This window comes from Apodemus sylvaticus, chromosome 12 (assembly GCF_947179515.1).
Source record: "Apodemus sylvaticus chromosome 12, mApoSyl1.1, whole genome shotgun sequence".
Taxonomy (NCBI): Eukaryota; Metazoa; Chordata; class Mammalia; order Rodentia; family Muridae; genus Apodemus; species Apodemus sylvaticus.
This window is the reverse complement of record NC_067483.1, coordinates 37,581,417-37,648,396: the sequence shown is the minus strand read 5'-3', so window position 1 is coordinate 37,648,396 and position 66,980 is coordinate 37,581,417. Positions and strand designations below refer to the sequence as shown.

Here is a 66,980-nt window from a genome sequence, read left to right as displayed (position 1 = left end):
CTTCAACACTGTTGTAGACAGAAGGCCTCTGGGCACTGAGGAGTTTCCAGCTTCACAGTGTGTTTCCCTCCCTTGAGTCCCCAAGAGGTCAGCTTGTGTGAGGAGATTGGGCCACCTTCTCGAGCGTTTAGGATCATGGACTCTGACACAGGCAGACATGGGGGAGGTAGGGATTGGGATTCTGACTCTTCTCGCTCTATGATGGTGTGTTAGTTATCACTCCCTTACTGTAGCAAAATACCCAAGACAGTGTAAAAAGAAGAAGGACTTACTTTGGCTCATGGTTTTGTGCAAACAGTTGAGTCTCTGATAAGGCAGGAGCACATACCCAGTGAAGGCCCATTCACTTCGCTTCCAGAAGGAAAGAGGAAGAAGGAAGGGAGACAACAACACCCCAGTGGCCCAACACCTCCCACAGTCCTGTAACACATGAGGGACAGTCAAGATCCAAGCTGGTTGCCAGTTTTTTGAGTGACAGTGTTTTCAGTGGTGAGCGTAACATAAATAGGTATTATTTTAGAGTGTTGCTGAGAAGGTAGAATGAGCTAATTTATTTTTCATTGTTGTTACTGTTGAGACAGGGTCTTATCCTGTAGCCCATGCTGTCCTGGAACTCATGTAGCCCAGGATAGCCTCAAATTTGTAATTTGTAGCAATCCTCCTACCTTGTCCTCCTGAGAGCTAAAATTGCAGGTGTATGTGTGTGCTGTATGTATGGTGTGTGTGGTCTGTGGTATGGTGTGGGGTGGTGTGGTATGTGTGTGTGTGTGTGTGTGGTCTGTGTGTATGGTGTGTGTGTGTGTGTGTGGTCTGTGTGTATGGTATGTGTGTATATGGTGTGTGTATGTATGGTGTGTGTGTGTGGTGTGTGGTATGTGTGTGTGGTATGTGTGTGTGGTGTGGTATGTGTGTGTGTAAAAAAGTATCAGTCATATAACAACAATTCAGATAGAAGCCAACTACTATGTGCCAAGAACAGCTCAAGATAGTGCTCTTGAATTGAATCAAGGGGATAGCATCTCTTCACCATAGAAGGCAACATGAAGGTGTGATTAGAATTTGAACCCCTGGATTTGATTCCTCCATATTTAGCTGCTTCAAACTTCTCTCTTTAGTGAAGCTGTTGTCACTCTATTGTTAAGGAAGCCTGTGCCCGCACACTCTCACGTGCGCCTTCACTACCTTTCCCACACTCCAGGCACCAAGTGGTCACCAGGCAGAGACCCACGGATCCTTCTCATTGACCCACCCTAGCTCTGTTCCTGGATGGCGAGTTCTGTTCTCTTTGATCTCTCCCCTAGTGCATTATCCAGGCTGTATAGTCGCTGAGCAGTAAGTGGTATGCAGGATACATGATAAAGAGAGGGCAGAACCCTTGATGCAGGAACCAGGGCTGGGTCTCCTAGAATGCAAGTAGATGCAGCCCAGTGGTGGGATTTAGACTTAAGAGCCGTTAGGCCAGCCTGGTGTGTCTGTTGACTTGCAGAGGTGAAGTTTCTATTCCTCTTGGGCAGTTTCCCCTTTCTCTTTCCATTCCCATTCTTCACAGCTGCTCCAGATGTTCCTCACTGTGGCATCAAGAATGGGGTGCAGACAAGGGTTGCTGTGGGCGAGCATAGCACTTCCTTCCCTAGGAGGGTCTCCGGAAAGTCCTTGCCAGCAACCCTTGTTTTAGGGAGAGTTTCTTTTTGTGAGATGGAAGGGAGGATGGGAACTACAAAGGCTACTATTTTGAAATCGTTTTCTGGGTCAGAAATTTCTGTTACTAATGATTGTTATACATGTCACTGTTCTGCTTTGGAAACCTTCTCAGTTGGTCTATGAAATTTAGTCCTATGGTTTGAAGACAGCTTGGCTCCTTTGGGCATCGAGTCATGGTCCTTTGCAAGGGTGACTCTTAGGAGCACTCCTCTGTCAGCCCTGCCAGCCACAGCCACAGAGCCGCTTCTTCCTCTGCATGCACCTGTCTTTCAGTCAGTCAGTGGGTGGTTCTGTCTTCCCCAGAGAAGCTCTCTGAACATTCTAAGAAGCTGACGTCCATAGGTCTCCACTCTGCATCATCTACCCTTTATACCACATCAGAATAAAATAGGAAACTTTTCCCCTTGGTGCTTTGAATTGAGGGTTAGAGAGGTTTGGAAAAAAGATACTGTCATTGACCCCAGTCATGAAGATTTACATTGACCTTGGTTTTTGTTGTTTGTTTTTGTTTGTTTGTTTGTTTTGGCCTTTTGGGACAGGGTTTCTCTGTGTAGCCCTGGCTATCCTGGAACTCACTCTGTAGACTGCGCTGGCCTTGAACTCCGAGATTTGCCTGCTTCTGCCTCCCGAGTGTTGGGATTACAGGTGTTTGCCACCTCTACCCAGCTACATTGACCTATGTTATAAAAACATAAGAGGGCAAGACGGAAAGAAGTCTGTGATATTTAAAGTTGATCAAAAATGGGGTTCTAGCTAATGCTTCTTTAGAAAGCTCTTGCTTAGGAATGGGAGAAGCATGTCTTAGACATTGACAACTTGTGGATGGACATGAGGGCCATTTGGCTGTGACACCTTGGTATTTATCACCAGAGTTGAGTCTGTCAACCTGGATGGCTACAAGGGCACCCCTCCCCTCCTCACTATTCCATGTGTGTCTCTCTCAGGGCTGCACACTCCATCAAAAAGAGCAGTGTGCATCTATAGGGGAGAGCACTCTTTGATTAGTGATACACAAGCAGTGTGGTTTTTTGCTGAGAGCTCCAAAAAGCTCTCACAAGGGACATATGGGCATATGTCTACTCAGGATTTATAGAGGGGCCATAAGCTTGGACCGTGGGTCAGAAAGACTTGTTTCTGACCTTGGCTGGAAGAACAACCCCAATGCTGTCATTTCCCTAGCACGCACTTTCTCATTTATATAATAGACGTTTGTGAATAGCAATACATATTACAGCTGGGTGGTGGTAGCACACGCCTGTAATCCCAGCACTGTGGGAAGCAGAGGTAGGCGGATTTCTGAGTTTGAGGCCAGCCTGGTCTACAGAATGAGTTCCAGGACAGCCAGGGCTATACAGAGAAACCCTGTCTCGAAAACAAACAAACAAACAAACAAACAAAAAAACAAATCCAAAAACCCAAAAAACCCACGCCAAACCAAACCAAACCCAAAAAATACATATTACATAGTGTTGGGTTATAGGGTAACTCTTACTGTAATAGAAAACCTAGAAACACTAGGTGCTTCAAGAAGAGCGTTCATTTGTTGTCTATATAAAGATCTATATAAGTATTTTAAAACCGAAATTATTGATCTATGTTCATTAGGACACAGGGTTCCTTGTCATTTTTATCTGTCACTCTCAAAGTACAGCCTTCATTTCCATGATCCAAGAGGGCTGCCCAACCCCCAGAGAGGTTTATTCTAGTTAACAGGAAAGGAAAGAGGAAGAGGTGTTTTGTGACTATTCCTGGGGCAACCCAACAAACCTCTCTGTTCACCCCAAACAAAGAATTAATGACAGATCAAAGTAAGAGCACCACCAAAGTACAACTTGGTTAATCATTGAGTTTCATTGGTGTTACTTACAGAAATGTGGGCAAGGGGTTACTACAGGGGCAGAAATGATTCAGAGAAAGGGGCATCACCCAAGATCACCCCAGTATGGGTGGCAGCCCATGAAAACTGGAAACACAGATTCCATTTATTAACTTGCAAGTAGCTCAGTCGGCTGGAGAGCATCCTTTTCGGGCAATTCAGTTGGTCTGAGTCCCTTCCAGGCAGCTGGCTGGTCTCTGTTTTTTTCCAAGTAGTGTGGCTGTTCTGAGCCTGTGTTACACAACTTAGCTTCTCTGATAGTGTCTCCCTGTAGTCTTTATACCTATGTATGCTGGGAGAAGGAGGGACCTAGTGTATCAGGGAGTTTCAGGGACTTCCTGAAGCCTTTACTTCGGGCGTTAAGACGCTTCTCTGTGTGACAGAATGTCTTACTTCCCCTTAACATCCTGTTATTTCACGCTCATTTTAACATCCCATGTCTTACGGAGCTCTCCTCCAGCTCCTCCAAGATGGGATGTTCTAACCTCAGAGGAAACACATTTCCCTTTACATCACTTTCATTTGTAGGTCACTGCATAGAACTTAAATAGGAACCTGCTGTGACAGACATAGAGACATCATCAGGAGGCGAATTTTGTATTTAGACTGGCATATACTTAGCTAAATGGTGGATCTCTGCCACTGTCAGAGAGTGGGAGAATAAAATGGCGTTGATTGGCCAAAACAACTAGCAATCTCAGCTACAGACGTTTGGGAGATTTAAACAAGACAATCCAAGTTGTGAGAAACCTGAACAACTGGTGGGTATAGAACCACCGCTCACCTGGGGTTGCTTGTGCTGTCGGCAGCTCCATGAGATGGTCTCGAATACCTTGTAACCACAGCTTGCTGATAGAGTAATCCCCGGCTGTTTGTCTTCTTTCAAAAGGTACCTTGAGCTTCATCGATTATATCATTTTTAAAACAATGTTTGGTTTGTTTGAGACGGAGTCATGCTATGTGGCCCAGGCTCCCCCTACACTCACCACGTAGCCTGGAGCAGCCTTGAGCTTGCATCAATGCTCTCGAGTCATCCTCCAAAGCGCAGAGATTACGGGCTTAAACCATTCTATCCAGCCTTTCAAGAGCTCCACGCATGTCTTCATAAACTAAAGCTCTATCAAAAGGGAATCATGGGAAAGGAGAATGGAGTGAGCAGGTGGTGGTTGTCTGGGGTGACACACACAGGCAGGGGCTGGAGGGTAGTCTGAGGACCCAGTGCTTTAGATGCACGTTGCTGTCCAGGTCTGAAGTCATGTTTTAGGTCGTGGGTCCACAGGTGCCTATGGCATTATTAAGGAGCTACAACCTAATGAAAACAGAAACGCAGAGACCAGCACTCTAACAACAGATTCCTCGTGCCACGAGGCGTCTGGGACGGCAACCGATGCAATTCTATCTATATACTTGTCCTTGAATTGTCTTCATGTAGGCTATATTACCTGATATTGCTTTGCATTTCAATATAAGCCCTATTTTTTTTTTTTTGGTAAATAGATTCCATACATCTTTGTAAGGCTTTTCTGGGGCTTCGCACATGCTAAGCATATACTCTATTTCTGACCTACAGCCCCAACCTGACGTCCAAGTTCTGAGTGCTTTTACACAGCCTTACAGCTACTGCTTACACGGCTCACTACAGGTGGCTGAGAGCTTGGTGTTAGACAGGCAGGACTCTGGGATTCATTTTGTCCTTTCTATAACGTGGGCAGAACAGATGTCATCTCTACTATTTTTTAGACAGGAAAGAAGGAACTGAGGGGGCAAGGGACTTTTGTAAGGTCACATGGCCAGCCAGTATTAGGATGGAAGGTTCTGGGTCTCTTGTAGTGTCTTTTCCTGTGGTTCATCCCACAGCCCACCTATCCATTGGTTTCTCATTTATACTGTTCCATGCTAGATGCCTTGTCCTTTGGAGCTGTGTTCATGTGTATGTACTTTGTGTGTGTGTGTTATGTGCTAACACAGGCTGTCCTGTGTGCTCTCTAGCTCCATCTGGCCTTTGTAACTCCAGGAGAAACACCCCACTGGGCTTCTGGGATCCATTAGTCCCAAGACCTCAGGTTTAGGCATTTTCTCAGACTCCCCTTACACAGGAAGGCTGCTCAGTGTCAGGAGCAGGTCGCTAGGCAATGGGAACAGAACAAGGAAGAAGGAAAGCAATGCATGAGAATTGATGCTGGACACTTTATGAAGAGTTCTCATGGATGCCGTCACATTTAATTTTCCCTCAATTGTAAATGGAAATGTTAGGATTTTTCTCATTTTCCCAGAGAGAAGTGCTGAGACTGGTTTGCTTAAGACATCTGTTAGGGACCAAAAATCACTGAAGGAAGAACCTAGACTCAAATAGTATGCAAAGGCAAAGAGTGTTTATTCTGCAGAAATTATCAGCACGCAGGGGTCAACCATTCTTCTTCGGTGCGGAGGGAATCTACCCATCTGCAGACTGAAGTGAGCTAATCTGCCTTCTATTCCCAGGTCTGCCACACTGCTGACCCGACTACTGCATCTATCTTCCTGGGTTAGGATTATCACCACAGGGATGAATGAGGATCACTGAGGATTGAGAAAGTGCTTCTTGAAAGGGGACCAGTTGTCTCCTTGGTCCACAGTGAGTTTTGTTGGATCTCAAGAGGGGGGCTACAGTCCTTCGCCTGTTCATCTCTGCCTGCCCTGGAACAAGCATCTTTTGGGAATCTAAACAGGGAGTGGCAAATGAGCCTTACTGTCCTGGGCTATGGCTCCAGTGTCCTTTTCTCAGGACACTGTCTCATCCCCAGAGTTTTGTTGGGACATATTAAAGACTTTGTGTGGCCATGGGCAGGCATCATCTTTAATTTGTCTGTATTAGTAAGTAAACCGGAGCTGTGTATCTATTTTGTTCCTTTGTCTCATGTCTTAACTGCTATAGCAGTCAAACCCGTGTGGATCTCAGCTGTGCCACAGGCCAGTTATCATCTCAATGAATTCAGAACACAAAGGTATAGGTGCACCTCCCAGAGACACACGAAGTTTGTGGGTATTTTGAGACAGAGTCTGCCTTTGTTGTTCAGGCTGGCCCTGTGACTTGTCATCAGTCTCCTGCATATAGCTGGGATCACAGGCGCCTATAGTGCCCCATCCCTTTCCTATCTTGGGTCATTTTGGGTTTACATAAAAATATGTCCTAATGCATAAAAACTAAATTGTTCGTGATAACACAACAATACATTCTCACTGAAAACCAGTATGTTACGGAAATCGTTACCATTGCGTGACACCTGATCTTAGGATGAATCTGTCACTCCTGCCTCTCCTCTCAACCCCCACCCCCGGATTCTCGCACTGCATGAGTACCCTTCCACCGCCACCCCTAAGGTCCACATAGAAAGTCTTTCAAAATACACCTCCTCCTCAAATTCTCCGATGATCTGTCTTCTAGACCCAAGCAGCTGGAGAAGTGAGGATTTTGTTTGAATTATCCAGCAGCTTTTTTTCCCTCCTCCTTTTCCCTCTGTCTGGCCCCGGTTAAGAACTAGGATTTCTTGGTGCTCTCTCCCGGCCCGCTAGCTCGCAGTCCCCATGCTCTCCCGCCACTGGACTTCCTCCCCTTTAAGGCCCTCCCCTCCCCCATGTCCACGCCTCCCCTAAGCCCCACCCTCGGTCCTCCCCTTTAAGGACTAGCCCAGGACGCCGAGCAGCCTGTGACGCGGCCGCCGCCCCCGGGCTGGTACTTCTCGGCGCGGCGATTCCTCCGGCCGGGCCCCGCCGTCCCGCGTTCCCCGGAGCGCACGTCTCCGGGGGGGGAGGGAGCAGGGCTGGTGGGCGCCCGCGGCGCACAGCGGGACCCACGGGGCCCCGCGACCCGCCGAGCCTGGAGCCGGGCCGGGGCGGGGCAGCCGGCTCCAGCCCGGAGCAAACTTCGCCGCCGGGCGGGGCGTGGCGGGGACCCGGGCCCGAGCCGGAGGAGGGGGCGGCCGCGGCCCCTGCCTCTGCGCGCGAGTCGCCGGGCACCATGCTGTCGGGCTCTCCGGGCCAGACTCCGCCGGCGCCGTTCCCCAGCCCGCCACCGCCCGCCCCGGCCCAGCCGCCGCCGCCGCCGTTCCCCCAGTTCCACGTCAAGTCGGGCCTGCAGATCCGAAAGAACGCCATCACCGATGACTACAAGGTCACCAGCCAAGTGCTTGGCCTGGGCATCAACGGGAAGGTGCTGCGGATCTTTGACAAGAGAACCCAGCAAAAATTCGCGCTAAAGGTAAGTCTGGGCCGCCCGGGATCGCGCTGGGATCCGGTGCAGCTTCCGGTCACTCCGCGAGTGGCCGGCACCGGAGAGGACTCACGGGGACTGCCATGTTGGGGTGTGAGTGGGGTCCAGCCGGGAGGCCACGCTTGGGTCCGGGACGGCCTCTGCTCGCTTCACCCGGCGCCGAGGACACGGTGGCCTCGTCCTCCCTCCCTCCTTCCTTTCTGTGGGCACAAAAGGCCCTTTACTCATTGAGCTGGTTGGTCGGTCGGTTTGGAGAAGTTCGCTCTCTGAGGTTTCCTTAACCCTACTCCTTATTTGGGAGCCGGAATGTGACTTCGCTCTCCTCGGCCTCGCGAGGTCGGCGCGCAGCGGTGGGGCGCGTCGGCGCGGCGCTGGAGACTGGGGACCCCGCCTCCGTGCCCCGCGATTGTCTGGAACCGCCAGTGCCTGCCCTGCGCCGCGCCGCGCCGTTTCCATTGCTCCCTCCACCGTAGGAAACCTTGTCTGTAAGCCAGGCTTGGCTTAGTGTTGGCAACTGGTCCCTGGTAACTGGAGACTCATAGGCAGGAAATAGTATTCCTGCGTTTGGGAAACCCACTCTTAATCTCTGTAGGTCTACTTGCTTCTATCGGTGGTAGCGGAGGAGAATCGGGATTTCAAAAGGTCCTACTAAAGCACGGGAGTCTGTCATCCAGGGTCACTGCAAAGTTTTCTTCTCTCTGGGGTTTCAGGTTACACCATATCTCTAAAGGTCACTTGTCAGGTTTCTTTCTCCTGGGGTGTCTCAATGATTGGAGGAGCAAACTACTTCCTGTGTTATATTTTTCTCTTCCCCTTCAGCCCACACAACTTGCTTTGTTTCAGCAATTAGAAGAGTACAGATAGATTGAGTTATGAGTGAGACGGTTGTCATACACGGCCCACGGGGCCAAAACCTGGTACTGTTTGTAGGGGGAAAATAAGTTCAGTTTTTATGATGTTTTTTGCTGTTTTCATCCTCAACATCACATTAAAAAAAAAAACAAACAAACCAAAAAACAAACTATAAGCTCTTGGGGTTGTTGCTTGGTGTGAATGCTGGAGAGGGACTCTTAGAATACTAGAATACTGAAGTATTTTTACTGTCCACTTCCCTTTTGCTGTTCATAGCTAAGCAAGGAAAGGAGTTGATTGGGTTGAACAGTGGCTCTGACCTTGGGGACCGAGGCAAGGGAACAGTTTGACCACAGTTTATTGTTGAGGAAGTGGCAGATGTTCTTTCCGGGAAAGATTTCTCTCTCCTCTGCCGTGCCATCTGCCTTTACCCATCAGCACACTGGGGACACTAGCTGTTCATTCTCGTGCCTAGTTGGAACATAGTATAACGACTTCACAACTACAACAAAAAAACCCCCGCTTCACCCCTTGAATACGCACACCGTCCTCTGAAGTGCTCCTGGCTGTCAGTTCAGATTGCTGGTGTTCTTTTCTTCTTTGAATAGCTTTGAAGGGAAGGAACCTAGCAGCGTATGAAACAGTCTTCAGGCTCCCCTCTCCAGTCAGAAGTGGGTGAAGTCAGTCTGTTTTGACAAGCAGCCTGCTCCTAGATCTTCAGGGCTGACTCAGCTGGCAAATTGCAGATTTCTCATACATCTTTGTGTCTCATACATCTTTAGTAGTAGCGGAAGAGAGGGGAGCCTGGGTGTTTGGAGGGTGGCAGCCCTGTCAAGTGTCAACAGTATTTGCATACCCAAACATTGGCTAAGACTGTAATCACAGCCTCCAGGGAATCTGGTTAAAAGAAATCCTGTTTCAGTGACACGCACCACCGAGATTCCTAAGTCTTACACTTTAAAAACTTTAGGTGCTGAGTAGTGAAATGATTTCAATGCAAGGAGCCTTTTTGTGGGCAGCACGGGGAGAGGATACAGTGGAGCAAGCTGGGCTCATGATCCCTTTGGATGCTAAGAAGAGACCTGCGCTCCATAGAGTACCCACCCCATCCATGCCTAGGGACGTAGTGCCCAGCGTGGCACTGTGGGGTTTCCGAAGGCTGCCTTGTAGCCCCGAGGAATGATGGGGAATGAAGGGTGGTCATAGGCTCTGCTCTTTGTTCTATTAAGTGAAACCAGAGCTTTAAAGAAACCAGTCTAAGGATGGCTCAGTGGTGAGGAGCACTTGTTGCTTTTGCAGAGGACTCAGGTGGGTAACACCTACCAAGTGATTCTAGTTCCAGGGACTCCAACACCCATTCTGTCCTCTGTGCTCACAGTATGCACTTGACACACACACACACACACACACACACACACACACACACACACACACACACACACACACAGAGGCAGGCAAAACACCCATACACATAAAATAAGGATAAATAAAATAAAGGAACCAGCTGGTCCTGCTGTTTTCCTTTATCCTCTTGGGAAAGCTGATGTTTAGATGCTTCTGGTGGACACTGTCACCTTGCTTTCTCATCCCTGCTTGCTAGCCTCGGAGTCATGCACACACTTCCAGTCAGTTAGAAACCAGTTGAGAGATCATCACCATCCAGCACATTCATTTAGTTGAGGAGAAAACTAAGGCCCAAAAGGTAGGCACAACTTGTCCAAGGCAATTGGTAATTCTTGCCGGTCACTTGACTGAGGCAAGAACTGAACCCAGTTCTTCTGTTTCCTAGTCCCCAGGCCCCTCTCTACTTGTAATTGCAGTGGTGTTGACAAGTAAGTATCCAGTTGCTGTTTCAGAGGCTGCTCCGGCCTATTGGCCCCATTTGTTGGCCTGAGGACAGTGGTGGGTATATACCACCTTTCAGCTGCATTTCCTAGAGTTGGAGAGGCAGCTTCAAAGCCAGCAGCTTCTTGAGTTTTGGATGTATAACAAGCCCCCCACTCCCCATTAGGGGCTTTGTGATAGATATCCTATTTATTCCTCTTTGGGGACTCTGTACTTCCTTTGGAGGGACACCCAGTGTCAGTCCATCTGTGTACGAGCTGTCCGTCTTCCCCATGGGTCACATGGCTGCATTCTGCCTCACTGTGCCATGGTGACGCTTAGGAATTAGCTGAGCAAATTTAATTAAAGCTTGTATTATTGTCCTAGTCTGCTGTTCAGTGCTGAGTAGGTGAAGCGTGTTATTGCTTTGCAAAATGCAGAATGTTGTCATAACTTATCTCTGTTTATCTTTCCATTGCGTGGATTAGGGGAAGCAAGGTCCTGTAGTTTCTTCCCTTTCTCCAGTGTGCCTCTCTCTAGGTCATTTAAGTGCCACAGTGACGTAGCTGCTTTTGGTGACATGATGGAGAGATTAGAACCTGTCATTGTTGTCCTGGACATCGTTGAAGGGCAATGCCAACACTCTCTCACTGCCTGTGCCCCCACCCCACCCCACCCCCTCCAGTAATGTCCTCATTCTGTGTCCTCACTGGAGAGATGACCTGATAGTGTGGCTGGCAGGGGGCAGTCGCAGTTTGACATTTGCTGGATGGAAACCCGAGGTGAGGAAAGTCTCGTGATCTTGCCATCTAGTTTGGTTCCAGGGAGTTGACAGTTTGTGGAGCATTGGCCATATGTTTATTAGGCTAGAGGGTAGTGCCCTGTAAAATGTTTGGGGTCAAGAAATCTATTTGGAAAAGGCTAGGTCAGTAAATGTAGTCTAGGGCAGCATTGTCAGATAAGGTAGGCATAGCTGTTTGTATTAAAGTAGCCAGCGTGCAGGCATAAAACCAAAGGAAAAATGCAGTTGACAGCCACAGTTTGGACACTCAGAAGATAGTAGAGCCTCGCAGGAAAGACTACTGGACGTTGCTGGCCTGGGGGCTGAATTGTGTGACCAGGAATAGAGGGATTCTGAAAGACGGACATCTGTGAGGAAGGATTGCTGATGCCAAGAGAGGCCTTGGCTGGTGGCAGTGGGAACTTGTTGGCCTTCTGAGGAATGAATGGGTCTGCCAGAAGTCTTGAACCTGGTTGTGGTTAGAGCTGAGGGGAAGACAGGGCACCAAGTAGGTCAGGAGCAGTGGGGCTAGAGCTCGGGACTGAACTTACTTGTCTTGGGGTCAAGTCAGCTTTGAAGTGTTTTGTTATGTTTCGGGGAGGTGGGTAGACATCATTGAAGTGGGGTTTGTAGACTTAGAAAGGCCTTCAGAGACTATTTTTGTCTTTTGGAATATGACTGCAGACGTGTCACCCTGGTGTGGTCTTAGCCTCTCTACTGAAGCAGGTCTCTGGGTCTCTCTTGATGCAGGATTAGAAGTAGGTTAATGTTCCAATGGTCCTTTTTCATTTGTGAATTTTAGACTTTCACGTCATCTGAAGGCTCTGTAGTTAAAGTTCTGGTTGGTGTCTAAAAGTGAGAGAGTAAGGAGGAAAAGCATCATAGGGCCTCAGGGCCACACTGGTGGTGCTGGCGGGGTCTAGGAAACAAAGTGCTCTTTTCCAGGGGACGATGAAGGCATGGGTGTCCATGGTTGGAGAGACAGGAACTGGGTGGAGCAGGAGTGAGGGTGGGAACAGGAGCCAAACGCTCCTGTGCTCTCCGGGAACCAGGGATGTGAGGGGTCTGTGCCAGAGGGCATGGTGTCAAAGAGGGCAAAGGTGGGCAGGTCTCAGCCCCTAGGTCCGAGTAGTTTTGAGGTGTCAGAGCAGGCGATCGCTTTTTTGTGGTACAGCAGTGCTCACTGTCCCGCCTCCTCTGTTTCACACCCTCCCAAGGGTCATGGTGAGGTCTCAATGCCCACCCTCCATCCACCATCTTTTGTGTGGTTCTCTGCCTTGGATGGAGGTGAGTGGGCAGGGAGAGTAATTTGTAGGGACTGCAACAGCTCTTGATAGTTGAGTAATAATGGGCACTCCTTGGTCATCTTGTCACCTCCTCCGTCCCATTGAGGAAGAAGCTGGGCTGTGGCAGAAAGGCTCTGTGGTGTGTCCCAACGCTTGCTTGCTTGTGGGCAGTGGAGCCGTATGCTGTGGAACCTGCTCTTGGTGTGGGTTTCTTAGACTGTTTGGTTGCCAGCAAGGAGTGATTGATGCGGGTCCTGAAGACCTGTCAGTCAGCTTCACACTCAGCTCCCTGGTCTCTCACAGGAGCTCTTCATATATCCCCCCTTGTAAATGGGGCACTGGTAGGGGACAGGGTCATGCCAGAGCAGCTGGATACTGTCATTCCAGTAAGACCAAAGTGCCTTTTCTAATCACTTGGACTGATACCCCTTAGGATCTTTAACACTAATGTTTTATATTTTGAGGTATATAAGTTCATACATACGTTCAAATAGAAATAGAGATGGGCCTCTTTTTAGGGGTTATGTGTTGGATAAAAAAGTAAAAAAAAAATCAAAACTAAACATTAACAGCAACAAAAACCAATAGTAAGCTATCAAATAGTCTAGGTTTTATGCCCTGCTAACTAATTGTGTGACTTTGACTGAGAGTTGGGCTCTAGCTGTCACCAGGCAAGCCCTGGCAGTGTGCAGTAGTAGAAGACTTGATGCAGGGGCCCAGACGCCAAGGACAGGAGAGATACTTGCTGACTCCCTCTGTATTGAATGGTTAGCAGACCCTGGGCCAGTGTGGATGCCCTCTGATAGGTGTAATTTGTCCAGCCAGCTAATAATCCTTACTGACCAGCTGCTCTGTCTCGCATGAGCGCTTAGAAAGCGCTCCAGCTTGCGGCTCAGCAGAGAGGACAGGCTATGCCACCTCTTGCCTTGAAATGATTCTTAGTGGAGTGGGGTACAAGGTGGAGATGGGGATCCCTTGTTTTCCTTCCCCAGACTCTGCCATTTGAAGTCATTGGAACATTTGAAGGCCGCTGTGACCAGCTGTTTAGGCTGTGCCCTACATTGGGGCACCTGACTTGGGGTAAGTATGACTGAATTGCAGCCATGCTGTTACTGCTGGGCAGTGTTTGTCTTGGCATTAGACATCATTTACTCAAACAAGTGCCTTTTAATTCAGCCGCAGTCTCTGTAATGGGCAAGGGTTACTCTGAGCCAGAGTCGATGAGGATGTTAGGATTTCTGAGCTGGTCCACTGGCCTTCAGAGAGGGCTGGCCGTTCAGGAAGGAGTGGAGAGGACACATCTGGAGGAGACTGCCTTCTCCTTCCCGTGGTTCAGTGTGTATGTGGGATCCTGTGTTCTAGGCTGTCCTGGTTCGTTGGGAGGATGAGGTAGAGAGGAAAAGGATCATGAGGTTGGGCTTGGCCTCTGGCATTGTCGTATTCTTGGAGACTTTATTCTGTGGTCCAGTAAACACCTCCGTATGCCAGCTGGGAGGTGGTAGAGCTTGGGACTTAGCTCAAGGTCAACCTCTATTTGTGTGGGATGTTCCCCTTTAAGATCGGAAAAGCTACATGTTTATATCACTGGGACCTTGAGCTCTCCAGAAGGGTCACATGAAAGGGCATCTTACTCTTGAGGGGTGGCTTCAGGCATCTCCTGACTAGTGCCAATTTGGACTCCTCTGGGAGGAGAGCGGTGGCTGCAGGTAGCAGTTCTGGGCATCTGTGTAAGCTTCTGCCTCGGAGACAGGAGGCAGCTCCGCTGTTGGCACCTTTCTTGTTCCGCTCCTAGGTGGGCCTTCCTGACTGAAGCAGAGGTAACCTATCTTTTATCTAGGGAAGGAGCGGGAACCCGAGGACTCCCCTGGCCTAGGCCTCCGCTGACCTCGGTGGCTTCTCTTGGAGCTTCTTGCCCTCCCTCTGCCTCAGGACAGGTGACAGAGTTGGTCCCTTTGATGGCATTTTGACTATCTGTTATTAGGAGCCTTCCAGACCACACTGGCCGTTTACAGCCTGGCCTCCCGCCTCAGGCCAGGACTGATACGCAACCTCTGTCGCAGTGTCTAAAAATAAACTGGCCACGCTGCACTTCTCTCTTCGTGCCCAGGCCCTGGTGTCTGCCCCAGGTCTTCTTGCCACACCACACACTGAACTGTTTATCTCATTTTCACCTGTGCCCTCCTTTGTGCCCTCTCTCTTCCAGCCTGAGCTTGGGGGGTAGTTGGGGCAAATCTCCGTCCTGAGGGAGGTAAGAGGTGGCTTCTCCGCGTGTCTCCATTTACTCTGATACAGGCTCCAAGGGCTGCCTGGCCCTTCCCCGGGCAGGAGAAGGCAGAGAGGCAGGCAGGCAGGCAGGCTCTTTGATGGTTAGGCCTTCGGCTGTGCTTGCCTGCCGCTTCTTACCTCTTGCCAGTGGGCATGAGTCTGCCCCAGTGCCTGTCCTGTCTGGCCGGGCACTGAGTTTGCTGCGTCTTTGTCCTCTTGCCCTATTCCTAAGTTCCACTCTCCACCTCACAGTGTGTGGCCTCATGTTACCACATCCTGAAGTATGACCTCATTATATTGACTTCCAGGAGTAACTGGGCCCTGGCCTTCTGAGAACTCCTTGCTGAGGTGGGCCAGGGCCTCCTAGCTCAGCCACCTAAGGACACCGAGGACAGAAGACGTTTTCTGTCCTCACTGCTGCGGCAGGTGTCATCTAGGTGTGCCCTCTCTCTCTAAGTGCTGGAGCTTCTGTGGAAGCTGTGGGGTAGAATGTCTCTTAGCTTGGGACCATGGGCGGGACATCTCCTTCATTCCCATCTGAGAGTTCCAGTCCTGGGACAGGTGTTGATAGAAGCCATGGCTCAGAACCGTCTTTGGTGTCTGTTTCCTGGAATCAAGGTGTATCTGAGGGGCAAGGGTCTGTGGGATGGGTGTCAGGAGTCAAGAGACAGGGCTTGGGAAGTCCTCTGCCTCAGCGAGTTAACTACCTGTCCTCTCTGGTTTATTGTCCCCAGGGCCTCATTTATTCTACATCAACCCCTTAGCCTCTTGATGGGAGGAGCTGGGTATAGAGTTGGTAAGAGTTTTATTTTTAACTGAGACAGAAGGGGCCCCTGTCCTCAGAATAGCAGGCTTTCTCTCTTTTCCATCGAAGCCTTCATCCTTAGCCTCTAGTTCTCAGGAGAAAGCTAATAGTCTGCTAAGGAGCAGCAGGCTTTGCAGGAGCTGGGGAGGGAAGAGAGGAAGTGGAGAGTCTGCGGATTGCGGGCCATGCTTAGCATCTGTAGAGTTCTCTTTGCAGTGAGGGAGCGGAGGATGGCCAGGGCCATGTGCGGAGGGAACTCAGAGCATCTTAGGAATGCAGGTGGACTGGTGGGGACCACCCATGCCCTGGAGAGGCTAGGCTACTAAGGGGGATCTCATGCCTTTCCTACTGGCGTCTAGGGCACAGTGAGAGCAAAATGTACTGTAATCTTTTGTTAACTTCCAACGGAACACTTGCTATTCTCCCCAGACTGCTAGGCTCACAACCACGGTGCTGTCCCGCAGAGCAGGCCGGGGAAGCTCAGAGGCCTCATCTGCTCTCTGCTCTCTCCCTGCCTCTGTGCTGTTAGAAAGGAGTGACTGCATTCCCCACCTGGCTCTCACACTCGGTCATGTCATGGACTTGGTCACCTTGGCTCAGATTCTTTGAAAGGAAACGAGATTGTGTTGCGGTGAGGTAGACAAGAAGCAATAGAGAGAAATGACGAGGAGCACGGGGACTGTACAGTACGGAGGCCAGGGCCGAGGCCAGTCAGTCGTGGAATGGGGTCTCTCCCAGCGCTGTGCTTCGTGGGTCAGTTTGTCTGCAGTCCGGCTGTGATCTTACAGCTTCCCCGTTGGCCCCTTCTGCCTGCCTGTTACGACAACTTAGGCAGATGCTTCCCAGGTCCGGGTCTGAGCAGCCCCTCATGCTTGAATTTGAACTTGTTTTATCCTCTCTTTCCATCCCTTTGCACCCATCTCTGTGTCTTCCTTGTCCTCCCGCTGCCCCTTTCCTCTTCTGACTGTGGCTTTTTCTGTACCCTACAAAGGCTGGTCTTTCATGAAGTCTTTCATACCCAAGTGAGTCCTGAAGCAGGGGCATCGCTTACATGTATGCAAAGGGTTCCATCCCTAGAACTCTTCCCTGCTCCTTCTGCCCCACAAAAGGAAGGAGAGAAAAATGTAACCCTTCCTGTCAAATGGAAGCGACCCTTAACTGTTACTAAACATCTTTTTTTGTTTGTTTGTTTGATTTTTGTTTTTTGGATTTGGTTTTTTTTCGAGACAGGGTTTCTCTGTGTAGCCCTGGCTGTCCTGGAACTCACTCTGTAGTCCAGGCTGGCCTCGAACTCAGAAATCCGCCTGCCTCTGCCTCCCAGAGTGCTGGGATTACAGGCGTGCACCACCACCACCCGGCATCACTAAACATCTTAAGTGCATTTATTTCTCCATGGGCAAATGTTTGGTTCGGTACTAGATTAGGTAGTTAATTCCTTGGGAACCTACATTTTTTTTTAAAAAAATATATCATCTTCTTCTTTTTTAATTTATAAAGCACTCATTTACTTAGTGTATTATATTCATGCATGTGTGTGCCTGAGGTGATTTCCTTCTACCTTCTCTGTTCCTTGGGCTGAGCTCACGTCGTGGGGTTTGTCAGCGGACACCTTTATCTACTGACCCCTCTCACTAACCATATCCTCTTATCTCAGCATAGTGACTTGGTGCTCTCATTAAAAACAAAATTCAGGATTGGATTAGTGGTCGCACTGCACTCGGACGGGGCAGTGCTGGCTGGCCCCGAGAGTAAGCTGGGGGCACAGCAAAGCCCTCCGCTGTCAGTGTGAACCCGCTGTCTCCTGGCAGCCGCTCCAGTGACTCCTCCTCCATCCACTCCGCTCTTCTGATTCAAGGAGGTGCCTTGTGTTTCCCTTGGTGGCATTTTTATTCTTAACACGGGAATTACAAGAGCTAATGCTTAGCCCTCCCCTCTTGCTGCTGTAGGGGCTTCCCTCACTGTCTTCTCTGTGAAGAAGACCCTCCTGTCATACGTGTGAAGTGTGTCAACTTCCCTACAGTTCTTGGCTAGCTCTAGACCAGCAGCAGGGACATCGACGCAGACCAGTGTTTTCTGTCCGCTGGCCTTGTGCCTGTGTGTCGCAAGACAGCAGCGGTGAGCGTCACACTGCCAGGTCTGATGTCAGAGCTTTCAATCTCATGGGGCCACTTATCTCCCATGTCCTGAAGCTTGCATAGGACATAGAACCCAAGAGACCTGCTTTCCAGCCCTACCATTGTGGCCCTGAGCAGGTCCTAGGGCACGTTTGCATTTCCCTCGGTTTCTCTGAAAATCAGAAGGCTCAGACTTGACTTAGCAACACTTGTGCACTGAGAGCCTCTCCATCATTGTTACTACAAACTAGTGCTGGGAAAGTGACTTGGTTCAGCGAAAGAAGTGTGGAGCGAGCTACCCAGGGAGCCTGTCTCAGCCAGAGTTGTTGTTGCTGCTGCAGCCAGGGTTAGTTTATCCTCCTCTTGGCTGTAGTAGTTTTACTCACTCACCCAGTGTTTGTAAATGTTTGCTTTCCCCCATGACTCCTCCTGTCTTCCCTGCTGACTGGCCATCAGGGGCCCCAGATGTCTGCATTAGCCTGGAATGGGAAAGTGACCTTTGTCACCCCTTGGGTTTACACCTCATCTGCATCTCTGCTGTGAGATGAGAGGGGGTTGGAGGTGGCAAGATGGAGTGTGTGTGTGTGTGTGTGCGCGCGCGCGCGTGCTTTGGGGTAATCATCCATTCTCCCCATCCGCCCAAGGTCCAGAATAACTGAATTAGTTAGGTTTGGTGAGATGGCTCACTGGGCTCCCTGCTAAGCCTGACCTAAGTTTGATCATCAGGCCCTATATGTGTGCTGTGGCATGTGCGTGTCTTACCCCCACCTCCATAAGATGTAAGTAAGAAAAAGGAAATTAGCAGTGCCAAGAACTACTTTTGTAGCCTCCCTTGGCTACATCAGAGCCACATGCTGGCTTTGATTCATATCACCCTTCTGTCATTCAGACCTCTGTGGGAAGCTCAGCTGCACCGGGGGCTCCTGGATTAATAACAAGTTCTTATGGAGCAGGTGTGACAGACGAAACACTGCAGCTGATGCTGTGTACACCCTTGTCAGTCCTTGCAGCGGTACCACAAAGCAAGTCAGTCTTTTACAGAAGAGGAAAGATGTTCAGAATAATTAACTCATTATCAGTTATTGAATACCAAGTGCTAAGCATTATTTTAGGTTCTGGGGATATATCAGCTTATAAAACAGACAAAAACCAATCTTATCTGCAGGGGGCTTTTATTCCTGTAGGGAAAGATGGAGCACACTAATTAAATGATACACCTCGTCAGATATTAGTACAGAGTAGAAAATAAAAAGGCAAGAGGATCTGAAGTGCCAGAACTCGGCACTTCTCTGACTGTGTGTCTCTTTGTGTGTGGTGTTCTGTTGCTTATATTCATAGTAATGTTTAAAACTTATTTTCGTATATATGGACATTTTGTCTGCCTATATGACCATGCACCATTTACATGTGGTGCTCACATAGAGGGGGTCGGGGCCTCCAGGACGGGAGTTCCTGGCGGTTGTAAGTCCTCCATGTTGGGAGTTCCAGGTCCTTTGGAAGAGCAGTGAGTGCTCTTAACAGCTGAGCTCTCTCTCCAGCCTGGTGTTTAGTTTTAGTTGGCGGGTTAGGACAGCTTCCTGAAGGAGGTGACTCATGGGTGAATCTCACATGGATGTGGTAGAAGAGGATATATCAGGCAGAAGGAAGAGCCCAGGCCAGAAGCAGTAGATGACAGATATGCCTAACTCTAACCTTTTCCCTCCCTTTTTCTGTCTTGAGACAGGGTTTCACTGTGTAGCTTGAGCTACCCTCAGAGCTATGGTCTTTCTGCTTTGACATCCTGGGTGCTGAGACAGCTAGTATGGACTACCTTGCTGGGCTCTGAGAGTGCCTAACTAAGACCTCGTCCTTTTGTGGTTCCTAGTTTTGCCTCTGAAGAGTTCTTCCATGGTCCCATTATAATTCAGAACATGGGTGACCTAGCAACCAATGTTATGTTTTTAATATTCATGAGTGCTTATTTGTATAAATCGCTGTAATGATAAGGGTGGTTCATGGCTTTTGTCTTTGGAGTTTACAGTTTTATACAGCAAGTATAAAAATCAATGAGGAAAAAGCACGGGCACCCCAGTCTACCTCCAATCTAGATCCTCCTCTGGTCTGATAATTTTATTGATGAATCAGTGGAAGGGTCAGGGAGCGGGTGCTAGACGGGAGACCAGGAAAGGAAACAGAGCCACAAGGGTGGGCTCCCCACTTTATGGTGCAGCCCAGGTCACTGCGTGGACACCCATGTGACGCACTGTGTGGAGGGTACGGGCTGTCTGTAGACAGCAGCTGGCCTCTAGGAAGGGCTGGGACTGCAGGCTGCTCCCTTTGTTTGATCAAGGAGAGAATGCTTCTGTTAATTGACTGTTCCAAAGCGCTGGATAGGAGTGAGAGCCCTACCGAGAGCTGGGCTGGAGCTGCAGCAGTGAAGGGTTTCCTCCCTCCGTGGGCCTCAGAGTCCTCCATGTCATAGTCATCACTAGGCATATATGTATGGTGGAGGCCCAGCTCTGGTCACCTCAGCCGTGGAGCAGAGGGCAGGGCTGGGGAAGGAAGGTCGGGCCGTTAATGCAGTTGAGAAAGTGAAGCAATGGGCTAGGCCTGTTTTTTTCCTAAGCACGTGCCATGACAAAGGAAGTTGCAACATTTTCTTTTTCTTTTTATAGAGTAAGAAGTAGGAAAAAACCCATCTTCCAGTAAGCCTCAAAAAAAGTGTGTAGCTGGATGGTTTATTGTCCGTTGTCTGCCTCCACCTCTCTTTTTCTTATGTAGTCTTCTTAGGACCTTCTTTCCTGTCTACACTGTCTGTCCTCCCCCGAGAGCTTGTCCTTGCAGCAGGCCAGCTGTGTCTCTAGAGAGGGAAGTAGCCATGACTCGGCCTCAGGATCTTGAGAAGGCTTCTATCTCTGCTCTCCACGTGTCTGTTCATGCACTCGCTCTCGGAAGGTGGTTGGCTCTCCTGGGATGTTGAGGGCTGTTTGAGTGGAACACGTGGGCCCTGACACCCACCCACCCTTTCTGCCGCCTGGGCTCACGTGGTAGTTTATAAGGTCGAAGTAGCTATTGTTTCTCAACTCCGATGACCACCTTCTTGGTAGGTGTGGACTGTGTGCGTATCAGTGTGTGAGGCAGGGATCAAACATCACCAGTCACTCATGGCAATGTGGAATTTGCTCGTGTTTGATTTTGGCCTCTGGACTGGAGCTGGGCAGGAGTCCAGCTGTATTTGGAAATGTAGAGATGATATATTTTCATGATGAAGACTTTGTGAGACTTGGAAAAGTGGAGAACTTAACTGACTTCCTTTATTTCTTTACTCAGATTACTTTCCTTTGTCTTAGCTTTCTTTACTTCAGCACCACCCCAGAATTCCAGTGCAACCTAGCCTTGAGGTCCCAGCCTTGGTCCTCTGAGGCTGTTCTGGGTCATCCTTCGGAATGAGGGCTCCTTGCTGGTAGGATGTTGAGCGGCCCAGGACAGATGTTGAATGAGTTGTCTTTCTAGGGAGAACAAAGTAAAAGTCCTCGTGGTGAGAGCCTTTGTTTAGGCTCTTTGTTTCTTGTACTTCAAGCCCTGGGAAATTAAGATTTCTCTTCTCTTGTTGGTTTTGTTGGACTTAATCATCCTGTCTTCAGGCTGGAAAGGAGTAGAAGGGGTTGGGTCAGAATTTTGACCCCTGGATTCCATAGTTGAGTTACATAAATCCTATTCTGAAGAAACCTCTCTGGCCAATATGAGAACAGCTCTAAATTGAAATGAAATAAGCCCTATCTCCATTTGCAGGGCCCAGGAGTCGGCTGCTGGCTGCTGGATTATGCAGCACAAGTGGAGGACATTCTGTCAGACAGAACATTGTCTGGATACAGTCATTCTATATCCAGACTCATCTGCACATGGAGGGGACTTGGGGAAGGGCAGCTAGAAACCAATCATTTATAAAAGGATCTTTTCAAAATAGTTAGTTGGTTTGTTTCAGATAATATCCCCTCATAGCGATACTCATCGAGCCTTGTGGCCCCTAACCCAGTCTGACCATCAGATTCATGTGTGGGTGACATTTGAAGGTGCAGTTTCTGGGCAGTTCTCTGGTGTTTTGTGGAGCCTTGGGCTGAGCTCTGGTCCTCAGGCTTGCACAGAAGGTGCCTTTACATGCTGAGCCATCTTGCTGGCCTAATGAGCGTTTTCATAAGATATGTCATTATTATTATTTTTCTGTATCATCTTCCCTGACTAAGAATGCGTATTTTTAGACTATTTTCAAATGAGAATTGCCCAAGTCTGGCAACCATCCATCTGTCTAGCCAATTTTTAAATTCTTTGGTGACAGGAGCTTTGTACTTTTTCAAGAAAACCTTACATATTAAAAAAATAATGTAATAACTGTTGGGTAAAAATTTTGTTCTTGATCTTGTAAAAATCCTTTGGCCCTCTTAATCTTCTTCAGACCCATAGCAGAGTGTATCACCCCTTGCCTGTGTTTAGTCTCAGCCAGTGGGTTAGCATACCGCAGACACATTTTCAGGGAGCCTCAGTAGCTGGGGGCTCTGGGGAAATGCAGCAGCATTCCCAGGATTCTTTTTGCTGTCAGGCCTGGCCGAGAGACTGAGGAGAGGTCTGCATCCCTGGGAGGGTCCAGCTGGAATGGTCACAGGTCCCTTTTCCCCTTTCTGTGTTCTCTCCCGCTGTTGTCACTCTGCGAGGCTGAGGCATTCAAGGATGCCCAGCCACTTCCTTCCGAGACCTTGAGGGACTCAGCCATCCATGTGGCTTCTGTTTAGAGATCTTCATAGATGCCCCTACTCCCTAAGCACAAAGCCCCTGATCTGGTATCACAGAGAGCTGGGTTGATCTCTCTTTGCACCATCAGTCTTCTAGGCAGTCCCCTCCCTGCTGCACACGCAGATCCTCTTTTTGTCGTGGTGCCTTCTACATGATGATCCCTCTGTAGTCTTCTTACTGGGGCTTTGTCCATCTTCTGAGACTCAGACAAGATCTCACTTGCCCAAAGTCCACCCTGCCAGGCAAACCCAACTGTGGATGGACCAGTGGCAGTGGATCGTGGTTGCACAGGCTTGAATTCCTGTCCTCCCACCTGCTCTCAGCTAGCTGGGCTCCACGGGACGATTAGTGTGCTCGCTGTTTGGTATTCCCACATGCAGGCCCAGTGCCCAGAGCTCCTCAAGGCGCAGTGATAGGGCAGGAGAGGATCCGTAGTTTTGCCTTTGTTCTTTTGGGAGTTTTGAAGAGGCTTTGAGGAGAGCAGGAGCCTTTGCCCCACAGCAGTCTCCTCACCCTCAGCAGCAGCTCCAGTGAGAAAGTGGTGTTTAGCCGCTGATGATCAGCACGTGGCGTCCAAGGCTTGGCTGCTTCAGAGGCAAAGCTGGTATTTAAACAAAAAAGTGTTGTAAGTCAAGAGTCTAAGCCCTAGCCTCAGCAGCAGCCACTGTTAACGTAGCCCTCCCCAGCTACCGTGGTGAGAAATGGGTAAAGCCAGAGAGTTTGCCATGGCCTTGGCAAGAGTAGGGGGAAGAGTCTGGAAGGTGCGAGGAGGAGCTGGCAGGGACCTTGGGTTTGTTCTCTGGGCTGACCTGCCTGGGGAGTGGGGAAGAAAGGCTGTCAGCGCTCCCTTCAAACCCAGTGTCTCCCAGGCTGCACTAGTTGTTGAGTGTCTCTGTTGTTATTATTATGAGTATTCTGTGTTTGTATTATTGTCTGTGTGTATGGTAGTACATGCCTTGTGCCTGTGGAGGCCAGAAGAGGGTGTTAGATTCCCTGGAACTGGAGTTACAGATGGTTGTGAGCCATCAAGTATGGATGCTGGGAATCCAACCTAGGCCCTCTGGAAGAGTGGCCAGTGCTCCTAACCACTGAGCCATCCAGCCCTGCAATTTTATTTTCAGTAGTGTTCCTTCAGTACTGCTTGGTGATAGCCCATGCATTTTTTTTCTGGTGCGACTGAGATGACGGAGGGAGTCTGATGTAGGGCTTCCTCCCTTCCAGGATGCACAGAGCTGGAGGAATTCCCCGGCCTCTTGATGGTGCCCAGACACTAACCACAGCCAGTAGCTCTGTCAAAGGTGTTCTGAGAAACACATGTGCCAGGAATAGCCTGAACTTTCAGAGAAGAGCAGTTAGCTTGTGAGAGGTCTCCTGTGTGTTGGGTAGTATGTGAGAGTGCTCAAATGTGTGTGTGTGTGTGTGTGTACACTTTTGCATGCAACTGTTTGTGCTCAACCACACAGATCAGGAGATATCTTTCAAGGTCAGCTTTGTTGTGAGTGAAGTAGAAAGTCTACACCTCAAGAAGGCAGAGGTGGCCAGAGGCTTATTTTCTGTAAGTCCATCCCAAGGTTTAAGTGCTGTGTTTTCCCCCACCCAAGGTTGGGATCTGTTTAATAAAGAGTTTCCCTCGGGGGAGTAAGGAATGCTGTTTCCAAGTTTGAAGAAAATTTGAGATGTGTAATTTGAACATGAAGGTTTTGAGCAATGGTGGTGACCTGCTTGCATCTGAGTGTGTGTCCCTGCCTGTGTCTGACTGTGTCCCTGCCTGTGTCTGAGTGTGTGTCCTTGCCTCCGTCTGCCTGTGTCCCTGCTTGTGTCTGAGTGTGTGTCCCTGCCTGTGTCTGAGTGTGTGTCCTTGCCTGCGTCTGCCTGTGTCCCTGCTTGTGTCTGAGTGTGTGTCCCTGCCTGTGTCTGAGTGTGTGTCCTTGCCTACGTCTGACTGTGTCCCTGCCTGTGTCTGACTTTGTCCCTGCCTGTGTCTGAGTGTGTGTCCCTGCTTATATCTGACTGTGTCCCTGCCTGTGTCTGAGTGTGTGTCCCTGCCTGTGTCTGACTGTGTCCCTGCCTGTGTCTGAGTGTGTGTCCTTGCCTGTGTCTGACTGTGTCCCTGCCTGTGTCTGAGTGTGTGTCCTTGCCTGCGTCTGCCTGTGTCCCTGCTTGTGTCTGAGTGTGTGTCCCTGCCTGTGTCTGACTGTGTCCCTGCCTGTGTCTGAGTGTGTGTCCTTGCCTGCGTCTGACTGTGTCCCTGCCTGTGTCTGACTGTGTCCCTGCCTGTGTCTGAGTGTGTGTCCCTGCCTGTGTCTGAGTGTGTGTCCCTGCCTGTGTCTGAGTGTGTGTCCCTGCCTGTGTCTGAGTGTGTGTCCCTGCCTGTGTCTGAGTGTGTGTCCCTGCCTGTGTCTGAGTGTGTGTCCCTGCCTGTGTCTGAGTGTGTGTCCCTGCCTGTGTCTGAGTGTGTGTCCCTGCCTGTGCCTGAGTGTGTGTCCCTGCCTGTGCCTGAGTGTGTGTCCCTGCCTGTGTCTGAGTGTGTGTCCCTGCCTGTGTCTGAGTGTGTGTCCCTGCCTGTGCCTGGGTGTGTCCCTCTCTATATGCCATTGTTTATCTGGTTCTTAATAGGATGTTGGGTGAGAAGTACCCAGGAATCCTTACTGTCAGGGTCTGTGGTCTTCCTCCTGCTCCTTTCAGGTTTCTCTGCTGGAATTAGAGGCTCTGGTGGCTGAGCTCACCTAGATCGTGGGATAACTGTGGTGTTATGGCTTCCACCATAGCTCTGTATGTAGAGTGCAGCCACCAGGTGCTCTGACGATATAAGGTGGCCGGAGAGGGTTGTGACAGGGAAGACTTCATGAGGGAATAAAACTAGCTGGCTCAGGGCTGGGGAAACAGCTCAGTGCTTAAGGTCACTTGTTGCTCTTGCAGAGGACCTGGGTTTGTTTCCTGGCCACTTATAACAGTCTGAAGCTCCAGTTCCAGGGACTCTGACACCTTCTGGCCACCTTGGGTATTACGCTCATGTGTTGCACTTAGAGACAAAACATGCAGACAAAACACTCGTGTGTGTGTGTGTGTGTGTGTGTGTGTGTGTGTGTAAACAAATTACACAAACACTCATATAGATAAAATAAAAACAAACTGATGTGACGTGAGTGATGTATATATTTTGTCTATCTTCCTAGTTTTTAATGGTCCCTGCAGAAGTACCATCACCACTGAACCCAAATAGCAAAGGTGCTGTGTGTGTGTGTGTGTGTGTGTGTGTGTGCACACACGCGCGCGCATCCACTCCCTCATGCTGAAGTCATAGAGAAGGAAAGGTAAGCCAGGCCCTTCCTCTCTCAGATAATGGAGGATGTAATCTGGGGACCAGCTGAGGAGCTGACGAGTGGAGGAACTCTGAAGCAAATCCTGAGTGTCCGAGGCGGGAGACATCCCGCAAATGTTGTTGCCGCATTAAAGAGCCTGAGAGGTGCTCAGTAACAGAAGTGGTTATACTTTGTGATTTGGACATAAAGGTCTTTGTCTCTCTGTCTTTCTGTCTCTCTGTCTTTCTCCCTATCCCTGTCTCTGTCTCTTTCATCTCTGTGTCTCTGTTTCCCTCCGTGTCTCTGTGTCTGTCTCTGTCTTTTTCTCGTCTGTACACATTAGCATCCTATGGCCTACTATCTGAGAAGTAACAATAAATACTCCCTTTCTGAGAGAACTGCCTAGTGATTCTGAGAAAGTCACCTGAACTGAGCTAACACCTGCTGCAGAGGTTTGAAAACTGTGTGTTGTGTGTGCGCATGTGTATGTGTGTGTGCGTGTGTGCTGTGGGGAGGGGTCATGGTGGATGAGGGATCCGGCAGGTGGCTTCTGATAAAGGTGGCTCTGCCTAAAGCCCTTTGCTTTGTATTTCTGGGGAAGCTTTGTCCTGCCTTGGAAGCAGTGAATAGCAGCTACATCTGTCGAGCCTGGGAAGTGCAGTTTGCAGTGTGGGGGTGAATGAGCAGTTGGCAGACACTCCTGCTAGAGGCTCAGGCTGCCCAGAGCTTCTTGGTATTAGGGAAAGGAGGGGCTGGGGGTCCTTAGGCAGCTGCTTGCTAATCCTGGCCATGGGAGGAGTGAGATTTAGCCTGCTTTTATCTCTCTGCATTCTTTTCTGACTACAATGCCAGGCAGCTATACTGACCCTTGAGGGAACGGCTAGGAAGAAGCAGGTGACTTGGAGGTTTTCTCCCATCCTCGCTGGCTTTGAACAACAGAAGATAAAGGCACCCACTTAACTGTTCGCATACATTGTGCAGTTCAGAATTGTGAAATACATTGAGGTAGATTGACCAAGCATTGTGGAGGTTTGAAAATACTTTTTAATTAAAATAAACATTTTTCTATTTTATATGTATCATATTTTGCCTATGTTTTTGTCTGAGTAACAAATACATGCATGCCTGGGGCTATGGGGCCAGAAGAGGCTATCAGATCCCCAGGGACTTGAGTTACCACCTGTGTGCCGGGAATTAACCCAGGTCCCGCGGAAGAGCAGCAGGTGCTCTTATCCACTGAGCCATCTCTCCAGCCCTTTTTTGTATTTTTTCAGAGTCCTGATTGGAATTGTCTTTAGAGCATTGTTGGTATTGGTTGAAGGTGAATGAATGATTCATAGATGTCAGGCTCCTTGAGAAATTTCTGGAAGGCCTAACTGGATTCTTTACATGGGACAAACCCAGGCCAAGAGGGTTTCCAGAGGCTGTTGAGGGCTTCAGGGCTCCTCCTGGGCAACTTGCAGGGAGTCTGGTTATTTCTTCTTCCCCTCCCCTCCCCTCCTCTCCCCTTTCTGTTTTGTTTTTGTGACAGTTTCTTTGTGCAGCAGTTCTGGCTGTCCTGGATCTCACTCTGTAGGCCATGTTGGCCTTGAACTCACAGATCCACCTGCTTCCTGAGTGCTGGGATTAAAGGTGTGCGCCACCTCTTTGGCGTAGTGTGGTTGTTTCTAAGAAAATCTATACTGAGGCACAAGGAGGCAGCTGCTTCCCGGGGTTTTATGCTGGCACTGCTGGGAGGCTTCAGCGTGATTTGGGCTTGGCTAGGTGTCCTATCTCTGTTGCACTGGTTTACTTGGTTTTAGCCTGCTTTTCCCCACTTGAGATTTTACAGAGGAGCTAGTATGTATGTCTTCAGCAAGACTAAGTGGGGTGCCCTTCATTTTTCAGCTCTTTGGCATGTTCTCTGGTCTTATAAGTAACCATATAAGAGGTCCAGTTACTGAAACGTGAGGGGCAAGCCCTGTGGAGAAAGGCCCTATATTTCACTGATCCTAACTACTTGTCAGGAGACTGGGGAGGCCAGCTTTGATAGGAGAAGCAGCAGAGTTAGCCACTACTGCCAACTGGGGTTGGGCCTGCAGACTCCTAACCTCCAGGGCATCTGGGAAGACCAGCACCTGTGGCTCCGCAAGACTGGTGTAGTTCTCTGGTAGGAAAGGAACCTTCTTACTGAGGTGGAGGTGGGCTGAGGGCTGGAGAAGGCCTGAACACATGAGAGGAGTATGGGATGACTCCCCCATCAGCTGCGGATGCATCACTGCTAATGGGAAGACCTTCAGACATCTTCCGGGTGGATTGGTCACGATGGAAACTCACCCCCCCCCCCCCTTGTGGGGCTTTCTGTGTTTAGAAATCTTCACTTTTTCCAGGTTGTGGCAGGCAGTGCCAGCTCTTTATCCAGGCCCTTCCCCTGAAGGCTGGGAAGCAGGGCAGTGGCTGAGCCTAATGCTGTAGTGTCTGCCTGTCCATCACCTCTGGTCAGAGCCTCTAACTGTTGCCTCTTAGGCCTAGCCCTGTTTCAGTGCCCTGCTTGCATTTGGATCTAGATGATATTCTGCTATTTTGTGTGATGAGGATTTCAGGTGACTCAGGATCGCAGTGTTAATCCAGGGTAGGAACAGGATTCGCCCTACCCCAGGCACTGGAGGGACCTCCTCCCCGCTCTTCAGGCTCCTGTTTTGAGGTCTTGACCACTATCCTTTGTTGCCATGATAAAGCACCATGACCAAAGGCAAGTTAAGGAGAGTTTATTTTGGCTTAAGGTTTCAGAGGGGTGAGAGCCCATCACGGCAGCCAGAGGCATGGAAGCCAGCAGCCGGCCTGCCAGCAGGAGCAGGAACTGAGAGACTACAGCTTGAAGTGCAGGGAAGACACTGGAAGTGGGGCTTTTAAATGCTTAAAGATCCCCAGTTTCTGTTTTCTACTCCAGCTAGGCTGTCATCTCTCCAAACAGTGCCACCATCTGGGGACCGTGTGTTGAAATGCCTGAGTCTCTACAGGACTCTCATTTAAACCACCATAGCCTCTGAGCGGACACTCAGCCACCTTCTTTTACCTCATACCCATGGCCTAGCAGTTGTTGTGCTTTGGAGTGTATAGTCCCTCCTTTAAGATCCTGAGTCCAGGAGCTCCTGAGGGTTCAGGGTCCCTGGAATCGAGAAGGGGAAGGATGGAGAGTCTGGCTGGCCGCAGGCATCGATAGCCAGGGGTCCCTGGGCCCTGTGCTTTTCTGGGGAGACCCACAGGCTCTCCTCGCACCAGGCATGTCTCAGATCACACGAGGAAGAAAACGGTGGAAGGAACTTGTCTGTAGTTTCTCAGTGAGCTAATTGTAGTGCTGAAGTTAGCACCAGCTTGCTCTGCTTTCCAGAGTATTCTTCGATCTCTCAGCAGAGTCTGTCACGTTATCTTTAGGGCCAGATTTAGATGATTCACGTCGGGGTGGGGACAGAGAAGGTAATCTTAAAGTTACCGAAACTGTACTTTTGAAAAACAGGAGTGTTTTTTCCCATCCATAAAATTTATTTCTTTAATTCTCTTTGGCTTCCATAATATTCTTTGTGTGTGTGTGCATGCACACATGCACAGAGAGAGAGAGAGAGAGAGAGAGAGAGAGAGAGAGAGAGAGAGAGAGAGAGAGAGAGAGAGAAGGAGAGAGAGAGAGAAGGAGAGAGGGAAGGAGGGAGAGGGAAGGCGGGAGGGAGGGGGAGGGAGGCGCTGTGGCTCATCTGCAGAGTGGAGGGTCCACAGCCAAGGGCTGCTTGGACTTCAGGCTGGTTCTTGAGGAGCCGTTGGTGAAGCAGCAGGCTCCTGCTTTTGGCCTGTGTTGAACTGCTTGCTGGAGATGAGCGAAGCTCTAATTGACATCTGTGTATTTGGTTTCTATCTAGAAAAGTGGTTTCTAGAGATGTTAACATATTGGGCAGCCAAAGCTGGGCAGCACGTGTGCTCTGACCCCTGCCTGGGCGCTGATCTCTCCAGTCAAGGCTGGAGTGGGTGGGGCTTGTTTCTGACTGTCACATAATGACGCAGGTGGCCCCATAGGAGCAGGAGTTGATGACATCCCAGGTCTGAGCACCACCTCACATCTGATTTGTGCTGGCTAGAGTTGTGTGTCACCACGTTGTCCTGGCCGTTCACACTTCTTGCCCTGAGAGACCCTTGTGTGGGCTGAAACGAGCACCCTGTACACTCTCCTCCTGTGACCTGCAGCCACCTCTTCGTCCTGTGTGGCCCTGGGTCTGGCGTTCTTTCTCTTTTCATCTTACTGCGATGTGTGGCTAACACAGTCTGCTCAGCCACCTCGTTCTCCCACTCCCCACTTACCATACTGTTCTGCACCCTTTCCACGCTGCGCTGACCTGTCAGACAGTTCACTGTATTTGCAGGGACACACACTTCAGAGTGGGTTGGGCACCAGCGCATTTCACCCTATACCTTCAGCATGCATCTGCACCAGAGTTTAGGATTTGCTAATGTGTAGGGCTCTTATTCTTTTTTCTTTTTCTTCTTCTTCTTCTTCTTCTTCTTCTTCTTCTTCTTCTTCTTCTTCTTCTTCTTCTTCTTCTTCTTCTTCTTCTTCTTCTTCTTCTTCTTCTTTGGTGGTAAAATTAAATAGCAATGAGATACAAAAATCTTAACTTGATGAAGCTTGACAGGGGTTCCATATACAATCCCAGTCTCTATAGAAAAAAGCTTATTACTTTAGCAAATAGTAAATTCTTTCATCCCCCTCTCAACCGTATCAGTAGGCACCCCTTGGGGCTGGAGAGATGGGGCAGTGGTTAAGAGCACCGACTGCTTTTCCAGAGGTCCTGAGTTCAATTCCTAGCAACCACATGGTGACTCACAACCATCTGTACTGAGATCTGATGCCCTCTTCTGCTGTGTCTGAAGACAGCTACAATGAACTCATATGGATAAAATAAATAAGTCAGAAAAAAAAGGCACCCCTTTACAAGATGAATACATACACACTCTCATACATACCCCACTCCACTTGTGTACGTGTGTGTGTGTGTGTGTGTGTGTGTGTGTGTGTGTATACATGCGCCAACTGTGGTTTATCCACATGGTTGCACATGTTGGCGGTCTGTAACTCCCTGTGCTGAATCCTGTTCCATCGTCTGGGCACGATAATTTGCTTATCTTTTCTCCTATGTTGGGTCTTTGGGTTGTTTCCATGAGAATGGAGGAATAAGACTCTAAGAGCTTCCTGCACAGGTCTTTTTCTTGTGAGCCTGGTGCTTTCATTTCTCCTGGGTAAGCAGCTGGCATGTGATTGCCTGGGTACTGGAGGCTGCTGCTTCTCTCTGGCAGCTGCTCTGTCTTCTGACTGTCTGAGATTAGGGTGAGCCCACTCCTTAACCGACTTCCTCTTGCTAAGATGGTGGGCTCTCTTTGGAGCCCGCCCAGCTTTTCCAGGAAGAGGAAAATCTTACAAGACTTGATCATTGTTGAGCTTCTTGCTGCTACTGAGAAAAGTAGAATTTAGTCTGCTTGAGCCCTTGACTCCCTCTTGAGGGCTGTCTCGTCAGGCCTGCTGCTCTAGTTTTTTGGACTATTTCCCGTGTTGTGGTCCTCAGATCGGCCACGGCCTGGTTACTCTCTTCTGAGAAGGAGCACAGTTTTCACAGTGGCCCAGAACTGAGCAGCGGCACTCTGGATGCAGCTCCTGTGTGTGCAGTGCAGACCGTGGGCAGCGCGCGCTATAGATGAGTCACTGTCATCAGAGTCAGACTGACGGTGCTGTGAAGGTACTCAGCGTGATGTCACGGCGAACCTCCGGTACTGGAAACAGGAACTGCATACATTCTGTTCACTGTCGTATCGTTTAATCCTTGCTTCTATCTGATGAAAAGGCTGCTGCTAAAATTAGCTTTATTGGGACTCTGGTGTAAATCAGCCTTTCTTAGCTGTGATATCATTGACTAGATGCATCTTTGTGGTGGGCACTAGGGAGAGTGGGGGTAGGGTAGAAGTTGATGTTGTCCTGTGTTTTGTAGGAATGAACAACATTATGGCCTTTACTGAATAGATGTAGTTGCGGTGTGCTCCCCAAAGCAGTGATGAGTGCCAAGTGGGGCAGTCATCAGTCTAGTTTGGTGGTACCACATTCACTGAGGATGGAAATATACAGAGAAGACTAGCATGGCCCCTGCACAGGAAGGGGCCATGAAGCAATCCATATTTTTAAGTTTTGTTTCTCCTTCACTTTCTAGAGGACGGGTCTCTGTTAGGTTTGTTAGTTCCCCTTAGAGAGCTGGAATGGGAGTGATTTGTTCCTGCCGATCAGGAAGCAGAATAAAGTGATCTTGGTGGGGAGAGGGTCAGCCTAGTTTGAAGACAGGCCCAAGCTGTTGCTTTTCCTAAAGCAGATCTCTGTGGGACTCTAGTGTGCATACTTCCACCTACTACTAGTCTTCGGCAGCACAGCTCAGATTTCAGCTTCTGTGGTGTATTCGCATTGTGATTGTATGGAGCACAAGCTCCGGGGTGCACAGGCCACCTTGTGTGGTAAGACTGTGGGCAGTGATGATCTTTTTACAGTCAGTTGGTTATTGGTCGGCAGGTTTGTGCTTCTGGGAAGGTTTGTGCTTCTGTTTCTTGTTGTCTCCAACTGAGAAACTCACGGCATGCTTTGATACATATTTGATACATACACAGATACTATCACTGTCTGCAGTAAGTGGCTGAGGGTAGTGAAGATTGAAAAAGTGAAGTCATTGGTTAAAGCCAGGCAAGGTTGAAGTTGGTATTTGAATTAACTTCATAACCATGCCTTTAGTCTCAATTCCTTACACCCTTCATTTTTTTTCTTAAAAGTAGCTTAATAACAAAATCCAACAAGTGAGTTTACTGGAGGAGGCACAGATCTAAGCAGTTTTATTAACACCTCCCTGAGGTAGATGCATTATTGTCCCATTCTGTGTAGAAGGGAACTGGAGACCGGATGAGAGGAACCTCCTTGGGCCATTGCCCAGGTGGTGGCAGACCGGCCGGGTCCACCCAGGCAGGCAGAGCCTTCACTCCCTGGTGTCAGGAGCTGACTCCTGTGACAGGTTCCTTCCTCCTCTGCTGTTGTAGTGACTCCCTGAAAATACTAACAGGACTTTGGAAGGCGATTTTTGACTCATGTTTTCTCCTACTACGTCGTCTTAAAGCAAAAACAGAACCAGAAACCCCGTTGTCTAGAACACTCCCCATATTCTCTCTCTGCCTTTTCGACACAGCTGTGGATGATGGCTTCAGTCAGCTCAGTGGTGAAGTGTTAGACAGCCAAGGATGGCATTCCTTGGGTTGTCTTGGGGTGGATTCTCTGAGTTAGTCCGTAAGCAGATTTTTATGGAATATCTCTCAAGTGCCATGTACTGGGGACTTAAGGCTTGTCTATGGTGGGAGAAGACTCATATTGTGAGTAACACCAGTGTTTTTAGCTTTTGCTTTGTCATGACTAAACACCTCAGCGAAAACCACCCGAGGAGGGGCTTATACTTGGCCAGGAGCGTCACTTGGCCCCTTGGCTTGAGGAACGTGGTAAAAGAGAGCTGTTTATGGGGCCTGGCAAGATGGGAACCGGTGACAGACTCCATCCAAGGACTTAACTTTCCTGACCTACCTGCCTTCTCCAGTCAGGTCTCAACCTCTCACAGTGTCCAGAACCTCCCGAAATAACACCACCAACGGGTTCCTAAGCATAATTGAGTAACTCTTTTAGGAAAGAAATGAGAGTGACTGGCGGTGGTTTCTCGGGGAGCCCAGGCTGGATGGTGAAGCTCTCGCTGATGGTCTACCGTGGGGCTTTGCCGCAGATCATGAATGTACAACACTCCATCTGTTTGGTCTTTCTCTTTAGGTAGGCGGTAAACTCTGTCCCCTCATAGTCGGCACACTGCTAGCACTTTTGACTGCGGATTGCTACACTGTTAGCACTTTGACTGCGGATTGCTTCCTTTCCCGTGTTTAGCCTGTTGAAATTCAGCCCTCCTGTGGGAAGAGTAGCAATGGACAGCCCCTGTTTCTGCCTCTGTTCCCAGCAGGAGGCTGCCTCCTCCCTGATCCTTTTTGACTTTGGCAGCGGCCACTAGTTCATGAGCAGAGGCTCTGCTCTCATTTTCTGATACCTCACCTCTCTGCCCTGCCTGGCTTGCTGGCAGGTTTTATGTCTTGGGACCCATCTTTCAGGATCTCACGTTCCCTGTGAGTAGAAATAGGGGTGATACTTGAGCTCACATTTATGATGCTACTCTGATAGGAGAAGTAATTCCTAAAAGCTTCAAGGAAAATCAAAATGGCAGATGTTTTAATTGTGGAAAGCAAGGTTATTTGAAAAGGGATTGGAGAGAAGGTAGTCTAGAAATAATGTTTTTTTTTTTTTCCTAGAGATAATCCAAAAAGAAGGCCTCACTCAGCCTTTTGAAGTATGCAGAAGGTGTGGTATAGCCCAGCATTGGACTAATGAATGCAGATCCACAAGGGATTGGCAAATTGGTAATCCTTTGCCGTTGGGAAATGCCCTAGGAGCCTCCCAAAGCCCCCTCCCCCCATCAAATTCCAGTCATTCCCTGTCAGCCTTGGAGAAACTCATCTATAGAGCAATTAAAAGTTTTAATGCCTGTTTTTAAAAACAACACTGCTCTGGATATAATCAAGATCAGAACAGCTTTAGTAGATAAAACAAAAACTTCAGGAGAGGTGCTGGAGAGATGGCTCAGTCATTAAGAGTACTGACTGCTCTTCCAGAGGTCCTGAGTTCAATTCCCAGCAACCACATGGTGGCTGGCAACCATCTCTAATGGGATCCAATGCCCTCTTCTGGTGTGTCTGAAGACAGTTACAATCTTCATATACATAAAATAAAGTTACATAAAATACAGTTACATATACATAACTGTATGTATATATTAAGTAAATCCAGGAGAGACCAGAAAAACAAGTATTTTGGCAAACTGCTGTAAATGAGACCAAAGGGATTAAATGGCATTGACATTGAAGGCTTAGCAGACACAGGCACAGATGTAGCCATTTCACCAAAACCTTGACTCCCGGATGGACCTCTTCAGGAGGGAAATGCTCACCTTCCAGGACTGGAACTTTGTCTGAGGTGAGACAAAGGGCAAGACAGGTCGGCTGTACAGGACCAGAAGGACAGGGAGCGAAATTAAAGCCACATGGTGCTAATAGAGCCATGAATTTATGGGGAGGTGATTTGTTGCAGCAATGGAAAACACATTCCTCCAACCTCAGAAACAAACCATAAAATAAAGAATGTTTCTGAGAAAAATATTAGAAGGCATCATCAAGAACAGTTACAGGCTGTCCAGTTTGTCCGTAAACAGACCACAAGAGCTCGGAGAGACACTGGGTAGTAGAAAAAAACTAAATTAAACCAGCCTGTATATTCTAAAGATGTGCGACCTCAGGTGGAACCTGGGATATGGTATGTTAGGGAAGAAGTTTTTGTCTTTGTTTCCACAGGAGAAGAAAAACTGTGGATACCATCAAGATTGATAAAGTTTAGATTCAAACAGGAGAGACCTCCTGAATAAGGAGAGGTGGTGGTTCCTTACACAGCTTGGCCATTTGTTAGTCTTCATAACTTATAAAGACTAACACATGCTTTTATTGGATCAGGCGTGGAAGAATAAAAATAAAAATAATATTTTCGAGTGATAATTTCCCAGAGGCACACTTAACTTACTGACGTGTGTCCTGACTCCATGTCAGAATGGCAGACTGTAGATTGCCGTGTGACCCACACCATCTTGGACCTCAGCGTTTGAGTTTTCTTCTTAAATAAAAAGAATATTTTTGTTGTTTAGTATTTAAGGCCACAGGTAAGAGATTTAAGGTGTTTTAGGTAATTCAAAGGGTTACGGTTCAAGCTTGTTTTCTAAATCTCTGTTAGGTGATTTGGAGCTAACAAAGTATTTGAGCAGGGCAGTGGTAGTGCATGTCTTCAACCCCAGCAGAAACAGGCAGATCGCTAGAAGCTGTTTTCTGAATTTCAGAGTTAAAACCAACAAGGTAGTGTTGTATGCCTTTAATCCCACTACCCTGGGACAAAACTCAGATACAGCTCCTAATTAGTATGTTTGCACACTAGAGAAATCACATACCATGTTTAAGGAATTCATATCTAGGTGGTAGTGGTTCACCAGTGCTTGGGAGGCACAGGCAGGCACATAAGAATTACAGTGATTTAAATTTAAAAGCCACTTGGAAAGACAGGCTGAAATTCAAAGTGAATGTCCTTTGTGATCTACAAATAAATACACTTAAATCTTGAAAAAAATATGTAAAGAGAAAGAGAATATAGGTATATTTATCCACAAAGGTATATTTAGTTTCAAAAATTCAATTTTTTTAAAAAAATTTCAATTGAAAGAAAATACTTTTCCTGTTGTCAAAAGACATTTGCCCTAGGAAAGATATAACCTGCCAAAAAAGGAACCCTGCAGAGTTAGAGTTGGGCAGGGTTTTGTTATCTTTCCAGTAGAATGAAAGATACATTTTACGTTTGGTGCTCAAATTGGTTGGAAGAAAAATCCAACTTGAGAGAAGAAGAAAACCACTAATGTTGCAGAAAGCAGAAGACTTCTGACAGAACACTGCAGGGGACAGGAGACACTGAACGCCACAGAGGAGAGGAGACTTAACCTGGGATCTTCTCCAGAGGAAGCATCGGTTCCTCAAGTCAGGTGGACGCCCGGAGAGACCTGGGAAACTCAGAAGCAGAACGGCGCAGGAGAGACAGCAAATCTTGAGCAGATCACAGCCATCCCAAAGGACAAGTTTAATTATATAAACAGACTCTTCCTGTATTAAAAAAATGGGAACTTCCATTTCAGGTCCCTTGAGAGCAAGGGTCAGAAGAGTCAAGGGGATAGAAATGCCACTTGAAAAACTGCAGTTGTGACCACCAGAGTAAACCCCTCCCTACTTTGAATTGCAATCTTTTATTTTTCCTCTTGGAAAAATAGCTCTACAACAAGAAAAATTAGCTATGGTAGTACAAAAGCTTGAGAGACAAGACAGGAGACACAAAAGAACAGGAGCTGCTTAATTGCGATGCTGTGGTTCCTAATAAAACTGAGGCTCAAGACACACGGCCATTGACAATGGGCAAGAAACCCGGCTGTCTGGTGTGGAGCCCACCCGGCTGGGCATGGAGTGCAAATGCCTAAGTGTCCAGTTCATGTGTGGACTCATGAAGACCTCGTTGTATCTTGATAGACAGAAAAGGGGAACAAGATCAGCTGAAAGACACTGGACTATAGAAACCGCCTGCAAATTAGACCCACCTGTACACTTGAAGGATGCTTTAACATCAGAGCGGAAGTCAGGGAGTGCGTTAAGTTGGGGAAGAGGTTTTGCCTATGAAAGACTCTTGGTTCTATCAAAACTGATAAAGATCCGATTGGAGTAATGGAAGCGTCACAGGAAAGGCCTGGTTCAAGGAGGGAAGAGACGCAGAAAGACAGACAGCAGATCCTCTGTGGGGACAGCTCAGCACACCAGCTGAGGGCAGCGGCTCAGCAGACTGGCTGACGGAAAACCGTGATCTGAAATGAGCATTTGCTGAAGACAGATCAAAACTGCAGTTGGGGTGGGCCATTGTACCAACGTCCTCATAAGGACATTCAGATTGTTTAAGTTTCTGTCATAAAAAGCTAAACTGTGTAGTAGCTTTAGCTTAGACAAAAAGGGGAAATATTGCAGGATATTTGATAGGACTGTGAACCCTGAGATTGAGTTATTTTTATTGAAGAAAACTTGTTTTTAGTTGTGGTGTGGCTCACCCTTCTAATCCCTCTGGCTGGAAAACACACCCACCCACCCACACACACACATCCTTAGTACACACCTTTAATCCCAAACCATGAAGGTAGAGTTGGTTTGTAGAAGGAAGCATTCATATTTGAAAGTGACGTCTACTTGAGTGGCAGACAAAGTGATAAATCAGAGAAAGATTTGACAGAATAAGATATGCCCGATTCTCCTGAGAAGAGAGAGGAAAGGGAATCCACTTAAGACCAGTGCAGAGAGAGGAGAGAAGAAGGCAGGTTTACTTTACTGGGGCAGTCGTACAGAGGCAGGATGGAGAAAGAGACAGAGAGAGAGAGAGAGAGAGAGAGAGAGAGAGAGAGAGAGAGAGAGAGAGACAGAGAGACAGAGAGACAGAGACGGAGACAGAGAGACAGACACACAGAGAGACAGAGAATGTAGACACAGATAAAGAGGCAGGATGGAGAGAGAGACAGAGAGAGAGAGACAGACAGAGACAGAGACTGAGACAGACACACAGAGAGAGACACACACAGAGAGAATATAGACACAGATAAAGCCAGAGAATGAGAAGGAGCCAGTAGATTAGAACATATTGCCAAAGCTTATATGAGGCCAAGCAGAGCAATTCAGGAGAGGAGAGAGAAGCCATTTTGAATCAGTCAGCTTGTAGAGGAGTTGGAGCCGGAAGAGCTGAGTTGAAGCAGCCAGCAGAGTACAGAAGGAGTGAGAAAGGGTGAGCATATTCAGCAGCAAGTCTGAGAGGCTGAAAACATCCTAGACACGAATTAGATTGTACGGAGGTAGAAGCTTCCAGGACTGGGCCTCAGTTAGCAGAGTCAGTAAGCCGGGAAGATGACAATTACATTAGACAAATAAAAGTTAACCTTATAGTGCCCCTTGTGGCGGGGCCTCCTGCCTCCGCCTTCCTGGTTACTGTGTTAGAATTCACTGTCGAGGCTTGGCTGTACCTTTCAGGCAGATTCCCTTTGCGGTTTCTTTCCATTGCAGCTTTCTCTCAACACCCCAAATATTGGTCCAAATACTGGCCTAAACTGCTGGTCTCCGCAGCTCTCTCCCCCGGTTGGATTTGCACAAGGTCTCTGCTTTCTCTCCGTGTGCTGTCCTTGCGCTTGCTAGGGGTCTCTGTTGAAGCATCACGCTCCCAGGGCGTCAGGGCGCTCAGCTTAGAGTCGCAGCGCCTCTGCTTCCGTCTTCAGCCAGGTGAGACAAGACATTACCAAGCGCCCCATCTTAGACCAGAAGGTGTCATCTCTGCCATGTGTGTTGTGTTCGGGGACATTAGCTCTGTCCTGCATCTGGGCCATCTTTATTAACAGTGTGGGAAGAGGAGCCGATGTCTCCCTCTCAGCCGTTTCCCATGTGTTCCACCTGCTGGTGTGGTTTTCTCTTTTGACCCAGGATTAGAGCTGTTGTGTTTGAATGCTCACAAATCCTGGAGTGTTTGTATCAAATCTCAGTTTGTAGGGGCTACTCTCCTCCCCTCCCTCCCCTCCCCTCCCTCCCTCCCCTCCCCTTCCCTCCCCTCCCCTCCTCTCCTCTCATTAGGTTTGTGTGCCCATGAACGTTACTCCATTAAAATGGAGTTCAGAAGATGACACTGCATTTCACCATTTGGATCAAAAGCTGATCCTTGCTGTGGCAGGGCAAATTGACTGAGCTCTTGACCTCCTTCTGTAATTAAAAAGATCTCTGCTGATTCTTATAAGTCTCACCTACTAAATACTAAAAAATTCGTCATTTTTCTTCCTGTCCCTTGAACTTTAGCCCAAGGTCAAATTAAAGAGTTTGGCACGTCTCCTTTCCAGTGGGCTCTGCCTTGGTTTCTGGGAACGATGCCTTGTGACTTACTGGAAGCTCTGGCTGATGCAGTCTGCCATTCAATCAGTTAATTAGTCTCTACGTCAGGTTTTGCACTGGGCCTCAGAAATAGAGCATCTCTCTCTCTCTCTCTCTGTGTGTGTGTGTGTGTGTGTGTGTGTGTGAGAGAGAGAGAGAGAGAGAGAGAGAGAGAGAGAGAGAGAGAGAGAGAGACTGAGGTCTGGAAACACTGCAGGGAAGTGTCTTAGGGTTTCTGTTGCTGTGATAAAACACCCTGACCAAAACTGAAGTTGGACAGGAAGGCATGTGGACAGGAACCTGGAGGCAGGAGCTGGTGCAGAGGCCGTGCAGGGTTCTATTTATTGACTTGCTCCCCATGGCCTGTTCAGTTTTGCTTTCTGCACAACCCCATGCTACCAGCCTAGGGATGGCCCCACCCTCACTAATCAGTAATTATGAACATGTCCTTCAGGCCTGCCTACAGCACAGTCTTACGGAGACATTTTCTCAGTTTGGGTTCCCTCCGCTCAGCCGACTCTAGCCCATCAAGTTGACATAAGATTAACAAGCACTGTGGGAGATGACTGGGAGGGATGAGGGACATCAGGAGTAAATATTTGAGCCTCAAGCTCCTTAAAACTCATGGAAGAAGTAAGCCACTGCCATCAGACAGATACAGAAGAGCCTAGAGGTTGGAGTGTGACTCTTAGATTTGTCATTTACTTCCTGGTTGGCTTTGGGCCTCAGTTGCCGTCTCTGTAAGTGGAGCTGGCAATAGATTGAATCCTGTGGGGCTCTTAGGTCTAAATGTAGCAGTATTGTCTTGTCTGAGGTGTAACCGGCACAGGATAGTTTGAGTATAAATGAAAATTCTCCATTTTGTCTCTAGGTCACAATCATCTACTGGAACAGAACGAACATCTGTGTCTCCTAGGCAGTCCTCCTCCTAACTAGACTAGATTGTTATTTTTCTGCCGTAAATGCTCTGATCAAAAGCAACCTAAGAGTTTATTTGGGCTTATGATTCCAGAGGGCTAGAGTCCCCCATGGTAGGAAGGCATGCCATGCCTGAGGGCCAGGAAGCTGGCGGGTCACATTTCTGCAGCACGGAGGAAGCAGAAGGAAGTGGGGAGACCGGAAGTCCTCAGAGCCCACTGACGTAATAAACTTCCTCTGGCAAGGCTGCATGTCCTGAAGGTTCCTTCCAAACTCTGATTTCATTTTGTAAAAGCAGCACCAACTGGGGACTGAGTGTTCAAATACTCCGAGCCTCTGGGGTCATTTCTTACTCAAACGGCCATGTGAGCCAGGACTCCCGAGAAGCGCTGTCTGCGCCGTGTCCGGGCTCGTGTCTGCACAGCTCGGACTCCCGAGAAGCGCTGTCTGCGCCGTGTCCGGGCTCGTGTCTGCACAGCTCGGAAGCTGTGAGCACTGGAGTTTGCATCTAGTTCATTTTGCCTTCTGCAGTAAGGCCTACAATACTGCCCCTCTTTAAAAGAAATTCATACAAACATCAAGGAATCAGACAAACATAAAAAGTAGACAAAGGGTGGGGAAGTCCGTGCTTATCTGTAGGGCCTACTGACAGTGATCAGCACTGTTAGCTCTTTTTTGTTGTTGAGATTTTATTTTTCTATTATGTAAATGAATATTTTTCTGAATCCATGCCTGTGCACAATGTGCATGCAATGCCTGTAGAGGCCAGAAGAAGGCGCTGAATCCCCGTGACTAGAGTTAGATATCTGTGAGTCATCACGTAGGTACTGGGAATTTGAACCCAGGGCCTTAAGGTTAGTACTCATAAACAGTGAACCATCTCTCCAGCCCAGCACTGTTAACTAAAAACTTTCCTCCAGGCAGACTGTAGGCATCCATGAGGTCATAAATTCTTTGTCTTCTGTCTTTCTCTGTCTCTGTCTCTGCCTCTCTCTGTCTCTCATTTACAACTTGTAGTTGTGGGAGTCTGTTTTCTCCCTCCACAGTGAGGCACTGAACTCAGGTTGTCAGGCTTGTCAGCTGTGCTGTTACCCACTGAGCAGTCGGTCTCCCCAGCTTCCCTTTCTTCTGTCTTAAATAACACAATGGCAGAAGCACACAGGGGAGTTGGCCACTCTGTTTAGTATCATTTTCCCCCTTGTTTTTTATTTTTTTCTTAAATTTAAGAGATACACAAAAGAAGAAAACTCTTGCCTGTAATGCTTCCCACCTAAGTTAGCAGTAAGAGTGTTTGCATCTTGTCTTGAGGACCCCGCTTTCCTTGAAAGTTACTCATGAAATGTGAATGCGGTTTTATTTAGGATTAGGACATTAAACCCAGCCAGGGCATCACCTGGATCTGTGTGTGCTCTCCCAGTGATAACACCCCGTTTTCATGGTGACAGTCAAGAGGCCACCTTGTGCTGTCACCGTGTCCTGTGGCCTGCTTCTGTGCTTCCCGTCCGTACCAGCTCCTACCTGTAGACGTTTGGGTGCTAGTAAGCTCCCTGCCATTGGAATGCTCAAGGACAAGCGTTCATGGGGCCATTGTTGGGTCTGAGATGGTTTCGATACGTATGGCTAGCGTTCTCCCAATTAGAATTCTTCAGCCCTGACGGAGAATTTGTTTCCCAAATCTCTGGAAATCTAGGAGCTTGTTCAAACGTGAAAGCTTTGCCACCAGTGCAGCTATTGGCTCTTTTCATAGGTCCTCTCTGTGCGAGGTACAGTGGGCGGTCACTGTTTCTGTCTCTCTGGACCACCCTCAGCCATTTTTGTGTTGGATGGGTGATCTTTGCTAGGATTCAGCTAGCATTTATCCATCCTGTGTTGTAGCTCTGAAAAATTTGTCATTTACTCTGTGACCTTTTGTTGTGCCTCAATCCTTTGCAGCCGCCTTTGTGGTGGTTCCAGAGCACGGCGGGGCACAGCAGAGTCGCTCTCAGTGGAGGTCACTTCTGCCCGGGCAGTGTGGCGAGGGTGTTTATGGCTTTGGGTACTAGGACTCCTCATTGTCGGTGTTACTTGGGTAGAGGCTTCTCTCCCTGTTACTGAATTCTCTCCCTCATAGTAACAGGGAGAGAATTCAGTAACAGGGAGAGAATTGGCTTTTACATCCTGAATGTAGGAATGTATGAAGAACCGGCACCCAGGGCTGCTGCAGTCCTTCCGTGTGCATCGTCTGCCGCCGTCTGAGGAGTAGAGGATCTGTGCTGCTGTTAGGCTGAGATCGGTTTCTGGGGAGGCTCGTCCGCCGTCCTCATCGAGCCTCGCACTAGCAGAGGTGAGGTGCGCTCCTTTACCTCCTCGCTCTAGCAGAGGTGAGGCACACTCCTTTACCTCCTTGGGAGAAATTAAATGGACACGAGTCTGCTGCAACCTCTTGTGCTCTGGAGCAGGGAAGGAGGAGTGCAGAGACAAGTGTGTCTGTCTTTCTAGCCTGTAGGCATCTGTCAGTGGTTTTGGGAGTTGAGACTCCCTCAACACCATGGCTGCTTCTGTTGCAGCATTGTGTGTGTGTGTGTGTATGTGTGCATCTTTACAGTCTAAATAATTGCCATGGTGGGGATCTGATGCTGTATTTTTTAATGCTCTCCATATTACCCTGACACTGAGCATTCTAGACTTTTCAGAGTGAAGCCATTCTGTGTGTTCCGTCCCTGGGTCCCTCTCTGGCCTTGGATTGATGTGGGGGGCGGGAGGGAGCTCTTGAGGATCTATCGGAAAAAGCAAATGCTGTAAGGACAGTCTGTCTTGGTGTCAAGGCTTTCTTATTTTATAGTCATCCAGCTAGAATCAAGTTAGCGTCTCTGTGTTGTGTGTGGAAGCTCCACCCCTCCAGGCTTCCTGCTGGAGGAAGGAGAGGCCTAGCATACTGTGGAGGCGGGGCAGCTTAGTGCTCCCTGGGAAGAGCTGCACGTGGTGCTCCCACAGGAATGAGTGGAGCTGGAGTGGGATGAGGCAGTGGTAGGCAGGTCCAGACTACTCTACTTCCTGGGGTGGGTGACACTGGGGACCTCAACCCCTGGGAGAGTGAGCTGGCTCTGTGCTGGAGATGGAGTGCCTAGGAGATAGCCCGCAGAGGTGGGTGCCTAGTTGTCTGGGAGGAAGTGCTACTACAGGGGCCTTCACATTCCAGTTCTGCCCCAGCTGGCTGGAGAGCCCTATGAAGGGATTACTCCATATGGATGACCTAATTTAAAATAGGATGCTCACTTCCAGATGGGTTGAGCCAGGTGAGATGACACATCGGAGAAGCCTGACCCCGAGCTCTGCCTGCTGCTTGAATGCTCACAGAAGAGGTTGCTGAGACTTGCCTAGGTGGCTGCCTTTCCAAGTCCTTCTCTCCTTTTATCTTGCAAAGCTTCGGGGCAACCACATGGTCCAAAAGAAGCATTTGTGGTCCAGAAGGAGGGACGGTGGCCCTGGCCTCAGGGAGTGTGAGTTAGTGCCAGACAGACCCAGGGCTTTCCTTCGCCCCAGCTGCCTCTTGGGAATGCAGGCCTTGTTTAACAACACAGCAGTTCACTTTGTGTCTGATTGGACTTCTGCATCACTGTTGGCATCACATGGGACTCAACACATCCCCACTCCAGCTGTCCCTTTTAAGTGGTGTGTGGAGGGAACACTCAAGGCTCCCTCTCCTGGGTCCCCACTGCCTGGCGTCTAGAGCTATGAATAACCCCTGAGGGAAGCGGGCATGCCTGGGAGCCCAGCTGCCCGCCTCAGGGACTGATGTACAGGAATAGCAGCAGGGTAATCATAGCAGAATACTGATACGGTGCCTGTCCTGTGCCAAGCTGGCCTGGCTAGTGTACATTCTTTCACTTGTCACATATGTTTGACAGCAGCCCCTTGGGCCTGTCACCGGCCTGTCCAGCACTTGAGAAAATGGGCGGCAGCAAGGGGAGGGGTTTGGAGCTCGCTCTCACTGGAGCTCACCGGGTGTTGAGGTTTGAGGGGTAAAGATGCAGGGCAGCTCCTCGTGTCCTCACATCTGCTGTTGGTGACAGCCGAGCTCCTCTCTGTTTCTTTCCTCTCTGGCTTTTGGGTTGACTTAGGCTATCTCTTCAGGAGACCCCATGATGGAAGATCTCTTGGAGGAAGGTCAGGAAGGGGGTCAAAGGTATACAACCAGAGTCTAGGGCCCCCGTTTTTAATACTGTGTGAAATTCCCACAGTTCCCTCACTGACACTCCTAAAACTTCCTTCCTGCGCTGTGGGCTCCGTGACCTGCCCTGCCCCTGCTGTGCTTTCAGGCCTCCTGGGCCTGTGCGCCTTAGTTTAGAACACACATCTTTGGACCTTTTCTGCAAGAGAATTTCAGAGTCAACAAGAATTGGTTCCAGGTTTAGCGTGTGGGTATCACAGATTTCAGTTCCTCCCCGGCACACCTTCCCTCAATGCTGTGGTTGTTTTCTTTAGTAGAAAAGTCCGTCTCCCAGAGCTAAGGGCCTGAGCCCTTTGTTCTCCAGTGTCCTGCTGCCCTGTGGGAATGAGACCTTTCCCTTGTGACTCTCCTGACTTCCCCTGCACCTGCCGCTCCTCCTCTTACTCTGCTGGGGTGTTCCAGCAGTTTCCTGTCGCCTCTCTGTCTGGAGGGATCAGGCCGCGTCTCTTCTCTGTCTTTACTTAGCCATGTACTTGAGATTTGTGCCTTCTCGCTTTCTCTCTCCAGGCTTCTGTATCCTACACTTGTCTACAAGTGCCTTTGGCACCTCAAGACCCTGCCCTTTGACGTCAGCCCGCCCACTTGCCTGCTATGAAGGCCTTCGTAGCTTCAGCTAGTTTTCATAACTAGCGAAGGTCTGATGACATGTGACTGGGATATACAGGAGACCAGATCTCAAACAAAACCCCACGGAAACCTCTATACATATTTTAAAAATCAACACTTTTCATAGTCATCCCTAATCTCCTCAACCCAACCAAGTTTGCAGAGGATTTCATCTCAGTAACCTGTTTTCCTGGGAAATTTTGGTTTCTCTAAGGATTGAGAATTTTCCTAAACTTGCTCTAGTTGACTCCATCTGGAGAAGAGAGGCCTGCCTGCAGTAAGTGTGCACCCCTCCCCACCGTGAGGGGAAGAGACAAAGCCACCACACTCCAGAATTTTCCCAGTAGGAGAGAGCTTGAAAATACATTTACTACTAAGTGAAGGAAGAGAGAAGGGATTTGATTAAAGAAATCAGATTTTACTTCACCGTGGAGAGAAGGCATCAGCATGAGAAGTGTTGACTTTAGATTGAGAGAAGAGAGCCTTACGCAGAGCTTCTTTGTTTCTTGTTGCATTTGTAAGACGGTCTCCCTGTATAGCCCAGGCTGGCCTTGGACTTGCTATGTTGCCCAGGCTGGCAGAGAACTCCTGCCCGGCCACAAGTGCTGGGACTAGGGGTGTGTGACGCTACTGGAAATGTATTTGCCAGGAAGGATGATCCCGCTTCAGCTGGAACTGCTGGTTATGTTTGGACCTAACACTGTGCCCTGCATTCCTGTCTGTGAGGTGGAACCTGGCCTGCCCAGTGCCACGGACGAACCCAGGCTGTGGGTAACAGGGCTCGGGTCTTGTTTGATCCTAGGACAGCTGTGTTCCTGGATCCCACACCAAGTGTGCAGTCTGAGGACTGACTTTCCTCAGGGCACTTGCCTGCACTGTCTTTAGGATTTTGTCTAGTTTGGCATTGCGACCTGAACGTGGGGCTGAACGGCTGGCTCCCCTGGCTGTCATCTCTGCTATCTGTCTCCTGCCCTCAGCTGAGGAGACAGAGTGTGAGGTGTGGGTTCCCCGTGGGAGTCTTTTTACTTTGGTTCTATACTGTGGTGGAGAATGGAAGAGAGAAGTGAATGTATTTCCCGTGCCCGCCTCCTGTGTCTCTCCCTGCTGCACTAACCTGACAGCTGCCATCGTCAGTCTGCTTTGGTTTTGACGGTCAGTACCGCGTGTGGAAGTTCACCCACTATTGGTGAATTGAATTACATGTACATGGAATGGCCAGTGTCTCTTTCTGTTCCTCCTACAGCATGGGAAAATAAAAATACACTCTGCAACACCTGCCCCCCTCCCACTCCCATACAGAGCTTGTGCCATTCTCTCATTTGACCACTAGGTGGCAGTGTGACACAGTGGGGAGCTCGCATCCTGCACACTGACTTCAGCACATGTGGGAGATAGCTGTCTGTCTAGTTGGTTCTTTCTGGGTTTCTGCTTGGGAAGTTGCTTCTTTGAAGCCCCGTCAAGAAGTTTCAAACTCTAACAGTTTCTTAGACTCTGGGCGATAGGGTGGAAAGACTTGGGATTTGTCTGGTCTGTTTCAGGCTGTGGCTGTCATCCTAGAAGCCTAGCCTTGGGCAGGCTAACTTTCTGAAATGGGTCAGCATCCTATAGCCTAAAAGCACATTAGTGTTATTGTTGGAGATTCCGAGCTTGTCTCTGGCTGTCTGACACCACTTCCCAGACCTCAGCTCTCTTCTCGGTCTCCCTCTTTGTCCACATTGGCTTCATTCTAGTCAGTGCCCAGTCTTTCCCTTATTGAAGGCCCACGTGTCTTCCTGCTGCCCCGCCTGGCCTGCTCTCTGGCCTGCTTCCCTGGCAGCTCAGACTACAGAATGCCCAGAGCTGTTGGAGAGTGTGATGTATGGATAGATCTGTGCGGGTCTGTGTCGTACGGACTTTGGCATCTGTGCCCTGCATTGAGCAGGCACTCTAGTAAAAATGATCGCGGTTACTACTGAGCACAGTTTAACCCTCATAGCATATCTGCAAACGTGGCTACTCCATCGTACAAAGCAGAGGGGTGTTAGGGTGCCTTTGGTTCTAACAATGGAATTTTCCTAAAAGAGTTTAAGTAACCAGGAAAATTTTCCATTTGTTTGTTTGTTTTGCTTTGGAAACAGGGTCTCACACCCTGGTTTCACTGTGGAGCCCAGGCTGACCCTGAACCCTTGCTCTCCTGCCTCAGCTCCTGGTTGTGATGCAGGAAGTAGACTGCTTGGTGATGTCCCAAGGCTCCCGGGGGCTGCTGCCTCTGACTTGCTCCTTTGGGATACCACTCTGGCCAGACTTGTCACTGGTACTGTGGTGACACATGCTCCTACCTGCCACATGCAGGAGACAGTGTTGGCCTTGTGCTTTTTTTTTTTTTTTTTTGAGACAGGGTTTCTCTGTGTAGCCCTGGCTGTCCTGGAACTCACTCTGTAGACCAGGCTGGCCTCGAACTCAGAAATCCACCTGCCTCTGCCTCCCAGAGTGCTGGGATTAAAGGCGTGTGTCACCACTGCCCGGCTGGTCCTGTGTTTTTTTTGTGATTGTCTCTTAGTAAATTGCCTTCAGAGTTCTCCTGGGCCATTCGGATGTTAGGCTTAGTCAGTGGGTGGTTTAGACTGATCGGAGTCCAGCCTTTTAAGGCTGCTGTGGGTCCAGCTTCACTTCATGCTCCTGGACACCTGGCCTAGGGAACGAATGCGGCTCAGGGCTGCAGATGTGGTAAACGGCAGGGTTTTGACCAGCATCGGGCTGACTCTGGACACATCTGTCTGAGTCTGCTCTGGGTTTTAAGCCTCCGTTCCTGCTGATTCTGGACTCTTTCCCTTTCCTGTCCTTCCAGATGCTCCAGGACTGCCCGAAGGCACGCAGAGAGGTGGAGCTGCACTGGAGGGCCTCCCAGTGCCCGCACATTGTGCACATCGTGGATGTCTATGAGAACCTGTATGCGGGGAGGAAGTGCCTGCTGATCGTCATGGAGTGGTAAGCAGCCTGCTGGGGTCTGTGCATCCTGTCCCAGGCCACACTGAGGACAGCCCACCGTGGATCTTGAAGCTTGCAGTATCAGTGTTTGGGTTTCGTTGGGGGCAGTGGAGTGGGGGTGGGGTGGGGTGACTTGCTGGTTGCCAGATCTTTCACTGCACCTTTTTTTTTTTTTCCAGTCTCGATGGTGGAGAGCTCTTTAGTCGAATCCAGGACCGAGGAGACCAGGCTTTCACAGAAAGAGGTAGAGCGGGTCTGCTGCGGGGACAGCTCTGGGTGGACAGCCGTAGGCAGCTATAGGTTCTCTGCAGAGCCCCTCATGGAGCGGCGGCAGGTGCTGCCTTCTCAGGCTCACTGCTGGGAGCATCTCTCTCCCTTAGCCATGGCCAGCTCCTAGCTCCTCTGCGTGTCTGATGAGGTGGTGGGTGTGGGAGCCTGGGGCTGCACGGGCAGGTTGCTTATCAGCTTCCAGAACCTAGCGCGTGTTCTTGTCTGCAGAAGCGTCCGAGATCATGAAGAGCATCGGCGAGGCCATCCAGTACTTGCACTCTATCAACATCGCGCATCGGGATGTCAAGGTAGCGCCTGGTTGTGCCCCACACTCTGGGAGACTGGGATGGCACTGACTGCCTGGTCTTTCAGGGCAGGATGGGTCTGCAGCGCAGCCTGTGGCTGGTAGGGCTTGGGACAGGGGGTCACAGACTTAGTCGTAAGGCCCTGTGTGGCTGCACGCAGCCTGTGGGCTGCTCATCAGCACCTCTGTCCCACACAAAGCTTTCTGAGTCAGCGGCGGGCGGTCCCCACAGCCCCACGCATCCGTCTCTGCTTTCCCAGCCCTCTGTAGCAGGGAGCCGATGTCTTCACGCTGCTGATGCAGGGGACTGGATGGTTGAGTTGGTTGAGCAGATGAACGGAAGGCACAGTCCTTCTACTTGGGCTCCTCAGCATTTCTGCAGGGCTCTCATTTACTCTTGTCTCTCTCCACAGCCCGAGAACCTCTTATATACTTCCAAAAGGCCCAACGCCATTCTGAAACTCACTGATTTTGGCTTTGCCAAGGAAACCACCAGTCACAACTCTTTGACCACTCCGTGTTATACACCATACTATGTGGGTGAGTTCAGGGGAGGCCCAAGGACTGAGTCTTTACCCAGACTCTGTCTCAAGCCCTTGTTTTGCTTGTCTCAGAGACCATAGACCTAGGCATTGGGTCTTTATGTCCCTATCTATGTACTGGATCTGACGGGCTCTGCCTTAAGTGGGCTGTCAGAGTTAGGCTGTGATTGAGTGCTGTGAGAACGGTCTGCTGGGCTCAGGGCAGCATGTGGTGTTTGTGTCTTCCTGAGAAGAATTACGGTTTCTCCGTGGGGTCTGGGATTCAGATTTTTCTCTAAAGTCCCAATTGACTCATAGAATAAGATCCCAGCACATACTTGTGAAGTGAAGTGGGCAACATATGTTTGTAGGTTCTCAGTGGCCCAGCAGTGTTCGAAGCCTGAGCTTGTAGCTGCAGAGTCCCTTCTGGGAGAGGGTCTTCTTACCCCCACCCCACCTCCCCACTGCTGCTGCTCTTCCTGTATGAAGGGATGAAGGTCTCTGAGGCAGGGGAGGTCTCAGCATTCAAAGAGCCAGGACAACCCACAGTGATCTTTGCTTTGCAGCTCCGGAAGTACTGGGCCCAGAGAAGTATGACAAGTCCTGTGACATGTGGTCCTTGGGTGTCATCATGTATATTTTGTAAGTGGGCTGGAGTGTGGGGTGGTTACTAGGCTGCAGCACATTAGGGAATTGGGGAAGCTTGGACCTCTGCAGGAGAAGAGGAAGAGGCAGACGTTAGCATTTTCTCTGATGGGCGACTCCCTGGGAATTTCGTGTCCCTACCTCACCCGATGCTTGGTGGGTTCTAGTTGTTAAGTGGCTGTAGAAACTAGCTAATGGTTGTTTAGGTGACATCCCTGGCACATTAGATTCCTGGGTCCTGCTGTGTCCGTATCAGCAGTTTCTGATTTCTCTGTGACTGTTACAAGCAGAGTCTGTTTCTCACCTGATTCATGGACCAGGGTTCCTAAGTAACACTCACCTTGCCCTTCTCTCCCTTAGGCTGTGTGGGTATCCGCCCTTCTATTCCAATCACGGCCTTGCCATCTCTCCGGGCATGAAGACTCGTATTCGAATGGGCCAGTATGAATTTCCTAACCCAGAATGGTCAGAAGTATCAGAAGAAGGTAGGAGCCAGCCTTCTGGGACGGGAACGTGTGTGCTCGTATGCACATGGAGGTGTAGGTGTTTCTTACGGGTGTGCTGGAGCTGGGGACTTGCAACTGTTCCCATGCCTCTGGCTGTGTCCTGCCCGTGGGAAGTGTCCAAGCATGCTGGTCCTTGGAGCCCTTGCTCTTTGGGTCCCTGCCTCCATTTAGTCTCCTTTGAGCCTGATTCATACAGGTTAGTGCAGGGAAAAGTATAGATCCTGAGCTGTCCCTGTCCCCTGAGCAGTTGTCTCTGTTCCCTGAGCTGTCCCTGTCCTCTGAGCTGTTCATCCCCTGAGCTGCTGTGTCCTCTGCCTCACCCCACAGTGAAGATGCTTATCCGGAATCTGCTGAAAACAGAGCCCACGCAGAGAATGACCATCACAGAGTTCATGAACCACCCCTGGATCATGGTGAGCTTTGCAGGCTGGGGGGACCTGGGCTCACGGGACTGCTGCTCAGTATGGTACCGTCACCAGGACTTTACTGCTCTAGACTGTCACTGGATCCCATTTCTCTCTCCTCAGCAATCTACGAAGGTCCCTCAGACTCCACTGCACACCAGCCGTGTCCTGAAGGAGGACAAGGAACGATGGGAGGATGTCAAGGTGAGGGGCCGACCGCTGAGGAAGAAGAGAGCTGGGGAGCAGGTCACAGGAAGTCCCCAGCAGGGGTGCTGGCCTGGCCATGAATAGTTGGGGTCTGTGTTCTTCAAACCCATGTCTCCATAACAACAGAAAGGTGACTGGGCGCCATTGCCTTCACTGGCTTGTGGCAAAGGTTCTGGCCAGATTCTGCTGTCTGTTTCCCAAGAGCCCTCCTCTCCCTGGGACTCCAGTGGGATCTGAGATGGCATCAGGTGCTGTCTCCTCAGTTTTCAGATGAGGGCGCTAGAGCCCCAGACAGGAGCAGGTCCTACAGAATGGGTGGCTCAGGGCTCTTTCCCCTCTGTGAGCTTGTCAGAGGGTTCCCGGGGGAAGAGCCACACAGTGGCCAGCCTGTGCTCGACCCAGGCCTGGAGAAGGTTGATGTCAGCAGTGTGGCCCCACAGCTGACGTGTGCTCTCAGTACGCTTTCCTGCCTGTCTGTCTGTCCCTCACTGATCCTGTCTCTCCTGCGCTCTTTCCCTGCTCCCAGGAGGAGATGACCAGTGCCCTGGCCACGATGCGTGTCGACTACGAGCAGATCAAGATAAAGAAGATAGAGGACGCGTCCAACCCTCTGCTTCTCAAGAGGCGGAAGAAGGCTCGCGCCGTGGAGGATGCGGCCCTGGCCCACTGAGCCGCTGTCTCCCACCCCACTGGAAGACAAGCAATAACTCTACATGAATATATTTTTTAGACAAAGAGACACAAGCTGCCCAATGCTGCCTCCTGTTCTCTTGGGCTGCGTGGTGCCCAGAAATGCCTCCGGCTTTATTCTGCCCTTGGCTCTGGCTTCCCCCGAGACGGGGGGCAGGAGGATGTGTGAGGGGTGAGGTGCTCCTGAGCCCGTGCTCCTTTCGCATTTTATCTGTAATTTGGCGTAGAGTTTCTATGGAACCTGTCCTTTTGTCCTTCCCCCACTCCTCATTCCTTCCCCAGGTCCTTTCCCACCTGCAAAGGCTGAGGCTTACCCAGGGGTGTTGTGGAAGTTGTTACAGGAGATGTTCCTATGTCACCCCATCTGTCCCTCCGACCTCCCACTGTAACATGGGGTCCCCACCGGAGTTCCAGGGAGAAGGGAACGGAGTGGCAGTAGGTGCCACTTGCCTCCCGCTGAAGCCCTTAGACACCACCAGTGTGCACAACAGAGCAGCACACGTGTGTGTGTGCATGTGTGTGCATGTGTGTATATGCCTGGGTCCATTGTAGCGACTGGACATTGGAGGGTCTAGGGAAGGCAGGGCTCCTGGGGACTCCTGCTTGAACTGAGCCTGCCTAAATGCCTAGGTAGATTGTCTAGATCCAGAGCCAGGTAATCATGGCCTCTGTGTTAGCTGGGCGGGGAGGCAGCGACGGGTATGTGGGCACTGGCAGCCAACAGGAGGACTGGGTCCCCTCAGGACCCCTTTCCCTGCTGCTCCCAGATCTCTGAGGCACTGATCCACTGAGTCGCCTTTGCTTGCCCTTCTTGCCGTGATTAACCCACCCTTGTTGAGTTCTCTGAAATGTTTAGCCATTTCTCAATGGGCTGTCCGCTCCCACAGGTGAGCCCGGGAAGGTTATACGCCTGCAAAGGCAGTCACATTTCAGGCATCTCCCCTGATCTCCAGGGTGCCCGCCAACCTCCCCTGCAGGGGCAGGGCCACGTGTGGTCTTCCTGGATTTCCACCACGTGGTCTGGTGGCTGGGACAGTCTTCGCACCAAAGATGTCTTGACTCTGTCCCTGCCCACTAGCCACATTACCCTCTAACTCCTCATCCTGGGTGGGGGCTCCCCAGGGTTGAGGAGGAGCAGGTGGGGAAGAGTCTTTGTGCCATGGTCCCCCATGCCCCTCCTGCTGGAGGAGGGGCGTCTCCCTCAGGGGTTGGTGGAGGAGGGGCTCTTGGGCATCTCTGGGCCTGGGGCAGGGCCCAGGTATCTGCAGCTCCTCCCATGTCTTTGATGGTGTGTTCAGCACTCAGACTGTTGTAAACTGTTGTTTTGTATGAGCAAAATTGTCTTTACTAAACAAATTTCATAGTTGAAAGTATCTCATTCTTTTTCTTACTGAGGCTTGGGCCCTTGACCGTTTACTTCTGTTCTTCCTGTGGGGAGTGTTTTCTGTGAAGGGCAGCAGAGCCCTGTGCCCTGAGAGGGGAGAAGAGGGTCTCTTGGCTGGATCGGCATGGGAATTGCCCCTCTTAGATGAGGGCCTGTGTCAGCGAATTGATCTTTGGAGCCTGGGTTCCCAGGAAAGAAGGGTGGTGTATTGTCTTAGAGGTCCACAAGGGGGCAGTACAGGCCAGGCAGAAACAAAAGTGCTTTGTGGGACCAAGTCTCCTCAGAAACCCTGTGATAACCGAGTATCCTTGGCAGAGCCTAGAGTAGGAGCTGATTTGCTGACTCTGTTACTTCTGTTCCCAGGCAGGGGGGGAAGGCAGGACAGCGTGGCTAGTTAGCAACCCAGAGCGGAAACACCGTGCCTGCAGTCTCACAGCTGTAGTTCAGACAGCTCAGGACCGACTGTCTTCCACCAGCCTTCTCCCTGGAAAGAGGCACTTACCGCCTACCCTGGTTGTCAGGGATCTTGTCTCTGCTGCTCCCCTACCTGGAGCACTGCCGAGAACCACTCAGGGAGCACTCTTGCTTGTAACGAACCCTTTGTCTGCATCTACTTTGTCAGAGCGATGGCTCCAGGGCAAGGGAACAAGCAGGGCTGGTAGGGAGAAGCTGTCAGAAGCTCCCGACTAAGGGGCAGGATTGAGAAGGCCCCTGTTGGAGCTGTGATGCTACGTGCTGGTTACGTGGGTAAGAAGCCTGGTAGAGCCTCACTATCTGTGCAGGGCCACAGCCTATGTTGCCAGCATTCATTGACCTGGGTCCCCCATCTCTGTCTTTGAAGCCAGCCATTTTGTATCTCCCCTATTCTTGTTCTGTGACCTCTCTTTCACGGCCTGATGGATTTCCCTGAGGACTAGTATGATGAGATTGGGCTGGCCTGGGTAGCCCATTGCTAAAGCCTCAACCTTGCTCCTGTCTGCAAACTCCTTATACTGTAGACAGTGACTACACTGGTCCAGGAATAGAGTGTTGTCTTAGTTAGGGTTTCACTGCTGTGAACAGACACCATGGCCAATGCAAGTTTTATAAAAGACAATATTTAATTGGGGCTGGCTTATAGACTCAGAGGTTCAGTCCATTGTCATCAAGGCAGAAACATGGCAGCATCCAGGCAGAAACGGCGCAGGAGGAGCTGAGAGTTCCATCTTCATCTGAAGGCTGCTAGGAGAAGACTAACTTCCAGGCAACTAGGGTGAGGGTCTTAAGCTCACACCCACAGTGACACACCTACCCCAACAAGGCCACACCTCCTAATAGGGTTACTCCCTGAATCAATCATATACAAACCATCACAAGTGTGCTCCTTTGGGAACCGGTGGTCGGCCACAGAGGATTGTCTTCCAGCTTCCTGATCTCAGCGCACCAGTATCAATCACCCCTGTGTTCTGCCTCCTTTTCTCAGGCCAGCTTACAAGGTCTAATACTGGCTTCCAAGGAAGATGACTGAAAAAAGGCTGGAGGTCTAGCCACACCTCTGCCACCCCCCCCCCCCACTCCACCCCTGTGGGCTTACGTCTCTAACTTGGGGGTGGTAAACATTTTGTTGTTGTTATTTCCATGTGACAACATTTATGCAGGCCACATATATACAGAGTCTGTGGATTCTGGAAGAAGGTGTCAGATCCTTTGAAGCTGGAGTACAGGGGACTGAACCACTCTGTGTGGGTCCTCTGGAATAGCAGGAAGCAGTCAGTCAGACTCCCCCCGTCCCCCGAGACAGCTCGATAGCTCTTCTTTCTCTAACCCAGCTAACTCCTGATGAGCTGGGTTGAACAGCATTGGGTATGAGGTTGGGGGTGAATGATCTGGGGATACTTGTCAAAGATATCAAGGGGAATTCTTTTTATTTTAAAAAATTATTTATTTTATGTATATGAGTACACTGTTGTCTTCAGACCTACCAAAAGAGAGCATCAGATCTGATTACAGATGGTTGTGAGCTACCATGTGGTTGCTGAGATTTGAACTCAGGACCTTTAGAAGAGCAGTCAGTGCTCTTAACTGCTGAGCCGTCTATGCAGCCCTCAAGGGGAATTCTTGACACCCTTGTGTGCTCATTGAGTGAAGTGCTAGCACTAGGATGATCCCAGTGTAAGTAAGCCCTCCGAGGTATCGGTCCACTTATCCTCTATCTGTGGAGAGATTTAGCCGCAGAGATGCCCTTTGTCCAAGGCCACACAGCTGATTGGGTGACTGTGGGTTTGGTTTCCCGTGTCTACTGTTAGGGCTCCTTCAGAGCACAGGAAGTGCCCCGGGTATAAGGGAAACAGACTGGATTCCGTCCCAGTGAGGACAGACTTGGCCCTGTGGGTGTGGTAAGGGCTTCAGGAGACCACAGATTTAATGTCTTCTGTAGTACCCTGCCAGGGTGGCTTTGTCCTTCCGGGGACTGCTCTGCCACACGGGGCCAGGGTCTAGGGGGGGGGGCTGTGTCTCGCTCCTCTGGTCCCTGCTGAGGGTGTAGTCTACCATTGGGTTAGCGTGGTAAGCAAACAACTAGGGTTTTCATTGACAGACAGAGGCTCTGAATGATAAGGGATCAAGTAGGTGGAGACATCGTGAAGTGAGAGAATTCAGTTATTCAAGGAAGGAGGTTAGGGAAAGTGGCCACACCACTGAGCGTAGACAAACCACTGGATCCTGTTATGTGTGGGGTTGAGCGTAGGCACACAGTCGGGGGAGCAGCCGCTGTCCCCACGCTGGAGGACACAGCCCTTTGGCTGTGCTTCCCCAAGCCTTCGTTTAGGCACCTGGCTGTCTTGGGTGAGCCTGACTGAGTTTGGGAATAGCTGCTTTTTAGAAAGGGCATGAGGCTTCAGCTCCAAGGCCTGGCCTATTGCTGACACCCCTCACCCCCACCCCCTGCACCGAGTCAGGCCAGCATGGGAGGGTTTCCCACTGTTCCCCTACATTTACAATCTAGGCACTGCAGTGTCTGTGCTGAGGGAGAAGGGAGTGTGGAGCCAGACTGCCCTGCGGGAGCTGCGCACAGCTGAGTGTGTGTGCAGCCCTCACACGCGGACCCTAGAAACCGCTGCTGTCAGTGAGGGCGTGCTGTCTGCTTCCCTCGTGCTCCCTTTCCGCGGATGCTGGCCCTCCACTCCCAGATGAGGACTTCGTAACCTTGCTTTGGCACTGCCAGGGTTATGTAAGGGCTTCGAAGGCGGGGAGCAGTTTTCTGGTTTGAAAGTTAAATGTCATTCATCTCTTTTGCTTCGGGCCACATGCTTACCAGTGGTGTGGTGAAGACCTTTCAGCCACTGGTGAGCAAAGATGCCACCTTTGGTCTCCCTCGCTGGTGATGAATTGGCAGTGGGTCCAGCCCCTGTGGCAATGGATTCTGAGGGAAGGCCATGCTGCCTTCAGAGAAGCGGCTGCTGACAGCCCTGGGAGAGCTTCCTTATATGGTGTGTGTAGGGTTAACCATCATAGGGTGCTCTGCTAGAAATGAGGGAGGCCCCTTCTTTTTCCCTTAAGGGTAGGCACAGTCCTCTTGTTTTGTTTGTTTTTGTTTTGACTTTGTTTTCCACAGCTTCAGTTTTGTTTAACGGCTGGCTGACCCCGGGGACTCGGGCCTCTGCCCACTGCTGACTGGCATGCCCCTTCCATTGCGGACGCCTCGCATTCCTTTCTTACCCCTTCTGCCTGTACTCTTCATTCTTAAAAGTGTTTGCTCTCTCCAACCAAAAACTGGGGACATACTCTGGGATTCCCCCATTAGTTTTTCAGTTCATTAATGATAATATTAAAAATAAAAAAAAATCTGGAGTGACACCTTCGTCTGAGGTCACTTTTAGTTAGACATTTTATGAATCACTAAAAAAAAAAGCTGGCTTTGCATGCAGTTGAGCCATTTTTAGAAGGCTGGGGAACGTGGCCCCTGAGGGTTCCCTTAACTACCGGGCCTTACAAAGGCCGTGGCTCTCTGCCGGTTTCCACATCCCCTACCGTGGAAATCCCCAGTAGTCAGTGGCCATGAAGCCTTTGGGAGTCGCTGCGCATAGCTTCCATCTTTTGCATTTTTAAGACCAGCATCTCAGAGCTAAGCTTACCTTGGCATTTGCACGTGCTCTGCAGAGAGAATCCTTGCTAGGAAGGCAAGTTACCACCCAAGGCTTTTGACTTGGAGATCTGTCAAGACCCGTGAAGCCTGGAGGATTCAGGAGGGGGCCTGGGGCAGCAGACCCTGTGTATGCTAAATTATCATTAGAGACAGGGCTGCCATGCAAACGGGTTCATTTGCCTAACTTTCATGATCTCAGGGGCAGCTAAGTGTCTTACTCTCAACTCATACCCCTGCTGGGATTTGCAAGGGAAATATCGGAACTAATTTGCCCCCTCTGTCACTTCTGAGGACCCAAGTGGCCACAAAGGAACTGTTCTCAGTCTCACTAATCCTAAGGGAGTCAGGTTCCTGGGGCTTCAGAGTATCCACAAAGGTTGTAAGGTGAGTTCCTGTCAGGGTTACTCTAGTCCCTGGAAAATATGAGCCTGCTGTGGCTCAGACTTAGCAGCTGTGAGTCTCTGGTTGCTAAAACAGCCCACGTCCCTTGAGGTAACCAGGCGTCAAGTTTCAGACTGAGACGAGTTCTCCCAGCCTCATCCCCTGGTTTATAAACCTGTGGTTCTGAATTCACCAGTCACAGGTTTATTTTTTCAAAGAAACCATGACCTCTTCTGGGGTTGAGGCCTAGACCTTGGTTAGCCAGAGTCTGTGGTGCAGAGTGTTTGCTCTTGCAGTAAGGGGGGTGGGGAGGTTCTGGGTTTCTGGCACCTGGTTGCCTCCTTTTCTGGTCATAAACCATTCTAAAGAGACAGTGAGACAGGAACCCTGCCCCCTGTTCTACCCACAGGAGGAGCAGGATGGCTGGGTTCTCAGCTACCTGCAAGGCAGGTGGATGTAGGTGAGTCTGACCTGCTTATTTAAGGTTCCAAAAAGGAAGGTGCTTGATATCTGTTGGATGGGCTATAAACCTATCTGAGCAAAACCAAACACAGTAGCAGCTGCTCAAGCGTGGTAGAGATGATGCAGAACTGTTTGCCATTCAGGGTGAAGGGATAGTGCCCTGCAGTTCCTCCCCTTGTTCAATGATACCAATTTCTTCTCCAGAAAAGCCTTTGGAGCTCATTGTGGTGGTGTACGCCTTTAATCCCAGTATTGTCAGGAGGCAGATCTCTGTGAGTTCGAGGCCAGCCTGATCTACAGTGCAAGTTCCAGTACTGCCAGGGCTACACAGAGAAGCCCTGTCTCAAACAAAACAAGACAAAACAAAACAAAACAAAACAGAACAAGACCAACTAGAAACAAGCAGACCTTTCTTTTATACTTGGATTTATATTCAAAGAGTTTATTATCCATAAGCTTATAAACAGAGCTGGCAAACTGCTTTGAATGTGTCGCGTGGGTATGCAGTGTGCATGATGTGTGTGTTTAGACTCACGTTGAGGCCAGAAGAGAGCGTTGGGTGTTCTCTATCTCTTTCTTAGTCCTTTGAGGCATGCTCTCTCTCTGAAACCGGGGGTTCTGTTTTCTCTGCTGTACTGGAGTTCAGCAAGGCCCGGTGAATCTCTTGTCTGATGCTGGCACTAGGGTCTGGCTGGGGTTTTAGATGTGCTGGATGTCTGGCTTGGTATACTGGGATCTGAACTGTAGTCCTCAGGATTCCATGGCAAGCACACACACACACACACACACACACACACACACACACACACACACACACGGTTTTAACTATGTAGCCCTGGCTAGCCAGGAACTCAGGCTGGCCTCTAAATTACAGAGACCCACTTGGATCTGCCTTCAAAATGCTGAGACCAAAGGCCCTTCGCCCTTCACCATTTTTAAGCATGCCATTTGGTCATTCATTTCTGGTGTCGTATAACTAACCTTCAGACTTTTCTTCTGCTCATTGAATAATATGCAACTTAGTTTTAAAGCTCCACCGCCAGCTGATACCTTGGTTTCTTAAAGTATCTATGACTAAACTCAGTTCTATCATAATCTTATTTATTTATTTTTCAGTGCAAATGCTTTCCCCACTAACCCATACCCTAATCCTCAATTTTTTTTGGCATGTGAGTATATAGCACACATTGCATGTGTGTATGCACGTTTACATGTATTAGCATTCAGGTGTGCGTATGCATATGTGTGTATAGATTGGAAGTTGATCTGAGTGTCCTTCCCACCACTCTAATTATTGAGCAGAAATCTTTTTTTTTTTTTTTTTTTTTTTTTTGCTGAACTTGAAGTTTGCAGATGCTGGAGAGCCTAACTAGTCAGGTTGCTGTGGGGAGCTCCTGTCTCCGCTTCCCCAGTCCCAGCTTCCAGGAGGCTGCCACGCCTGCCTGGCCTTTAGGTAGGTTCTGGGATCTGAACTTCAGACTCCCATCCGCTGAGCCAGCCTCCTAGTGTCTCTTTTTTTGAAATCATAAAACAAACAATCAGTTTTAACTTCATGGTACGGAATGCCGTAATTATTTAACTTATGTGTTAATGAGTGTTCTGTTTCTGCCTTCTTTAAACAACTTAGTAGTTGTTTGTGCCTGCATAAGCATGTATGTTTCGTGTGCCCTGCACGTGTGGAGGTAAGAGAAGAACTTCAGAGTGAGGGTCAGTCTGAGGCTCCCAGAGACTGAACCTCCAACCAAAGAACATACACAGGCTGGATCTAGGCCTCCCACACATATGTAGCAGATGTGCAGCTTGGTCTTCATGTGGATCCTGAACGGCTGGAACGGGTGACCCCAAAGCTGTTCCCTGTACTGGGATATGTTCTTCTAGCAGGGCTGCCTTGTCTGGCCTCAGTGGGACAGGAAGCACCTAGCTTCACAGAGACTTGAAGTGCCAGGGTGGGGGGATACCCAGGGGAGCCCCCACCTGCTCAGAGGAGAACGGGAGGGGGTGACCGGAAGAGGCCAGTGGGCGGGATGTAAAGTGAATAAGAAAAAAAAATTCAAAAGAAAAAAAACAAAAGAGGGTCAGTTCTCTCCTTCCTTCCGCCATGTGGGTCCCAGGGTTGGCCCCAGGTGGTCAGGTTTGGTGCCTTCACTTGCTGAGCCATCAGGCCGTAACACCCCTCCCCCGCTTAATAATCACAGATGCTTTGAATGTCTTATGCAGTGTTTTTGAGAACACCTGTAGGAATTCTGTAGGATCCATTTCTGAAAGCGGAAAGGTTTGATCCGAGGCTGTGTACACTTTAGTCTTGATAGATACTGCTGAAAAGACAGCTTGTGTTGTTCGGTGATGAGAGTACTTTGCATGTCTCGTTATGAATGAGAGGTCTGTGGGAGGGCTTTCTCTCAGCAGTGGGACAATCTAGGCAGCAAATAAGTCAGCTGAGAGTAAGAGAACATTTGAAGCACTTCCCCAAACTCAGAGAAGCATACCCTTGGCCAAGCTGGGGGCGACTGGAAAAATCAGGGCAAGGGGATTCCTTAAACCTCTCCCTGCAAGGGAGGCTTTGCGTGGTCAGTAGTGGCTATTTGCATACCCTTGGGGCATGCAGGCAGAGTGTGCACACTAAAGTTTTGGTTTTGGTCTTGCTGTCTTAGCTGGACTGCCCGGTCTGCTTCTTAGACTGTACATAGTACATGCAGAAGGTAGGAAGTGTGCAGAAAACAGGCCACCGGTGGTGGGGACTGTGAAGGACACCCAGAGTGCTGTGGCAGACAATGGAGCAGGTTAAGGCTATTCAGGAAAAGCCTGTGGTAGAGGAGATGGCTCTTGCTCAGTCCTTTGGGTGTTTGGAGACTCGGAACGCATACAAGCATCCTTTTCTTCCGTATAGGAGCTCAGCCGCACTGCTTATGAGAAACCTTGGTAGGACAGTCATTCATGCCCCGAGTCTTCTGTGACCCTTGCAGAATCAGGCCTGCAATGCAGTAAATAGCTCAGACACTCACAGGAGAAAGCTTAGGGCTACTGGTAGATGATTTGACCTCTGCGAGCCTCTGTCAGCTGGTGAAGTGGATACAATCAGGCAACCGTGAGACTTATACAGAGCACTTGCCTGTCCGTGGGCTAAGCTGCCGTGCTCTGGAGTCCAGCTACATCTGTGTGGCTTTATATTTTAAAAAGTTCTTTATTGGAGCTGGGGAGATGGTTCAGTGGATAAGGGCACTGAAGGCTCTTCCGAAGGTCCTGAGTTCAAATCCTAGCAATGACATGGTGGCTCATAATCATCCATAATGAGATCTGATGCCCTCTTCTGGTGTGTCTGAAGACAGCTACAGTGTACTTACATATAATAAATAAACAAATCTGGGCTGGAGCCAGCGGGGCAGGAGGGAACACAGGTCCTGAATTCAATTCCCAGAAACCACATGCTGGCTTGAAACCATCTGTACAGTTACAGTGTACTCATATACATAAAATAAATAGATAAATCTTTTAAAGGTTCTTTATTGGGAATCTCATACGGGCATATGGTAAGACATCATATCTAAGCCCTTCCCCCCCTCCAACTATCTCACATGTCCCTCTTCCAACTTGATGTCTGGTGACCCACTAAGTCTAGTTAGAATTGTCTACATGTGCATGAGTGTGGAACTTCACTGGAGCATGGGAATCTTTTTTTTTTTTTTCATTTTTTATTGAGTATCTTCTTTATTTACATTGCCAATGGTAAAACCTTTCCCAATTTCCCCCCTCCCAAAAGCCCCCCTCCCCAGTGATTCCCTACCCCTCCTCCCACCCCCTGCCTCCATGTATATGCCCCTCTACCGGACACAGTCCCACCTTCCCCTTTGTTGTGGCCTCTATTGAGCCTTTACCTGAGCTCAGTAGTGAGCCAAAGCCCACTCCTCCCACTGATGCCCCACAAGGCCTTCCTCTGCCACATTTTTGGCTAGAACCATGTATACCCCTTGGTTGATGGTTCAGTCCCTGGGAGTCTTGGGGTATCTGGGTGTCCGAAGTCATTGTTCTTCCCATGGGGCTATATACCCCTTCAGCTCCTTCGGACCACCCTCCAGATCCTCCGTTGGGGACCCCAAGTTCAGTCCAATAGTTGGTTGCTAGTTTTTGCCTCTGAATTTGTAAGGCTCTGGCAGGGCCCCTCTGGAGACAGCCATGGCATGCTCCTTTTGGTACACGCTTCTCGTCGTAGTGTCAGGGTTTGCTGACTATTTATAGGATGAATCCCCAGGTAGGGCACTTGCTGGGTGGCCTTTACTTCAGACTCTGCTCCACACATTGCCTCCCTTGTTGCTCCTGTGAGCATTTTGTTCCCTTTCTCAGAGGAACCATAGCACCCTCACTTAAGTTCTCCTTCTTCTTGAGCTTCCTGTGCTGGGTGAATTGTAAATTGTTTATTTTGAGCTTTTGGGCTAACATCCACTTATCAGTATGTGCACACCAGGTGCATTCTTTTGTGACTGGGATACCTCACTCAGGATGACACTTTCTAGTTCCATCCATTTGCCTAAGAATTTCATGAATTCATTGTTTTTAATAGCTGAATAGTACTCCATTGTGTATATATATCACAGTTTCTGTATCCATTTCTCTGTTGAGGGACATCTGGGTTCTTTCCAGCTTCTGGCTATTATAAATAAGGCAGCTATGAACATAGAGGAGCATGTGTCCTTTTTACATGTTGGAGCATATTCTGGGTATATGTTCAGGAGTGGTATAGCTGGGTCCTCAGGTAGTACTATGTCTAATTTTCTGAGGAATCACCAAACTGATTTCCAGAGTGGTTTTTACCAGCTTGCAATCCCACCAACAATGGAGAAGTGTTCCTCTTTCCCCACATCCTCTCCAGCATCTGCTGTCCCCTGAGTTTTTCATCTTAGCCATTCTGACTGGTGTAAGGTGGAATCTCAGTGTTGTTTTGATTTGCATTTCCCTGATAACTAAGGAACATTTCTTCAGGTGCTTTAGAGCCATTTGAGTTTCCTCAGTTGACAATTCCCTGTTTAGCTCTGTACCCCATTTTTTTTCATTTTTTTTTATTGAGTATCTTCTTCATTTACATTGTCAATGGTAAAACCTTTCCCAATTTCCCCCTCCCAGAAGTCCCCCTCCCCAACAATTCCCTACCCCTCCTCCCACCCCCTGCCTCCATGTATAGAGCATGGGAATCTTATTAGTGAGTGGTCATGTCCTCCAAAAACAGTGATTCTCTCTACCAACTATTAACTTGTAGTAACTCCTGGGTAAGGGGTGGGGCCTGGAGTGCATCTACCCCATTCCTCTGAATGCAGGATTTTGCCTGGCGTTATCCTGTGCAGGTCTTATGTAGGTCACCCAGCTGCTATGCATTCCCGTCCATCACCTGGCTCTTGCATTCTTTGTGCCCCCTCTTCTGATAGGTTCCCTGAGCTTTGGCATGTTGGGGGCTTTGGTACAGGTGTCCTGTTTAGGGTTGAACACTTTCTTAGTCTCTTGCTCTCGGCATTTTGACTAGCTGTGTATCTCCGTTGGCAGTCTTGGTTATTCTACGGCTTGATCAAGCTGCTTATATTCATAGAACTGGGATTTGAGAATCAGGAAGCATGTTTCCTTGAGTCTTCCTTCAGCTCTGTGGACTCGGTCCTTTATGACTTACTTCTTCCCAAACACAGGCTTTCAATCTGTAGCCCAGGTGGGCTTTGAACTCACAATATATCTCAACTTTCTGAACAGCTGGGATAAGAGTGTCTGCTAATATGCTCATATAACCCACTCTTTCTAACACTGCTAGTTGTTTTTCTGGATACATCGTGTCAGCCCCTTCATTGGAAAAGAGCTAATTCAAAGTATGATGTGGCTTTGGCCATGTAGGGGGGCTGCTACAAAGGTGATTCTTGAGCTCAGTGGAGAGGAATCTTGGCCATGCTTATGTGTGAACTTTCTGGGGACAGCATGGTAGGTGGTTAGGTTGGAGTCTTAGAAGACTGGTGAGAGGTGGGGGCAGGGGTGGGGGTGGGGGAGAATGGCCACTCTTTTTTTTTTTTTTTTTTTTTTGAGACAAGATTTCTCTGTATAGCCCTGGCTGTCCTGGAACTCACTCTGTAGACCAGGCTGACCTCGAACTCAGAAATCTGCCTGCCTCTGCCTCCCAAGTGCTGGGATTAAAGGTGTGTGCCACCTCTGCTTGGCCAAGAGTGGGCTTTTGAGAGTGATAGATCTGGAGTTAAAATCGAGGAATCCTCACCCCATGGGCTCTAGAATATTCCTAATGAGCTCCACAGGCACAGCCACAGTTCCCAGCATCTCTCTCCTCCCATACCCCCCACAACTGACAAAATTAACCAGGTTTGGGAAGAAGTTACTGTTTTCTTACAAGAATTTGCCAAAGAAAACCCCTGGGCTGTATCCTGCCAAAGGAGACCATAGACATTAGCACAGATCTGGAGGGAGAGCGTGTGAGGAGGATGGGTCTTCTTTGAGTTTTGGAACCTGGTTCTTTCAGATCATTACATCAAATGAAATGTGGCCTGGGAATGGAGAGAAGGAAGTGGCGTGAGGTGGTGGATTCAGTCTCTGCCACTTGCCAGCTCTGAACCTGCACACACTAAAAACTTCAGCATCAAGCTGGGCGGTGGTGGCACACGCCTTTAATCCCAGCACTTGGGAGGCAGAGGCAGGTGGATTTCTGAGTTCGAGGCCAGTCTGGTCTACAGAGTGAGTTCCAGGACAGCCAGGGCTACACAGAGAAACCCTGTCTGGAGGTGTGGGGGGAACCACCAAAAATACACCCCCAACCAACAAACAACAACAAAAAACAAAACAAACAAACCAACGTCAGGGTCTTCCTGAAGGCTGTGTAGGGACATTTTGTTGCAGTGTGTAAGAATTTTGTTACAGTGTGTGAGAGAATGAAGTGCCCTGCTGTATCAGCCCTTGGCCCAGTGCCAGCCACTTTGTACCCAGTGAGTAGACTCCAAGCTATCTTAGAGATCTCCAGCTCATATATCGTGAGTTCTTAAATCTTTGACTTTCAACATCCCAAAGGGTTCACCCTACCTTGGAAACAGGCTCGGTTTAACTAAAACTCTAGGAAAGAAGCCTTCATAGCACTGGACCTAGAGACTTGGGAGAGGTTTGTAGCTCTCTTGGGACACCCAGGGCAGACACAGGAGAGACAATGGAGAACTCTGGCAAGCCAGTTTGGGACTTACAATGTTCATCGACTGAAGGCCCCAGTCTGAGCCATTTTGCCCACTCCTAGTCCCCAAGATGGAAAATTCTTTCAGAAAAGAAAGCAATGTATCTTCTTTGCTTTATGTGGGTTACTTTTTCAGTGATGCCCACCCACCCTTATTGTCTAATTTAAAACTGAACTGTGCAGCCCCCTTCCCCACTCTCTGTTTCAAGGCTATCCCTAAAGGCTGAGCTGAAAGGTTGGTCTCTGGTCTATGGTGCCGCTTGTAGGAAGTGGGCTCTAGTAGAGAGAAATTAGATTCCTGGGCTGACCTTGCAGGTGGTATTGGGATCCCAGCCCCTCCTGTCTCTTTTGTTTCTTGACTCTTAGAAAGTAAGTAGGCTTGCTGATACTGTCTGGTCTCTGTTGTGACTTTCAGCCTTGTCACAGGCCCAAAGCAATGGAATCAAGAGATTGTGGTCTGAAATCTTTAAACTGTGAGCCCAAATAAATCTTATTTATTCCAGTGTCAGAAAGCTGCACAACACATTTCCATAACTCCGTACTGTGGCTCTATTTTAAAAGCTAATTCTTTAATGAGTTACAACATGGATTTAAAAAAAAAAGGCCCTACTTAACCCCCCCCCCCCACCTGATGACTAAAGTATGTGAGGCTTGAGTGTTAGCTCCTCAGGCAAGGCTCTGGGTCCCCTTCATTACTCATGCTCCTAGCATCCAGCAGCACAGGATCTCTGATAAAGGCTGGAGGTCAGTGTGCTTCCGCCAGTCTGCAGAGCATGCTGGTGTGTGAGAACAAATGGTATGAGTGAGGGCCCAAGGGTGTGGTAGGGGCATCAGCGCATGCTGAGGGCCGAGGGGGGCAATACAATCCCCCTTTTATTTTAGTGCCCTTGTGACCTGACACAGCTCCATCCTGAGGAGAAAGCTTCTCTGTGGAATTCCAATACTTCTGCTCTTCAACCTGCTTGCAGTGGGTGCTGCGGCAGCCAACCTCATAGCCCATTGCCGCCCATCTCCCTTTGCAAACCTGTTTTCACTCTCGACTTGCATTGCGCTGGGTCTAGCTGAGCCCACAGAAAGCAATGTGCCCTGGGGTAAGGTCAAATGCAGGAGGCCCTGCACTTGGGTAATTGCCAGGGTGCACACATGAAGCTGAGGGTTAGATTAGCTAGCTTAATTTAGAGACGGCAGTGGTATCATCTTGTGGCTGCTGGGTTTCCCCCTCTTTGTTATATATTTGTTTTTAATATTATATTCCACTTTTCCCCATGTGAAAGCTAACATACTTGTTTTCACTATGTTACACATGCAAAACATGAAAATCAAGGAAGTAAGAAAATGCAAATGAGCCTGTAAGGAGACCTCTCTCTCTCTCTCTCTGTGTGTGTGTGTGTGTGTGCACACGCGCGTGCGTTTACCCATTGGAGGCTTTTGGAAGACAAACACAGACCAAAGCCCCATTCTTGTCCAGCACTGCTCTCTGCCCCAGAGGAGGGCATACTGGAGATCTCAGACTCAGACTCAGACTCAGAGCTGGAGGCCCACAAAAGGCTACAGGGATCTCTCAGGCCTTCTGACGTCACACCACCAAAAAGAGAGTAACAGTTGAGCTTCTCTTCTGCAAGCCTTTTACTTAAAGAATTCCTGCCTGCAACCTCTGAGTGACTCCTTCAGGGCAGAGATGAAGGGCACACAGTTTCTTTAGGTGTTGAGGTTGCAAAGAG

General features: G+C 49.4%; 1 protein-coding gene and 1 pseudogene across 1 annotated transcript; both read left to right on the top strand.

Annotated features, from left to right (window-relative positions):
• The first annotated feature begins 7,249 nt into the window (after positions 1–7,249).
• On the top strand, positions 7,250–53,090 carry Mapkapk2 (MAPK activated protein kinase 2). Its single transcript, XM_052201190.1, has 10 exons — positions 7,250–7,814; positions 48,031–48,170; positions 48,350–48,414; positions 48,669–48,748; positions 49,158–49,284; positions 49,832–49,907; positions 50,271–50,395; positions 50,744–50,829; positions 50,944–51,024; positions 51,554–53,090. The coding sequence occupies exons 1-10, from the start codon at positions 7,575–7,577 to the stop codon at positions 51,695–51,697; spliced, it is 1,164 nt and encodes a 387-aa protein (XP_052057150.1). The 5' UTR covers positions 7,250–7,574; the 3' UTR covers positions 51,698–53,090.
• LOC127698034 (uncharacterized) lies at positions 31,927–32,016 on the top strand (annotated as a pseudogene).
• Positions 53,091–66,980: the final 13,890 nt, after the last annotated feature.

Bases quoted from the DNA above. Each gene is read 5' to 3' on its own strand.
- Mapkapk2 (XM_052201190.1), top strand. From the start codon at position 7,575: ATGCTGTCGGGCTCTCCGGGCCAGACTCCGCCGGCGCCGTTCCCCAGC. The intron at 7,815-48,030 runs GTAAGTCTGGGC...CTGTCCTTCCAG, and splicing joins AGCAAAAATTCGCGCTAAAG to ATGCTCCAGGACTGCCCGAA. The intron at 50,830-50,943 runs GTGAGCTTTGCA...CTCTCTCCTCAG, and splicing joins TGAACCACCCCTGGATCATG to CAATCTACGAAGGTCCCTCA.